This window comes from Melospiza melodia, chromosome 1 (assembly GCF_035770615.1).
Source record: "Melospiza melodia melodia isolate bMelMel2 chromosome 1, bMelMel2.pri, whole genome shotgun sequence".
In the NCBI taxonomy this organism is placed as follows: domain Eukaryota; kingdom Metazoa; phylum Chordata; class Aves; order Passeriformes; family Passerellidae; genus Melospiza; species Melospiza melodia.
In genome coordinates this window covers 22,123,076-22,173,851 of record NC_086194.1, presented here as the reverse complement: position 1 = coordinate 22,173,851, position 50,776 = coordinate 22,123,076, and the positions used below count along the sequence as shown (strand labels likewise).

The 50,776-nt window shown below is 35.6% G+C and overlaps 1 protein-coding gene across 1 annotated transcript; it reads left to right on the top strand.

Annotated features, from left to right (window-relative positions):
- Positions 1 to 1,737: 1,737 nt before the first annotated feature.
- ABCB1 (ATP binding cassette subfamily B member 1) lies at positions 1,738 to 50,142 on the top strand. The gene is made up of 30 exons (XM_063150769.1): positions 1,738 to 1,924; positions 9,084 to 9,199; positions 13,965 to 14,127; positions 14,922 to 15,037; positions 15,790 to 15,850; positions 17,142 to 17,289; positions 20,135 to 20,207; positions 23,807 to 23,998; positions 24,614 to 24,785; positions 25,909 to 26,033; positions 26,772 to 26,943; positions 28,523 to 28,636; positions 28,955 to 29,065; positions 30,133 to 30,258; positions 30,450 to 30,653; positions 31,017 to 31,187; positions 32,349 to 32,510; positions 34,038 to 34,280; positions 35,039 to 35,185; positions 35,506 to 35,610; positions 36,848 to 36,925; positions 38,328 to 38,411; positions 39,483 to 39,686; positions 41,559 to 41,659; positions 42,637 to 42,777; positions 43,898 to 44,054; positions 44,362 to 44,559; positions 46,183 to 46,389; positions 47,312 to 47,458; positions 48,839 to 50,142. The coding sequence occupies exons 4-30, from the start codon at positions 14,946 to 14,948 to the stop codon at positions 49,031 to 49,033; spliced, it is 3,930 nt and encodes a 1,309-aa protein (XP_063006839.1). The 5' UTR covers positions 1,738 to 1,924; positions 9,084 to 9,199; positions 13,965 to 14,127; positions 14,922 to 14,945; the 3' UTR covers positions 49,034 to 50,142.
- Positions 50,143 to 50,776: the final 634 nt, after the last annotated feature.

Genomic DNA, 50,776 nt, shown 5'->3' with positions numbered 1-50,776 from the left:
TTAATTTATGCTGCATCTTTTAAAAGCCTTTCTGCTGGCTATAATTCTGGTGAGACTTCCCATATGTACTCTTAAATTTTAACAGCAACACTTATGACATTCTAGCTTTTGTTAGCTTATTTACCTTGCCATAATTAAAATTGAAACTGGAACTATTTAGGCTATTTTCCATTTATGAGTTTATCTTGATATACATGAGATCCTGCTTTGTTTATAATTGGAGCTAGTTCATCCCATTTACAGTTTAGACTGTAAACTTGAGTGGGAAATATGCGACATTACTCACCACCCTCCTTGCCGTTCTGCAAAGTAGTGGTTTATTCTTGCTTGTTTATTAGTGCATTGAGCATTCCTTCCCATCTGAGTTGCTATAGCAACATTAATCTCTTTCCATGTGTTTAGATAGGGTCAGTAGCTATTCTTCAGTTAAAACATTGGGCAGGCTTTTTTTCTCCCAGGCATAGCTCTAAATCACATGAAACTGGGAGAAGCTGGGGCTCACAGGTCATTACAATGACAAGATGATGCAATATCCCAAACCTTTCTGTAATTTTTCACTTTTTGCTTTAGTGCTATTTTTAAAGTCCCATTGGGCCATTCAGTTTACCTTGAACTGGAAGTTCACAGCAACACGTGCCTTTTTTTTCTTCACAGGCTTCCACATAATTCCTTGATGATTTTCCCTGGAATATATGTTTCCTGTCTCAAATAAATTTATTGGTTTAAATTGCATCTGAAAAATACAATGAAAAATGCCTGCATGGTGGTACATTTGGCTATAGCTATCTTTACTGAACTACCTCAACCACCTTTGTCAGTGAGTCTAGAATTAGGAAACCATGCTTACTCCCACTTTGCATGGTATGTGGGACTAAGGTAGGAATGCACATATTCTGGTGTAGTCTGTTTGTATCCTAACCTGTTGTCCTGGGTTTGGTCAGGATAGTGTTCATTTTCTTTGGATGTTTCTCACTGATGTTTTGGCTCTTGTTAAGTAATGCTTATCCTAAGTCAAGGACTTCTTAGTGTCTCATGTTCTGCCAGTGGAGAGCTGCACAAGGAGCTGGGAGCAGGGGGAGCACAGTCAGGACAACTGACCCGAGATGGCCAAAGGAATATTTCCAACCACAGAACGTCCTATAAGAGGGGGAGTTGGCTGGGAGGAGCCGATCGCAGCACAGGGACAGGCTGAACATCAGTTACTGAGTGGTGAGCAACTATCTTGTGCATCACTAATTTCTCCTGGGTTTTATCTCCCTCTCTCTTTCATTATTATTGATACTATTATTATTGTTGTAGTTGTTATATTTTACTTTGCTCCAGTTATTAAACTTTTCCTACATTAACCCTCATTTCCATGTTGTAAGTTGCTCTATCTTTTTATACCTTGCTTTGTATTTTCTTCAGTTTGTTTGACTTTCTTCAGTTTGTTTGCAAGCTTGCTGTTTCTTCCAATGTCAAATCTACTGGGACTACCACAATCTTGGCATGGGTGTGTGCTTGACTATTATTCCAAGACTGCTACCTCTGTGTTTCTTTTTGGTAGGCTTTTACATGACCTGCATTTTTTTTTCTCAGTGCTTCTATTAACTTATGTTCAGGTTTTCCTTTCTGTGATGGAGAGGCCACCAGATTTCCATACTTTGGTAGCCAAATAGTTAAAGCTTGATGTATCCGGTCTGAAACCAAGTATGAAGCTAGGTCATTTCCTTTGGGTTTCTCTTTTAACATCATTAGCAGAGGTTGTGGCTGTGTTGCTTGTGCAGAGTGAAGGCAGACAGCTCTTTTTTAGTTTTCCCAGCATATCTAATAGTGGATTTTCCATACTTTTGATAAAAACTGGAGCCATTTGTGAACCACACAGAATAACCTGTGGCACGAAGACAATAACGGAGCTTTTATCCAGTGAGAGACACATAAAAAGGTAAAGTGCACTTCTGTTCTTTCCAGTGATTAAAAACTCTATAGAGCTAGTGGTAAAGTTTTGCCTTATTCTACAGAAAGCTCTTATTTATAAAAGCCAGTGAGCATCCAGCTAGCCTAGATTTGCTATATATTCAGTTTTTACTTTTCCACTGATTATGTACTTTAGTGGAGCATGTGTGATATGAACTGCTGCAAAGCAGCCTCTAGTGATGCCTATCCAAAACTAATTGCCTATACTAATGCTAAACATGGTTTTTAATAAGGAATAGAGTTTTTTTCCCACAAATGTTAAGAATCTTGAAGCTAAATAATTTTTTTTCTGTGTTCTTTAAACAGCACCGTGTAGATTGGTAGTGGCCAGCTGAACATGAAGCAGCTTACAGTAATGTACATCTAAAGGCCAGCATTTGAACTAATGCAGTTTTACTTCTTTTTTTTTTTTTTTCTTTTTTTTAAATTCTTTTTTTGTGAGATTTCTTCACTATTTTGGTTAGTGGTTTACTAATTTCTGCAAATATGATTCTCACAAAAATGTAAGCAGCTGCAAAAGTGAAACAAATACAATTTTTTCATGCATGGACTCTCATAGTCAGTTCTACCCTTTGGTGGTACCAGCATCACCATTCCTTCAACCTAAAACTATGACTGAGTATTTCACTTTAGATTGTACCTGAGTTTTGTCATGATTAGCTTTGAAACCTCTTATTTGAGTAATGCTGGCTACTTCTTGAGTATATTACCAAACTTTTAGTTTTTCCATGTACTGATATATCATTAATGTGTGGTATGACATAGCATATTCTGATGGTAATTTCATGTGTATGTGTTGTATTTTGTCTGAAAGTCTGGAGTAACATGGATAAAACAACATTACTTTCTCTCACAGCTAGATGTTGTTATCAGCTGTGCTCTGTTAGTGGAATTCCAAAGAAAGCACTGGCTAAATCAGGAACAAAATAGCAGTCAAATAATCTGCTTAGTATTACATGAATTTCAGGCACACAAACAACCTGAGAGATGGTTAAATTATTTAAGTGCTAAAATCTCACTTTTTGCATTTTTTCTTTGCTTTTAACCCTGGAGAAATAGGATGTTAAAATAATAGGTCTCTGTACTAATATCTTGCTTGCCAGTAAACTTGTTGATGGTGGATTGGAGTCCTTCCTCTGCTATTTCTATTTTTTCACATTTTAAATTACAGACACACAAAACTTGAGGAAATTCTGTTACCCAAATATCCACTGTTTTTGCTTCCTCCGGATTCTTAATAACAAAGCATCAATGACTTGCAGGAATCTCTCCACCCTCACCTCCCACTGGTCAGGCCCAATTTCACAAACATCCGTAGCAAAATCTGTGGCTAATCCATTTTGTTTCAACAAGGCTGTGCCAATAATTCCCTGGTGTTCCTAAAAGGGATCCTCCCATTCCTGAAGAAACAGGAGGACTCTTGAACTTGGCAGCTATTTAACTGTAGGCAGAGATCTTAATACAGGTACTTGAACATCCATTCATGCATACAGGGCTGCAAGTTTTATTATTTTCCCTCTTTCTTGATCTATAGCTGGAATAAATATTTGTTGAGGAGAGTGGTTATTGACACTACAGTATCAATTAACAGCATGGCACTAGTGGTAGTTAATGTTCTTCCTTTGACTACCCAGTACTGATATGGCTATTGGCCATTTCCATTGGTTATATTGCAATTTTACCACTAGACCAAGGGCAAATAGACAGCAGAGTCTCCCTAGACTTTGTTACTGAGATGAAGAGATGATGCCTGAGGGCTTTGCTGAGAGGGACCTATAATTTTCCATAGTTTTCATTCCTCATGATTTTTTATTTGCTTGACAAAAGGAGCCAGCAAGGAATTTATGTATTCCATTCCATTTTCTAAAAGCTTTGCCTCTTTTTCTCAAATTTACAATGTTTTCTTCCAGCAGTTTCAATGTTGTCCCCTAAAGGAAGTTTTTATTATATTGTCCAAAAATATTTTGCAGTTACCATTACAACCTCTTTTTACATAAAGAGCTTAGCCCACACTGAATATTTTTTTTTCCTTTTCTGTTCCTTTTTATCATTATCTTAAATGGAGACTGGGTCATTTAAGGCTGTATTTCTGAAAACTATAGTCTACAGTGTGTAGACATCTCCTTTTAGGAGATCCACAGAACTGGGATTTCCTTGTATTCTTTCTTACCTCTGTCACCTTGCCATTTTCCTTGTCCATACCTGCTGAAGCTGAATTTGCAGCTCTTTCCATTGTAGCTCTGCTTGATTGCCACATCTGATAATTACTCTTTCTAGCTTAAGTCTTGTACCACTGCCACATGAAAGACAGTGGTTCTATTTCACCAGATACATTCCCAGATGCCAATACTAACAATTATCTTAGAATTCACAATATTTTATAGTCTCATAGCATTCTAGGTGGAATAGCCTGCTAGCCAAGTCTCCTGGCATTGCTCAGATAACTGTTCTGAGACATGTACCTACTAAATTTCTTGCAGAAAATTGTTCCTGCAGTATAGCTGATAATCATACTCCATTCTGAGGCTGTACAATCTTTACTAGTTAAGGAAAACTAATCCTTTAGCCCCAAAACCCCCATTTTAAAAGTTTCTGAATTCAGTGGCCCCAAGTTTTAAGCAAATCCTCTTGCTCTGCAGTCAGGTCAGCTACTATTGTTATAATAATCTCCCACATTTTAGGAACAGCACAACCCAATCAGGAGGAACCAGCAGGGTGCATTCTTTTTTTACCACTGTTTTGGTTTTAACATCATAACTAGTTCTTAAAAGCCTATTTTGTTTTCACTTTAACCTGAATTTTCAGTATAGTTATGGTTTGAGTTTCCCTTATATCCTTCTAGTATAGTTGACAGTTGTGTTCTGGGTGACTGGTAATGAAGTAAAATGGCTTTCTGAGTGTGCAGAAATCCATCTGTGCAGTAGAGGTTTCAGGGTGTTCAAGTTAGTAAATGGTTAACTGCAGAAACTTTAAGGTAAACCTAGAAATCAGAAACTGAGAATCTACTTTTAAACACCATTAGACTGGTATTATACACACAGATCCAAAGAGAGACAAAAGCCTGAATGTTCTTATTATCAGCTAGATTAAAACGGATGCAAAACAGAGATAACATTTTTTTGTAAGAATTTGCCATTATTTCCACTCATATTTTGCTGATATAGAAGATATACATATATTTTTTTCCTTTTCTATTGTTCACCCCTCTTTTTTCTTGTATTAATCTAAATATATATGAAGAAGGGATTTTTAGAGTTGAACAATGTAATTATTATTTTCTTCTATTTCCTATCATGGTTTAACACTAATGTATATGAGTCATCTGATATGGCATGACAGTCAGGTTCTTATCTGTATCCATGTTATCTGTTGGGAGGAGATCAGTTTGCAGAATAGCCACTACTATGAACATTGTGGTCTCACAAAGGATATTTTGATGACTGCAAAAATGGTGGGACATAAAAAGGAGCAAGATAACTTTTACTGCTCTTGGGGTTAGAATGTTTATGGGGAACATCTTACTATGAAATCTTGAGGTAAGCATTATTCTTCCTGCCCAACTTCACCCTTTTGTGAAACAGAGGAGATTGTCTGTTCTAGTGCTGGATTTAATGGAGCAAGGTGAACTCTGCAACAAATTAAATGTGATAACACAATCCAACCCCCAGTTCATGGAAAGACATGCACTCATGATGACTTAGACTTAGTTTCATTTTTGGGCCTGAAGGAAACATGTACACATGCTTCTCTTGAGAGATCTACTACTCTTGAATAGTTCTGTTTACTTGATATGTGACTATAGGTGGAAATCTATTAGGAAAGTAGGTTGTAAGTCTATTCTGTGAAACAATGCATCACACCAGTATTCAGAAAAAGATTTTGTCACGTATATATTTGGAACAAAATGAAGTACTGAATTTCGGTTATTTTGTTCTTGTAAACATACCATTTCATATACACATTAGATTATGCCATTAGTGTGTGAGTAATTTTTATGGTCTTGTAACATACAGTAATAAGCATCTTTCTTTCCTAATGTGTTGCCAAGGTGTTCCATAAATAACCTAGACAGATACGTTCTCCTGCCTCTTGTGCACCATACCATGGAATCAGTTTCATTATAGAACTTGGCCTGGTTCTGCTCACACCTGCTTATAACTTCCAGCTCGGTGGATGTCTTCACTAACTGATTGTCAGCCATGCATGATCACTGCAGAAATCATTTTTCTTCTTTAGGGTGTGGGGTAATTTAGCAATATATCCATCTACAGACACCACGAAAAGTCCTATAATGTCTTTTGCAAATGGCCCATGACATGGAGTCACTGCCAGATTTTTTCTTCTATTGGTTAGATAAAAGGCTTTTTTTGCATTCCAAATCTCATAGATACTCACCAGAAGTAGTTTCAAAGAGATCAATTTTCTAAATTTGGTTCTGCTTCATAGTACTGACAATTCAGAGAACCCCAGAGGATGCTCCCGTTGAGGAATCTCAATTAGCACTTAATAAGCATACCTTGCCCACAGGTATTCTCTGGATCCTTTGCCTTAGGTTCTCTAATTTCTACTGGAACAGCATTCCTTGCATGCCAGGTGCAGACAATGAATGAAAGGAGAGTAGATTTCTCCTTACAATAGGAGATATCTTGGTTTGATTAGTGCTCAAATGAGATGCTGAGAGTTGCTTTCTTGAATGTTTTCCATACTAACAAACTCATTTGTCCTCAGTGAGTGGTGTTATGGCAACAGGCCTGCTCTGAACACTTTATTCAATCAGGGTGAGCTGTTAATCATTCATGATTTATTGTTGACTATAAAAAGAAATCAAGGTATACGTGTACTATCAGGGCGTTCACACTGGCTCACGTGTCATTGCATGTGAGCAGAATGTAAACTCTGCAGAGGTCATGACACGGCTGAGTCAGAAAGGAGGATGTCTAGAGTGCAAAGAGTGAGGAAGTTGGAATATGAGCAGAGATCACTTTGTTCCTTCAATTATCATTTTGTGGTGCTGCAACACTGTCCAAAGCCTTGTGATTCAAGGGTTCCCATGAATATCAACATTTGGGGAGCCACCTGCCAGTCCTTCTGCCTCTGACCTGCAGCCTTTATCTTCCATTCTTTCTGGGAAGTAGGAAATCATGTCGTGACTTCACTGTCCACACAGGGAAGGGGAGGAACATTGAGGAAGACCTCTGAGGCTTGCTGAGTAGTTAAATATCTTATGTGGGTGCTTTCTTGTTTCTTGGCAGGAAGGTCTGAATTTACTAGTATTACTCAAATGAGTTTGGCCATGATTAGCACTTCTTAAGTTTCATTGATTGCATTACTGTTTAATAGGTTATGTCATTTTTACACAAAGTTTATACTTAGGCATCAGTAAGAAATAAATAAGAAAAATGCCCTGAAATCTGGATTTGCTATGCATAGTCAAATAAATTCAAGTTTCAGTGGGAAGTGTATGGAAAAATGATGTTTTCCCTTAACAAGGATAATACCTGCGGATAGAATGATAAACTTTGTTGTAATCCAAATACATTTTAATGATCTTATGATGAATTTATGGAAATTAAGGTTAAAGATCCTTTATGGAATTAGGAAAATAGGGATTTAGAGAAGATGCAAGTAGATTAATCAGACATGAGAGCATCAAATCTGAGTCACTAGAAAGACTGCAGGTAATTGCCTGTTCAGTTACTGTAGCCACAATGTAGCTGGCCACAAAATAGAGAAATCTGATTTTCTAGTTGCTGAAGTCTTGCATGGTGAAGAGTTATTTCCTCCAGGCTCTTTAGAACTGTTTCTTGCAAAACGATCACAAGCAGACATATCTTGATATCATAACTGGAATCTTCCTGGTGAGTCTCCCAGGATTGCTGTCAGGCATCATTGGTGTTGACATGTAAGGTAGAGGTGTGGTACGTGGCAGATGTTTCTGGAAGAAAAAATTATATGAGGGAGCATTGCCTCTATTGTCTGTGGTTATGGATGTTTGAAAGGTTTGGAGCCTGTGAACATGTGTCTGCACAGTATCCAATTGCCTGCAGAAACACTTTTACCTTAGAGTGCACAATCATTTGTTTTACTGTAAACATCAAAAAGGAACAAGGCAATTTGACTGTGGTTAAAGACAATGTGCAGAACATGGTCACAGTGCTGTAACCAATGTCTTATGAGAGGATTATCTTTAGTCACTTCACCACAGCTATGAAATCCAAAGTCTAAGATCAAATAAAATAAGTAAGTATACTTTCATACTGCCACAGAAAGTGGAAGTCAAATTACTTAGAGAAATTAAAAATATTTGCCTATTATTGAAATAACCCTTAGTTTGGGGCTACTTTCCTGAAAAAACCCCAAATCTTTGAAATAGTTTTGTGTCAAGAGGGTAGTAATGTTCAAGACCAAAAACACCAATTCTGCCTAGAGGGGTTGTAGGAACTGGGAGGGGGATGGGGGGGTGTTTGTTTCTTTTGGTTTGGGGTTTTGGTTTTGTTGAGTTTTTTTGTCAAGAGATGACAAGCAACACTTGTGAAAGCAGCATTAAAATTTTGAACATACTGTAAAGTGAAGTGAAAGAAGAAGTTCTTCCTATTTGTTGTGGACAGGGAAGGGGTAACAGGTCTAACTTGTCTCAAGAACAATTAATTTTAGACATCCAGAAAAACTCTGAGTAGTTCAGATAGTCTGAAGTTCTCCATCTTTGCTTTTGGAAACTAACAGTGAAGGTACAGAATTCAAACACCTGTTAAGAATTTAATATGTAATATTTGATGTTATCTGAAGGAAGGAGGATGGACAGGACAGCATTTTGACATTATATGTCTTCCACATGTAATGAACTTCCAAATGTAATTAACTGTAACTATAGAAATAAACAAAACTTGAAATTCAGTATTACTAGGGAAAAGCGGAATGAGAGGTTTTTCAGTCTTATAATTTCATGTGTGATCGAGACATTTCACAGATAGTATGGAATAGAATGCAAGCATTTAGAAAATATGGCTTTAAATAGTATTGTACGAGGGAATCAGTCAATAGCTTTGATTTCTGTATAAAATACAAAATCAATGCTGTTATATATTTCATATATAGGGAGTTTGTAAACTCCTTTCCTTGTTTCTCAGGTGTTCAGCTGTCTGTGATCCAAGACAGAAGTGTAACCATCTTTCAGACCTTTAAGGAAATTACTTAATTTGGAGCAAGAACTGCAAAAAAATTGATAAAACTGGGGTTCTGCAAGGTAAGAAAGGTTGCAGACAGAGGTACATCTCTTGAAATGAAGTTAAGCAGCAGTTTAGGTATTCAAGAGAAAAAAAAATCATCATGAAAAGAAATAAAACCCTAAGGGAAAAGCAGGGCTTTGAAAGACAGTAATTCAGTCCCAAAGAAGATTCCTTCCAGGGGCAGTAGAAGCCAGCTCTACCCTACCTCACTGAGGACTCCTTGGCCCACAAAGATTTTCCCTATTTCTTGCTAATGGGCATTAACACTCAGTTTAGTATTTCATTAATTCAAGTTATCAAAAAATGGTAATGTATCGTAACTAATCAGTAACTGCTGAATACTTTTAAGGTGAGTTTACCCAGTTCACAAAGGGCTCTTTGTGTGTGGCAAACGGTCACGGTCCAATCAAAGCCCCTCGGTGAGGGAAGGATTACTTGCACTGTTACAATGTCACCAGGCGTATCCTTGCCTAGAAAAATTATATGGACAAAAATTGGACGTGTCATAGTATTATATATTTTATTCAGATTTAAGTGGGAAAAATGTTTTCCACCTGCACAAAAAGTAATTTTGTTTATCTTTTCCTGTCAGTTTTCATTTGTAAAATATAGTCCTGAACATTTTTAAAGCCCTAATGTTCTGTATTATATTTATTTAAATAATTTTTCCAAGTGCAACAATAATAGAACTTTAAATGCAATTATCCAGCAAGTAATGGTTATGTTTTCAGAAACAAGACTGAGTTTGTAAAGCTGAAAACTAGCACATTAGTAGTAGGAATCCAGTGACATTGGTTTGTGGCAGTCCTCCTTATGAGGATTAAAAATTAACTCCAAATCAAATCACAGACAATAAGAGGGGAGTTTTGTAATTTTAAAACATGCTTTTCAGAATAGACTTTCCTTTTAAACACAAATAGAAGTTTGATGTTTACATTAACTTGATTTGTTCTCATGCTTCGTCCAGGAAAAATAAAATGTCCAGCAATTACAATAGACATTATCCTGTAGCTGAGCATACGGCATAGTTAAAGGAACACAAAGTTGTCAGTTTCTGACAGTATAATAATTCCTTTCATATAGGAAAATTCTCATTGATAGAATAGTATTCAAGTTGGCAAAATTGCTTTACAGAGTATTATTCTTTTCCAGCCCTGATTAACAGGCTGCTTAACTAGAGCAGGAGTTCTAGTACCATAAATCAGAGGTTCTTCACAGGTTCTATGCTAGGGTTGAATATCATTGTGGAATCATTACATAATTCCTGCAATCCTTTCAAGCATTTTGCCTACCTGGCTCTTACTACAAAATCCAGCTTTCCATCTTTAAAGTAAATAGAAGAAAAAAGTAGCTTTTGTGATTTTTCTCTGGCCACAGTATATGCAGACATTGAAGTATTTGCTTCAGTTTCTTGTTTGTTTGCTAGTTTTGTTAAAAAGTGCATTTAAAAAGTTAGCTTTTCTTGATATTGTTTAGAAAATTTTGAAGGCATTGTGCCATCATTTCACAACAGTTTGTCTCTGATATCAATGATTATCATTATTAGATTAATGTCTCTGTGTCAGTAGTTCCAATATCATCGGTCAAATTATGATGTGCTGGCCTGCATCAGATAAAACAGAGTGAATAGATCAAATTTGTTGTTTTTGGGATGAGATTTTCCCAACAAAAATTATTTTTTAGAATGATATGTAGTTGAAACTTAGCCACAGAACCTGAGAACCCTATTTTTCAAATGCCTTTTTCTGCAGCTTCAGAAACTCATATCTCATGATCAGTTTGTTAATAAAATATTAATACATTGTGACACAAGAAGGGGAATGGATAAGTACATTTAGATAGTCAAATACATGGAAACAGTCTGAAATAATTAATAGTGAGTATGGTACAGGATGATCTGTGTATACCTAATTTAACTGCAGTCCAAAAATTATGTTATGATCATGCAAACTACAACTTAAATCACAGAGTTATACTGAAAAATCTGGTGAATGGTCTGTAAGAGCACTGACTCAAAGAATGATTTAAGGTTTGTTTATTGTGCCAATACAATCTCTCATTATACTAGAGAGCCCAAGAGAGATTATTCAAACCATGCACTTATAAATATAAGAGAAGGGAATTACCTGTGCTCCAACCTATGGAATCAATGTTGACAGAGCATTTCAAGGGGCCTATGATCATATTTCAAACATGTAAAAAGTATTCATGCTTAAAATTCTAAAAAAGATGTGTGAATATAATGCAGACACAATAAAAGTATTTTAGACAAAGGGAAATTGGCTACTATCTTAACTAAGAGGGGATTAAGTAAACCTTATGAATATATGTAAGTATTTTCACATAGAAAACACATCTGATGATGCAGAGCTTCACAGAAATTGTAATATCCAAGAGGTATTGTTCTATCTTCAACTAAATAATGTCTGTGAGGGTAGAGATGGAGCATTGAAGTAGTTAGCCAATAGGTGTAACAAACATATGACCACTTGTAATTTTTGGTATAAAATTAGAAGTTTTCCTCTTGTACAGGCATTGCTTTAGACAAGGCCAACTTACCTGACCTCATGAGTCACTTTACTGAACTTTCAACTGTCTAAAATCTCTTAAAACAATTACTCCATAACTCAATAAAGGTAGCTCTTTGAGCTGCAGTTGTCATTATCTTCATGAAATCCCACTGATCCACTGTTGAATTGGGCTGAAATGGACCTGGGTCAGAAGTTTTGGCAGTCCAGGTAGATGAAACTTATCAGTCATTCTTTATTTGCTTCTGAAACAACAAGGGATTTGAATCTTCCAACAATTCCCACATTACCAGATCTCTGCTTCTTCTAATCATAATAAAACAAACGGGGTTGAGAAGGAATTTTAAGTTGTTTATGAACCTTAAATAGCCCAAAGGTCATGTATTGGTCATCTCAGTTTAAATCCCTCTTCTGTGAGAAATTTTGTGACTAGTAAGTAGAAGTAAAAAAAAAAGCCCTTTTCTTTCATTTTGAATTATTCAATGATCAGGACACTCTGCTTTCAAGACATCCTTACTTATCTTCTAGTCAATGTCTACTTGATACAGACAATGTCTAAACAAGATTTCATGCTTCAAGTCTTGGGCCGATAGAATTAAAAATTCCCCCTTGATGGTATCAAAGATTGGCTAAAGCTGAGGGTAAGCTGTTGATGTAACCAAATAACTGAGCTGAATTTTCAAACACTGGCTTTATGAATCCTGCTAATGTATTTAGGGCAAAACCAGTCACCAGACTTTGGATGAGAAAATATTTCTCCTTGGATTAGGTTGACTGGCACCTATATTGTTTCTAGGTGGTTTTGTAGATTTTGGTTGTAAATCAGCTACTACATGATTTTCATATACTCAGGTAATGTGCAGTGGTGATGCCTCAGATTCTGTTGCTGTTGTTTTATTTTACAGATTTAACTTTTTCAGGTTGAAATTGTATACTTTCACCCAAATTATAGGTTTTAAACCAGATATGAGAGATTAAAAGAAAATCTAATTATCTTCTCTGATTTCAAATTCACTGCAGTTGTGGAGCTATGTCACTGACCAAACTACAGAAGCTGTAGAGAAGTTACAGAATTTTGCATCTTATTAAGTAGATGCAAAATACTATACTTCTGTTTTCCCACTTTTTAATATCAATTTAGTTGATTCAGCTTCTAGTGTGATAAAAACAGATGTGTTTGATTTTCTTTGCATTACTTATGCAGGCAATAGAAACTCTGGCAAAAATTGCTCTTTTGTTTTATCTTTATTTCCGTTTCTTATCATGATTGCACTGCAATAGCATTGAGACATGGCAATGAGATAACAGAACATTCTGACGGATCTCATTGTTCTCTCTACTTTCCATTTAGGGCAAAACGGTTGTGAAAGACCTGCATATCCTAGTCCTTTTTTTTTTTTTTTTTTTTTTTTTAATCAATTGACTTTTCTTTAAGGATTCTTACTTACTTTAGTTTTTTTTTGGGTCCCACTGAAATAATTGGACCAGTCCATTAAGATCATGTCTAGGAAAGCATTTAGGCACACAAGTTAAAACCCAGTATTCCCAGTAACTGCTGTGGATAGACTTCTGTATAAATACATCACAATGACTTTTGATAAACATATAATACTTATTAACTCTTATATTCTTCTCGATTGGCAATGATAAACTACCCTTTCTAAAGTAATTCTCAATCTGATAAGACTATCTCTATTCCAAAATATTATAAAAATACTGCTTCACTAACATTTTGAGATTACAGGCATGCATAACAAAAATAAACAATTTTTTTTTTTTCTGGGTAATTATCAGATTAAGTAAATTTTGTGTGAGTAAAGTGATAGAAGACCAACAAGAAAATTCATGTAAAACTTTTTAACTTCTAGGACAGGTATTGTATTTAATTTTTCATAAATTTTACTTCTGTAAAAATGTTGAACATGTCTATTTTAATACATACATTGAAATAAGGGTTATGAAGTGCAAATAATTTATTTAACTGTTTAAAATTTTTGTTATTTTCATTGAGGCAATGCCTACAGATACTGATAAAAACAGAACATTCCACAGTAGAACAAATGGCCTATTTCAAACTGTTTAGAATATAAACATACATTCAAAAATCAGAATAATAATTAAGCACATTTCTGCTAACCAGAGCTATTTCCAAAACACTTCTAAACTGAGTCTGAAACTCATCTTGCTGTTCTGCAGTTACTCAAATGAGGAACTATATGCACTGTAGTAAAATCCTGTTTTCTTTTCATGCTAGATGGGCAATGTTCTCCTGGATTAGATTTAGAAGATGGGAAAGGAAGCAAAAGATTAAAACAATGTTTTGGTGTTACCTGGTTTCATTCTCACTGTGTATTCAAGGATGGATTCATCTTTAAGTGCAACAGTTACTTCAAGCATTCAGCAACATCTCTAATAAGGTAAAGGGGAGTTCCTTTCCGTTTAAGGGGCAAAATCAAAACAACAGTACCTATAACAGGGAACTTTTCCTGGTGGAAGAATAAAGTATTCAGGCTTGTTTTCCCAGGTGACAATGAACTATGCATGCGTTCAAGGGATAGTATTATTCCCTTTAGGAAAAGGGAGGTACAGTCCAAAGTGCATACATTTCATTACCCAAGATAAACGAGGCTATTGGAGTGGGAAAAAATCCAAGAGAAAGCTATTTGTTATGTCTGTCTTACATAAGAGGAGCAAAGTCCAATCATGCTGCATGTCCTTACCCGTATTAATTCTGCTCAGGTTTGAATAATTTTTCAGAGGAGTAGACGCAAACCAGGAGGAAACTTTCACGGTATGTCAGTAGTTTGGAGGGTTTTTTTAAAATCAGTGATATTTTATAAATTCACTGATAACTAAAACAAATCTAATTTACTGCATATTCTTTTAAATACACATTTTATTTTTCATTTATTCTGTGTATCTGTGCTGCATTGCAGAAAATATTACTCTTATATCATTAAAATGAAACTAAATAAATGACGGAGATATCAAATGGCTAAATACAGAATATAAATTTTTGTAAGGAAACTCCAAACTTCTGGACTTATTTCAATATGCTTATACTTGTGCATTAGGAATATTCACTTTGTAATATATGATATTAATAACTGATTATAATAAATAGCCATATTTTTCTTTCAAACAAATGATTGTTGAGATTGCTCTCCTCAGCTTAAGATTTTGTATTTCTCAGTCAAATATTATTTTACAGGAAACTATCTTCAATAAATTTAAAATGCCTTCTGAAGATGAAAAGAAGTATTCTGCAGATGGAAATAGTCATGAGATCGCTGCATCCAGCCCGGGTCATGAATCTGAAGACAAACAGTAAGTATTCTTAAATATAGTAAACATTATGTATTGAAGCTTATTAGACTCCATTATCTTGCTTTATATTTTATTGAAATTCATATTTTAAAACTTATTGTAACTTACTTTGCTAAGAAGACCTAGTAAGAGAAAGCTTTGTATCAACATAAGAGTAGCATCGATTGGCACATTCATTTCATGCAAAAGGGCTATTTATTTTCTCCTTTAAAGGACTAAGTGCTCTCAGTATTGACTAGAAAAACAATTCTAAAATATGACAGAAATTATGTTGGAATGGAAATATTGGATACATTTATGTCATCTACTAAAAATTATCTTAAAATTTTTAGTACAGTGGTTAATCAACATTTTACATACCTTGAACATGTTATCTATTCCCTATCCACTATGTACAAAAGTTTTCCTCTCTTCTGTTTTGAAATCTATACAGTGCTTTAGTTCACAACTTCCCTGACCAGATAGTGGAACCACCAGCCCCACTGATGTTGCTTCATCCTTGAAGGGGTGAACTGGGAAGAACATGACTTAAATTTATAGAAGTTAGGAGATGATGCTACTTACATTGCTGAAGTTTTAAACAGAAACATCTCAAGAATGCCCAGTAAATCATGTTCATTTTACACAATTGTTTGCTGTAAAATTATTTCAAAATTATAATATATTTGAACTGCATTTATATGTTGAATTAGTATTTCTGCAAAATTAAGTCTCTTTTAAAATTCACTAAAACTACCACACTTTTTTTTTAGCAAGGCAAAGACGAAGCAGAAGAAAGGGGAAAAACCTAAGGTGGTGAGCCCATTTGCACTGGTAAGGTTTATTCTCTCTATATGCGTCTACATATAGATACACATAGGCACATTTCAAAGTGTAATCAAAAATGGTTACAGTTATGTTAGCATCCTGAATATATGATACTGTCTCTACCAAATGTATTCATGCTACAGAATATTGACTATAGTATAGAAATCAAGCCGTTCTTTTTGTGGGTGTAGTTATACTAAAGAAGATGTCTTTTACAGATGAGTATTCTTAGGAGTGTTCCCTTGGTAAATCATCATCCTAAACACACCCATACAGATATTTGTTTATGAAAGATAGGAATTTCCACATTCACAGCGAGAAGCATGGCCACATACCTACACTGAGTGTGGTCTTGTCCTCTAAATTACCAGTCAGGTACTAATCACACTAATTATCCCCATGAGTCATTATTCAATCACCTGTGTCAGCAGTAAAGGGCAATTCCATGCTACTGATGAAAGTTAAAATTAAGAATTGTATGCTAAAAGGTTCCAGATTCTTTAAATTTTTCTGCATGTATTTTAAACCACAAACTTGTAATATTTAATCAAGTAAATCCTAGGTCCTCTCTTAGCCATACTGAAATATTTTATATTTTGTAGGTTTAGTGGGTGTAACACACAGCAATGACACTGCAAATAACAAACATAAACATGATGGTGGCCAGTGCCCAATTTCTTTGCTTTGCTATATCAGTTTACACTAGTATAATTACACCATACAACTATAATTTGCATCAGTAAACTTAGTAGTTTACAGTACAGAATGAACCCAATGATTTTGTAATAGATGAGCTCAAACTTTATTAAGTTCAATGGCAAGAGAATTTAAGATTTAGATTTCAATACCTTTTCATGATGTCTGGGTACATTAGGAACATTAGATTTTCTAACTACATAATAATGAATTTACAGTAAAAGAAATTATTGCCTTAGTTATCATAGCACCATAAAAATTTCTTATAATTTGAACTTTAAATGGCAAATGTAAAAAGCATAATTTTTGTATATCTTGTTTTCCTATGGTCTTTCTTACTCAGGTGGAGATACTAGTGCATTAAAATGCCACATCTCTCTGGTTTTGAGAGTTTATAGTATATAAGGGCTTATATAGAAGGGATTTATACCTGTACATTTAAAATTATTTTAAACTGTAATTCTAAAGAGATAAAGTTGTAGATTTGGGAGAGCAAGTGTACAATTTATAGCTTTTTCTTCACTTTCTTGACTTTGTAGACATAACATTGTGTTAGCATTCTAGTACAACAGTTAGAATTAATTTCTCTTCTCACTCACAGTTCCGATACTCCAGCTGGTCAGATAAATTATTAATGATACTGGGCACTGTGATGGCAGTAGCCCATGGAAGCAGTCTCCCTTTTGCCATGATGATTTTTGGTGATATGACTGATAGCTTTGTTGGATCTGGAGAAAAAAATTTCTCAGGTAAGAATATATCTGCTATGACAAGATCAATGGCTCCTATTTAAAACAGAAACAGGAAGATTCACACATCTTGGCAGGAGATACAGTTGTCAGAAACAACAATGCTATGCTATGATGCAAATTAGCCGCTCATGTTCATTGAAACAGAAATACACTGTGGTTGGGGTGACATTGTAGTGAGAGTCTCCTATAGGCTGCCTGACCCGGGAGACCGAGCAGATGAGGTCCCTGTAGATAGATTGGAACAGCCTGGCATTCACCAGCCCTGGTCCTCATGGGGGTCTGCAACCACCCCAATAACTGCTAGAGGAACAAGACCACCAGGCACAAGCAATCCAGGAGGTTCCTGGTTTGTGTTGATGATAAATTCTTCAAATGATAGAGGAGCCAGTGAGGAGAGGTGCTATGCTGGACCTCTTTCTTGCTAAAAAGGAGAGACTGGTGGGGAATGTGAACCTGGAGGGCAGCCTGGGCTGCAGTGACCATGAAATCATGGAGTTTTAGGGCAGCAAGGAGGGAGGACAGCAAAATCACTATCTAGAACCTTAGCAGAACAGACCTGGACCTCTTCAAGGACCTTCTAGGTAAAGTACCATGGGATAAAGCCTTGGAGGGAAGAGGAGCCCAAGAAAGCTGGTTGATATTCAAGGATGACCTTGTCCAAGCTCAAGAGCAATGCATTCCAACCAAGAAGAAGTCAGGCAGAAATACCAGGATGCTTACATGGATGAACAAGGAGACAAGCTCAAACACAAAAAGCAAGCCTTGAGAGGGTGGAAGCAAGGAAAGGGAGCTTGGGAGAAATACAGAGTACCTGTCAAGCAGCCAGGGATTAGGTTAGGAAAGCTAAAACCCTGATAGAATTAAATCTGGCCAGGGATGTCAAGGGCAACAAGAATAGCTTGCATAGGTAGGTCAGTGATCAAAGAGTGATGAGGGAAAATGTGGGCCCTCTCCAAAAGGAAATGGGAGACCTGTTCATTTGAAATACAGAAAAGGCTGAGGGGCTCAATGATCTTTTACCTCAGTCTTCACTGGCAAATGTTACAGGCACACTGCCCAAATCACAGAAGGGGAAGGCAGAGACTGGGAGAGTCAAGAACTGCCTGCTGTAGGAGGTCACGTTTGAGACTATCTAAGGCATCTGGAGTTCCACAAGTCCATGAGACCCGATGAGATGCATCTGTGGTGTCTGAGGGAACGGATGGAGGAGGTTGCTGTCCATTATATTTGAGATATTATGGCAGTCTGATGAAGTTCTCACTGACTGAAAGAGGTGGAAACATAACCCTAATTTTTAAAAAGGGAAAAAGGAAGACCCAGGGAACTCCAGGCCAGTCAATCTCACCTCTGTGCCCAGCAAGATCATGAAGCAGATCCTCCTGGAAACTGTGCACAGGCACATGGAATATACGGAGAGGATTGACAATGGCCAGCATCACTTTTTTAAGGGCAATTAATGCCTGACAAATTTGATGGCATTTTGCAACTGGGTTACCAATTTGGTGTGTAGGGAAGAGCTTGGACATCATCCACCTGGACTATCTGCAAAGCACTTGACAAAACTTGACACAGTTTTCACTAAATTGGAGAGGCATGAGTTTGATGGATGGATCACTTGGTGGATAAGAAATTGGCTGGAGGGTCACACTCAAAGAGTTGTCCAAGTGGAGACCAGTGATGAGTGGGTTCTTCAGGAGTCAGTATTGGGACTGACACTGTTCAATGCTTTGTCCTTGACATGGACAGTGGGATCTGGTCAAGCTTTTTCCTTGACATGGATCTGGTGCACCAGTGGGATCTGGTGCACCCTCAGCAAGTTTGCCAACTACACCAAGCTGCGCAGTGCAGTTGATGCGCTTGAGGGAAGGGGTGCATCCAGAGGGAAATTGACAGGCTGGAGAGGTGGATCTCTGGGAATGCCATGAAGTTCAACAAGGCAAAGGGCAAGGTCCTGCATGTGGGTTGGGGTAATCCCAAGCACAATACAGGCTGGGAGAAAAATGGTTTGAAAGCAGCCCTGAGGTGAATGATTTGGAGGTGTTTGCTGACAAGAAGCTCAATGTGAGCCAGTACTGTAGGCTAGCTGCCCGGGAAGTAATATCATGTGCTGCATCAAAAGAATTGTGACCAGCACGTGGAGGGTGGTGTTTCTACGCTCTCTACATCTCTCTGGAGTGCTGCATCCTGCTCTGGGACCCTGCACCATAAGAAGGATAACTGTTGGAGTAACTTCAAAGGAGGGCCATGAAGATGATCAGAGGGCTGAAGCAACTCCCTTATGGGGACAGGCTGAGCAAATTGGGGTTGGAAGGCACAGCCTGTAGTAATAGGATGAGGGGTAATAGCTTTAAACTGAAAGAGGGACAATTTAGACGAGATATCAGGAAGAAATTCCTCACTATGAGTGTGATGAGAGACTGGGACATGTATACCAGAGATGTTGTGGATGCCTGATCCCTGGAAGTGTTCAAAGCCAGCTTGGGTGAGGCCCTGAGCAATCTGGTCTAGTGGAAGGTGTCCCTGTTCATGGTAGGGGGGTTAAAACAGGGTCAACCCCTTAAGGCCCTTTCCAACCCAAACCACTCTGTTCTTCTATGTGTGTGTGCTCAAGAAGACTTTTAAATCTCAAATTACAGTGATGTAGTTTTGTAGTCAGTGGAGTTATGACAAACCCTGTATTAGTAATGTTCATTCATGTGCATTAAAATTTCCTCCTTTCTTCCAAATCATCTTGATTCAAAAGGAGATGTAGCAACTCCAGATATGCTGAACAGCCTGCAGGAAAACTAATTTGTTAAATCTTGCTCTGTTAAAAGTATTTACTCTTCTCTTCCTTTCTAAGAAAACTCTTCAATGGATGAATTGAAGAATGTCACTGCAGAAATGCTTAACCAGCTGGAAGAAGACATGACAAGGTAATTAAAAATTGATATTTCCTCTTCTTTTTTTAATGTAGTCACACATTTCTAGTCAAGCCATTCCTCTCCCAAGGATGTTTCGCACACTTTAAACAACATAAAAAACCAATGATTTAATAATATGTGTAATTAAACATTGACACAAGGGATTATTTGAGGCCCTGGTAAGATTCTTGAACATTCCTAGCTATTTCCAACAATTTCCCTGTAATCTCTTGCTCTGAGCCATCCTGACAAATTTCAGGGGTGCCCTATATCCCAGTGAAATCTGCATTGCCATCCTTCTTTCTTCTCTTCCTCTGAATTTATAAATAGTAATTGTTATGATAAAAAATTATATTGATTATCATCTGTCAATACCTTGAGCTATGGTGATTCACCTGCAAAAAAACGTTGAATTTTCAGATACTACCTACTTTGCTGCCAAAGCATCAAGTTCAGCTAAGTCACTCTCTACAAGTACCTGAAAGGAGATTATAGCAAGATGGGGCTCAGTCTCTTCTCCCAGCTAATAAGCAACATGACAAAAGGAAATGGCCTCAAATTGTGCCAGGGGAGGTTGGATGTTAGAAAAAATGTCTTTGTGGAAAGGGTTGTCAAACACTGGAACAGGCTGTCCAGGAATGCAGTTGAGTGACCATCCCTGGATGTGTTTAAAAGATTTGTGGATGTGAGACTGAGGGACATGTTTTAGTCATGGACTTGGCAGTGCTGAGTTAGTGGCTGGATTCAAATATCTTAGAGGTCTCTACCAACCTAACAATTCTATAATTCTATAATTATCTAGACTGTAGAAAATGCAGATTTAGATTATATGCCACCTTAAATCTAGCATTCTAGAGTGGGAAACAGCAGAAGACAATAGCCAGTAGGTGCTTCTGCTACAAAACTCCTTAAGGAAAAGATCAAATAAGAAGAAACATAATAAGCTGCTAATAGATGTGTTTTGTTAAAAGCTTTATTAACCATTGTCCATACACTTGATTTATGCACGATGTCGGAATTTTGTGTGTTTCTTGTACCACTTCATTTTCTTTTCTTCAGGCTGAACTCTGTTCCTCATTAAATATTGAAAAAGTCTGATGTACTTTGAAGGGAAGGAGATAAGGCATTTTCTGTAGTAAATCTTGCTGTTTGATATCAAAGAGCATTATAATTTTGGGTAACAGTGGACTGTAAACTTATGTAGCTTCAGCAGTTAATTTTTTCAATTAAAAAACCTATGACTATTTACACCTAAAAACCCCAAACCAAAACATACCCAAACAGCTCTTTCCCATAAAATAAATGGACAAGGTATGAAAAGGCTGTTTCTTAGAAATGAAGAACCTGAATGTAATGAGAATGAATCAAGAGGGAATTGGCAATTATGCTTTATAGGAGAGCTTCTTGCTTCTGCAATATTTCTGTCAGCCTCTGACATGAATGTAAGAAATGTTCAGTGGAATATACTTGCTCCCACTGATTCAAAAACAAATTTGAAGGCAGAATTGCAAACTAAATAATGTGTGTGTGGGTGAAGTTACCCTAACTCTTCTGTGTTTAGTAAACACTTGATGCCTAGCTGCACAACATTTTCAAAGTCTGTCTTGTGTTTATTCTGAAAGAACTTTTTAAAAAATTACTAAAAATTGCTACATAGGAAATAGTAAAATTTGTTTTGCCCATTATTTAATTGGTGAGTGATCTCTCCCTGTCCTTATCTTCACTTATGAGCTTTGAATTATATTTTTCTTTTCCTAGTCTAGCTGAAGAAGGAAAGTTGTAGTGTCCTCAACTGGAATCCAACCAGGGCCAAACCCACCACAAATAAATTCTGAAAGTACAAGCAAGAATAAAAAGCAGCCTTAGTTTCCCTTTAGAAACAGATTGTTTACTGATAAATATATCAACAGCAGCACGGGAATAGTTGCTCTTTTCCAAACTTTCTAAATAGAGCCTTGAGTTGGCATTTTCACTGGTGTGACGAAGCTCTTTGTGCCAGCTCCTTGTTTCTCTAGAACGCCTGCCAGCAGGTCAAATAATGATAGAAACTGTTTGCAAGGACAGAGTTCTCACACGGGTGTGTTCAAGTACTGAACTATACATGTGGACTTAGTCGAGTTTGTTACTCACACAGTTTACCTAAACTACAACGATTACCCAAAAGAAACAGAACTATTATTTTTCAATTCAATGTGCATTTACTCTCTGATAAGTTACAGCAGTGAATTTACAGACTTTATTTCATCAGCATGGAATCTGGCAAAGCCATGAATCCCTTTGGAAATGATTTGTCAGTAAACAAAGTCCACGCATAAATCAATTCTTTGAAGAAATGTCGCATCATAAAGTAATTGTCTAAACTGCTGAATTTAGAATTGGTGTTCTTGGTTTTAGTTTGAGAAGCTTTTTTTTTGATGGAGCCAAATGCAATTGAAGTCAATATTCAACTAACCAGCTTTCTGTTAGGCATTAACCTGATTTTATTAAACACTTTTGATACAGTGAATTTCCTAATGAGTACAGTTTCGAAGTCCCTAACTCAACTGTATGATATTATAACCACAAAAGAGATTGGAACAAAATTTGAGAAGTTTAATTTGTAAAGCCATTCTCTCTTAGAGCAGAGCATTTGCACACAGATTCCTGAAATTTCTCCTGCCAAGTTTCATTTTAAAGTTCTATAAAATCAGTAGGGATAACTTAGTAAAAGAATGAAGGTCACAAGAGTTCACAAAAGGTCATGAGTCAAGCTTTGTGCTAATGGTTTACTTTTATATAGATACATTATTCTTATAATTGCAGGTGATATACATCATAAATATTTAATCATTGATTTTAGTTGTGTTTTGCAAATGAAATCCATTAAGTTACATTTTTTAAATTCAGTTCTAAGTTCCATTATGACTGATTCTGATGTAATTCTTCATCAAATCAAAATCGATTTTATTATTTTTAAACAGTTTAAAGCTGTGACTCAGATTTACTCCCAGTCTGAGAAATATCGTGGTTCACATACTCCTGGTTTGGATTTGACACCCTGCTCACAGCACAGGGCTGAATTAATGTAAAAATGTAAAAGTAAGATATCAGTTATGAATAAGAGATCCAAAGAATTTTTGATCTAATGGCATTTGTTTTCAGTAGCAGTAAGTATAGTAATGCTGTATTGTCAAATCAGGAAATATTTACTGCATCCATCCACTTATTTATTTATTTATTTACATAGACAGGCATGTTTATTATTTAAATGTGTATATGCTATACATATATGTGATTTAGTCTGTCTATGTATGTTAAAAATGCTAGGCAGTTTATGGACGTGACAGATTCAAGTGAAAAGGGTATTGTATCAGAAATACAGTTCTAAAAGAATCTTATGAGAAAAAACTTACTAAATTTTAAAAAAGATCATTCTGACATTTAATGCTATTCATGGAAAACTCAGCAAGTTTTACAGGGAAGTGTAAGTTTTAGTCCAAGCATATAAACCCTAATTCAGATCAAACAGAAAAAGTAAGCATCATGATAAATTTGCACTAGCAAAGTAATTAAACCAATTTTAACCTGATTTCAGAGAATCTTGCCCTTTTTTGGTTTTGTTTTCCTTACAGATATGCATACTACTATTCTGGAATAGCAGCTGGTGTTCTCCTTGCTGCTTATATTCAGACTTCGTTCTGGACCTTAGCAGCAGGTCGGCAAATAAAAAAAATTAGAGAAAAATTTTTTCATGCAATTATGAGACAGGAAATTGGATGGTTTGATGTAAATGATGTGGGAGAACTTAACACTCGTCTTCTAGAGTAAGTACACCATACCTTTTCCAATGTTATTTGATCTTGTTAAACATGCAGGACTAAAAAATTTTTATTTTTAAATTAAACTATGAGACTGACTTGCTAGTACTTCTGATACAGGACTGTCACAAAGATGTCAGAAAAGCATTTTGTAAAGTTCCCTTGAACTCTGAGGATGACTAAAGCCCAGCCTGTGTTATTACCCCATGAAAAGAAAACAGTTCCTTTCTGGACACACTGAGGACTGAAAAAGGTGCTGGCTCAGCCCAGCAATGTGAACAGCTTTAACTGCATAACATTGCCTATATGAAATCCTTTTCTTTTATTTCCAAACAGCCCACAAATACCAAACTGATAAAAACTCTGGAATTAAGAAAGTGAGAGTAGTTTTGCTCTACAGAAAAAAATTTAACTTTTTCAGACAAAAGCAGGTTTATAGCATTACAATTTCACAAGAAATATGAAATTTTCCTTGTCCACACTACATATTGCTTTACCTTGAAGAAAACTGTTATTGTGAGCAGTAATTGAATAATAAAGATTGTCTTTCACATGTAAGAAAACTGGAAATCTTTCTTGTGCTTTCTGCATTTTTCTTCCTCTCTGTAAATTGTTTTTCAGTGATGTCTCCAAGATTAATGACGGAATAGGTGACAAGGTTGGATTGCTTGTTCAAGCACTAACAACATTTGTGACAGGATTTATTGTTGGTCTCATAAGAGGATGGAAATTAACCCTTGTAATACTCGCAGTTAGCCCTGTCCTGGGACTTTCAGCAGCCCTCTGGGCAAAGGTAAGTTAACATATGTACAGCGTCAGGTTTTATATTAATGACAGATAATGAAATATATCTACATATCTGTAACTCTTAGTATTAGAATGTGTCCTTAGAGCAATTATAGCTTTAGATAACACTTAGGTGCATAAGCTCTTAGGTGAACTGTGTATCAGTACCCTCTCATTCAAGGCCAAGTCAGATTGGGCTCTGAGCAACCTGGTGCAGTGGTAGGTGTCATGCCCATGGCAGAGCAGCTGGAACTAGCTATCTTTAATATCCCTTCCTAGGTCATTCTACAATTCAGTAATTTTATGTCATTTGAATATTATAATTCCCATAGATTGGGTAGACTTGTTTGGTTTGAAGCTGTTTCTGCTAATATTGCACATACAGAGAAAGAAGCAAGATATAAGTGTAGAATCTACATCTGTAAATCTTTAACATCTGTATATGTACTTTTTCTCTTGAAAGAAATAATTGCACCTCCTGGAAAATAAGAGAATAATTTAGAAAAAAACCTTTGTCTCAGACACAGAGGTTTTTTCATAGTTGTTAAAAAATTTGGTAAGAAATGCTGTACAGACCCAGATAAGAAAAGGTCCAAATTTCCATGGGACCACAGTGCCTTATATTTTAAAATCTTCAGACTTTTATGGTATTTAATTTCCCTTATATTTCAAAGATCATTAAAGCTGTCACTGTCTTGAGTGAGTATATTGCAGAAAAGGTAGGATTGGAGATGTATGTGCCATATATGTCAAATGGCTGGGTCCTCACAGACTGTGGCCACTTCTTCACAGTTTAAGCTACAGGGTCCTCTGGCTAAGGCAGCCAGAGATGAGAATGAGCTAAGGAGGTCTGCCTGGGGAAAACCACAGCAGCTCACTATGAGCACTCCTCTTATCTCTTGCACCGGGGGAAAAGGGAAAATCCAGGCCTTAGTTGTTTACAATGTGGAATTATTTGATTGAATTCACAGCATACTTAGGAATTTGATTATTGGACATTCTGCACCCATGCAGAACAACCCTATTGTTAAAAGGCTTCATATTGGAGCACACTAATTGTGATAAAAGTCATTTTGAGTGCTTGAGCTTATTCTGGTTTTCATGTGTCAAAATACTTGATTCTGTATTAGGTTCTCTCTGCTTTCACCGACAAAGAACAGGCTGCATATGCAAAAGCAGGTGCTGTTGCAGAAGAAGTTCTGGCAGCAATCCGTACTGTAATAGCTTTTGGAGGACAGGAAAAAGAAATTAAAAGGTAAGAGCAGTATTTGCTTTCATCACTGGATTTTAAAATACTCACTTCAAATGGCTTGAGATTTTCTTGTATATTTTCTGTTGAGAGTCTTGCACTTTCTGCATTTTTAGTTACTGAGAGATTGTTAAGAGGTTTGCTACATGTTGAAAGACAATCAGTTATTTTTCTAGAGTTGATATGTTGTCTCTGCATTAAGGGGTATGCAAACGACTTCAAATATCTTACCATGAGAGCTTTAGACAAAAAAGGACCTCTGTTCTGTGAAGAGATGATGATATGCTTGGTAATCTATAAATAATCTGAGTAATCTACTGAGTAATCTAATCTGAAACTACACTATTGCAGAATCTAATCTGATTACTCAGTAGTTGAGAAGGTGCTAACAAACAGTATCTCTATTTTTGCTGTACTGTAAAATATAGATCTGCTGATATATTTTAACCTTTAATCTTGAGTGGTTCCCAATAAAAGTTCACTGATCTATAGAAGCAACTTAAATGGCAGTCCCTGACCTGCAATGCCCTTTTATTTCTATATACCAAGTTGACTAATGCTGGCATTTTCAGGGGTTGCCTTAGAAACTCCATGCCTGACTAGCAGGCTTACCTTTATACAGTCTTAGGGTTAGCTATTTTATGTACTTTGTAAACATTCTTTTTCTAATCCATCCACAGAGCTTTTGTGAGGTCTGCCATGGTACAAGTGTGAGTCTATTTTGAACTTCTATCTTTCTTCCAGATATCATAAAAATTTAGAAGATGCTAAACGAATGGGAATAAGAAAGGCTATTACAGCTAATATTTCTATGGGTGCTGCTTTCTTACTAATATATGCATCATATGCACTAGCATTCTGGTATGGAACTACTTTGGTCTTAACTGATGATTACACTATTGGCAAAGTTCTCACAGTAAGTATTAATGAGTAAATTCTCAGTGACAGTGAGAAATAATAAAGAACAAACCTTAAAGTGTGTATTTGACTGTAATAAGAATTATGTCTCAAAATTGGAAAAGTAGCATCCCTTCTTAACAAAAAGATTCTCACCACAGAAGCCTACATGTTGTTTCTGTAGGATTTCACAATCTATATGAGCCCAATTAAAACATATATGATTTTCAACTAATCCTATATATCTTCTGATTTTCATAAGATCAGACTGATATAGAAACAGTTCAAGCAAAAACTGAAGTGCAAGACCTTTTCTAGTTGCTATTTGCTTTCAGAGGTCTGAATACATTTCCAGGGTGCAGAAACAAATACTTTTTTTAGCTGTTGTGCACACTAAGTAGATCATTTTCTTAATGTTTGCTTATGTTTTGCACCATGAGAGGTTGGAATCACTTCTTGGTATTTTTTAGAAATTGGGGGGGTAAAAACATACTTGTGACTAGGAAATACTTCACCATCTAACTGAAGGAAGAAAGCCATAACACTTAGATCATAACTTAAATTATTTTCTTGATGTGGAAACCATTCTAATTTTGTATGAAATATGAAGAAAACAGGGGAAGAAGAATAACTGTGTTAACCATGATGAAACCCAGCCAGTTGACAATATGCATATATTTGTATATTTTTTAAACTATCTGTTTCATTGATGAATCACTGAAGCTTGTGGAAAATGTCTCTGATATGTGGTTTTGGCTCTTTTGAACCTTTTGTACAGGCTGGCATATGGAAGGTTCAGTGAAGTTCATGACCTTATGTGTAATTTATTCTGTTCAAAGTATTTGCAAGCTCTATTGCAAATTGTGTTGTAGTTCAAAAGATGTTTTTATGGCATGGATGATGCATTATTGGGTGTAAAACCTGTGAATGATCTCTGCTCAAGAGGATGGGTGTAACAGACTTTGCTCTGACTACTATGGTTGTTATGATCTCTGAGCAGGGTGGTTTAATTGCTTTTGTTTTGATACTAACTGAAAGCAATGAACTGCTATTCTGAGAAAATGATGAATTTTTCTCTTCTGCTGCTGTTTCTTGTTTGCTTGCACTTTGCTCTTTCATTGAAGTGGGGTATCCTTTATTACTTTTTGATGAAGAACTTGGCTTTCTATACTTGTCTCACTGTCTCTTTGAAAGCAGAATGATAGTGTTTTGCATATCTGTTGTTGTTCTGTGGCAGATATGTAATACACTTTCCAGTCTTTGGCCAAAGAATGCATTAGTACAATAAATCCTGAGACATCAAGTGCAATTCTAAATTTTTTGTCATAGGTTTTACAACTCTGAGTCACTTTTTCACTTTTTCTCAATGTATTTGCAAAATTATTGTTGTACAGCTTCTCAGTTCTGATATGAACCTTAAAACGCCCTTTTCTTAATGTTTTTCTTTGCCCAAGAGAGACCTTTTCAGTTTTGCTTTAATTCTAGATTCATTAAACTTCCCTTAACAGACCTCCTTACCCAAAAATACCTAACAGAAATAAATATCATTTTCTGCTTAAATGAGGATGAATACATGCCTCTGTAAACATTTCTTTCAGGTCTTTTTCTCTGTATTGATTGGAGCTTTCAGTATCGGACAGACTGCTCCAAGCATAGAGGCGTTTGCAACTGCAAGAGGAGCTGCCTACGCCATCTTTAACATAATAGACAATGTGAGTATCATTGCCCTCATTATAATTTCAAAACTTCTCTTGAAGGTAAGAGACCCTTCTTTTTAAAGACAGGAACTAAATTCACACAGAAGCTTAATGGAAAAATTTTGTAAGTATTCTTGCATGAGCATATCAGCAATGTAGCAATGTAGCAGTGAGGGAGGAAAATATTGTGTCATTTAGATCTTTCCGAAACCTCACCTAAATTACTTAAAAAACCTGTTTAACATTTCTGCAGAATAATGGTGCACTCGAGGACTTCTTTATGAAAAAAAAAAAAGGTTTTTATTTTATTTTATTTTATTTTATTTTGCACAGGAACCTCAAATTGACAGCTATTCAGAGGCAGGTTACAAACCAGACCACATAAAAGGGAACTTGGAATTAATAAATGTTTACTTCAATTATCCATCCAGACCAGATGTTGAGGTACTGTAATTGAAACTTCATATATATATTACAGTGGAACATATGGATCATATGTTGGGAAAAAATAATTAAAAATTCACATAAATTAATTTTTGTTGAAAATCTAACAGTTTCAGATTGATTCTCTAATGTATTTAAAACTAACGTGTCATCACAGTGATTTTAGTTAGATTTATTTCCACCTTAGGTACGCATGTTAAGTTTCCTGAATAATTTTTTTGTCTAATGCCCTAGTTAGTGTGGCTATGCAAAAAACTATAAATATATATTTCTATAAAAATAATTTTACAATCCTAACTCAAATGTTTGTGTATAGTAATAATAATGAGCTAATAAGTTTTAAAATAATTGCAATGCAGCTTTTTATGGCTGTGTCTGAACCAGGAAAAAAAGAAAGCAGTTTCAGCAAGGACTTGCTGTTTATGGAACAGAGATCAGAATCTGTACTTGTCTAGACAGAGAAGAAGTTTTCTTTTTAAAGCACTGTCATGTATTCGGAATCTTAATGCAGTGATGATAGATAACATATCAATGGTTCTTGAAAATATTTCCATGGAAAGTGTCTTTGCATTATGTAATTTTCCTTCTTTACCTTGAAGGAAAATCCCTGACCTTGATAAAGTGACCTTTCTTAATTTTGGTAGGCAGCAAGGAAATTTACTCAGCTTTTAACCATGACTTTTACATAGCTTCCCTGTAGTCAGCATATGATGAATTAAAGAAAAAGGTGAGGCAACATAACACAGAAATTCTTCATTGTATTGTTTTTGTATTTTCTGTTAGTTATGAATAGTGTAATACTATTATTTTGTCATATGAACTGGTTCGTGAGACAGGTAATTGAGAAGTGTGTTGTATGGTACATTGATACTGAGCCAATTGTGATGTAATTATAAGGAAAAATAAGCTGAAGTCATCAGTAATGCAAAATTTAAATCCACATGTTTATAAATTTTTTCTACAAAATTTGGCTAGAAATATAAAGGTTATTTCATTCTAGTCTTTCAAATTTACCTTGACATTTCTAAATACTGTTATGTTTTTGACCAACCTTCTCATATGGACAGATACTGAAGGGCTTGAATCTCAAGATTAATTCTGGCCAGACAGTGGCCCTGGTTGGTGGCAGTGGCTGTGGGAAAAGCACAACTGTTCAGCTCATCCAGAGATTTTATGATCCCAAGGAAGGCACGGTAAGACACCTCAAGTGAGATGAATGCTCTGCACACCATGTGTGGAAAGTCTACTTCCAGCCTCGCTGCTCTTGTCAATTTTCCTGTGACATGGTGAAGCGTCCCCTGAAATGGCACATGCTGGCATGGAGAGAGAGGCTCCTTGATCAAAACAAGCAGTAGACAGTTTTTGTCTGCTCTCTTTTGTTTAGGTTACCATTGATGGGCAGGACATTAAGAGCTTAAACATACGGTATCTGCGGGAGGTTATTGGCGTGGTGAATCAGGAGCCCGTGCTCTTCGCCACTACTATTGCAGAAAATATTCGCTATGGCCGTGAGGATGTCACCATGGAGGAGATTGAAAAAGCCACCAAGGAGGCAAATGCCTATGACTTCATCATGAAGCTACCCAATGTAAGCAGATCAGCTCTTCTGATGCAATAATTTCTTCTAAAACTTCTTGTGCCAAATGATTCCTCAGAAGGAATGCTTGTTAAGACAGGAAGCTATCCTGGACCTGTGAATATGCAGAGCTATGCAGAGCTTCCTCATAACTTTTGAGAATAATGTTCATTTTATATCTTCAGGCAATGATTTGGCTGTCATTTGAGGAACTACCAGAATTCCAGGAACACAAATGATTAGTCGGGTGTATCCAGTAGGTGTTTATTCCTGTAGAGAAAGGAGAAGGTGCTACCAGCATCTCTGGCATTGCTGGCATCTTTAGTGGAGGGACTGTGACACTGAGTCTTTTCAATACATGTGTTTGTCTTGTAGAAGTTTGAAACTGTGGTTGGAGAAAGAGGGGCACAGCTCAGTGGAGGCCAGAAGCAAAGAATAGCAATTGCCAGAGCTTTGGTTCGCAATCCTAAAATTCTTCTGCTTGATGAGGCAACATCAGCTTTGGATACTGAGAGTGAATCAATTGTGCAGGCAGCACTGGACAAGGTCAGTGGAGTTTTAGAATGAAGCATGTAAGTAGGAGCCTAATATTTACTTCTTTCTTGGACTTTTGTTGAAAATAGAGACACATAAAAACAGAAAATGTAAACTTTAATCTGGCAAATATTCTTTGTACAGAATATTTGCAGGCATTACAGAGAGAAATCCTACTCCAAATTAGAAGATGGAATAATATTTTCTGCCTTATCCAGCTTAAATCAACATTTTGTTGATGTAAATACCATCCTCGTCCATTATCTGTCTTACAGCCATTCATATTGTTGTCAGTCACCTGTCCTTGCTGAGCCTCATGAGATTCTCCTGGGCCTGCTCCTCAGGCCTGTCAGAGACCTCCTGAATGCCATCCCTTCCCTCAGGTCAATAAACTGCTCAGCTTGATGTCACCCTGAACTTGCTGAGTATGCACTCAATCCCATTTACCAGTATCAGTCATAAAGATAATGAATAGTATGGGTCCCAGTATGAGGGACCACTTGAGGGACATCACTGAAGATGACAGAATTCCACTGCTTGGGATCATTGCTTTCATTATTTAAACTAAAATTTGCTTGATCACTTTAAAACAGCCTCATAATTAAAATGACAAGCTGTGGTGTTTGGAATATTAAGTGTATTATGCTTATGAATATCCAAAGAAAGGTACTTAGTTGAAATACAATTCATATGAAATTTTAGAAAACTTTGTTTTTATTGTAGTCACTTGAGTTAGCAATGACTTACAGCTTAAAACACTGTTATCTTTAAAAGTGAGTGTAAAATATTTTCTAGTGTTTCTGAGTATAAATTCTCCATGGATTTTATAGTTTAAGTGGGCAACTCTGGGCCTAAATATAAAAATCATAGCATTTTAAACATTTTAGTGTTTGTAATATTCTGAAATTCTATATATTGAGATTTTTGTTTAGATATTTTTTGATCAAATGTGATGTATTTATGTGCCACAGTGAAAGATTTTCTCTAATATTAAATTTCAATCTTTAAATTATATTTCTATTTTAAGGAACTACTTTTTAGATTTTTTTTTAAAGTTATATTTTTCTGTGAACCATTTTAATGTTTCCTTTAGTTCCTACTCAATTCTGCCATGAAGATGAGCAGTTTTTGCATTTACTTGTAAACGCTGACAGTAACTATTGCGGTTTTCAGGCAAGGGAAGGACGCACCACGGTGGTGGTAGCTCATCGACTGTCAACAGTCCGGAATGCAGATGTGATTGCTGTGTTTGAAGGTGGAGTTATCAAAGAGCTGGGCAACCATGCTGAATTGCTTGAGAAAAAGGGAATCTACTACAAACTTGTTAACATGCAGGTACTTCTGTCTCTAGCTGTTGCCTCATTTCCTTTTTTTTTTTCCGCCCACCCATAGTCGTTTTAGCAGAAGTATGGGAAATTCTGCAGCATATTTTGATAACAGCAAAAGACTCATGTACTTTCAAAGGTGAGTAATAATGAGAGAGAACCCTAGTTTGGCTACAAGACCTGTTCAAACCCAGGATAGTACATTTTTAATCCTCTAGGTATTTAAACTTAAAAGATGATTTTATGTTTTCTTTTTATGCAGTTAGTGCAGAGCAGATAACTACAGTAGTTTGGTATTCCATTGGTTGTTCTTAGTCTGATAAAAGGTAAAATACAGTGGCTGACTCTGGAGGAATGCAGCATTTTAAGCTGTTTAGTTATAATTCTTCATACTGAATTCCTTTCTAAAGAAAAAAAAGTGTTGGAATAGAAGAAAAAGAAAAATAATTCAGCTGTGCCAAGAGCAAAAATGTGTTCTTAACTTATACAGATAGAAAAAAAAGAGATTGCAAATTATAATAAATTTCTGAAATGCGTTAGCTATTAAATGAAGACCAAGACACTTGGATACTTTCATCCCAATGTCCCATGTGACCATTAGGTTAATTAGGTTATAGCAGATTTTCATTGTAGCCTTTGTTTTACTGCATAACCTCTACGTGCATTAAAGAAACTGAAACTGCCATCTCAGTATGTCACACTGAAGAGGTTAACCAGACCAATTAAAATATTTCTTCATAGGAGAATGCATTTGGTTACCTTAGATTCAAAGTAACTTTGTATTCAAGCAAATGAAAATATGGAGAAAATGAGGAAATATAAAATGGAAAGAAAATTGAAAAACAATAAAAAAAGAAAATTAAAATTTGAAAGCAAGTAAAAAGAGATATTTTTAATAGTAATGCAAAAAGCAGTAAGAAATTTTAAAAATGGAAAAAACAAAACACAAGTTGAAGGCAACTTTGAATCCAGTTGCTATCAAAAACCTCAGGTTGGGTAGACATTTATTCATTCTCTCAAAGAGACTGGCAAAAGTGCCACTAAGGGTAAAGGTCTGCTTTAATTTTTCAGACAAAATGTCTTTTTGACTTGTTTCCTCCTGAACTTCCTTATTCCATTTAAAGTCAAGAATTGTTTAGTGCGTTTTCCAGTAAAGACAGTAATGTTTTATCACTTCATAAATAAACTGTATATTCCCCAAGAATTAATTCTAAATGATCCCAAGGGGAATGCAAAGGGCTTACTCTCAATTTAAATTTTTTTGTTTAATTTATTAAAAAATAGAGTGGCTACTCTCTGTCTTCTACTTACTATAAGAATTTTCATGAGATGCAAAACTCATATATGACTAAAGCTCTGAAAATAGAGCTCTAATAATTATACAGATTTTCATACCTCCTTAAGGCATTATATGTTGTTCCCCAATATCTCTTTCAACTGAAACAAAGTTACTTTTACTTTGACTACCTCATAATTTTGAAAGTTTGAAGTAATATGTGCATGTTTAATCTTAGCATCATGCTCTTCCCACTTTTAGTCAATAGAAGCTGAAGTTCCATCATCAGAAAATTATGAGTATGTGCTTGCATCATCAGAAAATTATGAGAATGTACTTCCATCATCAGAAAATTATGAGAATTTACACAGTGTCAAAAGCAGTGAATCTGAACCAGACTCTGAAGAACCCTTAACCAGAGGATTGAGAAGACGATCAACTCGGAGAAGCATGAAAAAGCCAGGAGAGCAAAATGATAGTCCTGATGAGGAAAAATCTTCACCTGTAAGTATCTTTGCTGAGCTGTTAGTAAACTTAATTCCTCTAAACAAAGTTTGTTAAATTCATTCTCCTGCAGAAAAAAGGTACAAAAAGACATAAGAATTTAAAATACTAAATAGCCTTTGACTGATAATATTCATTACTTTCTTTTCTACTTTCACCATAAATGATAATAGAAATAAAATGGCAATATAACAAAGATGATGAATTTGTTATTGAAAGTAAATTTCCCTTAAAAGAAACATACTTACATATATTTATGTACCATACTAACATAAGCTATACAGGTTAAATATTCATTTTTGGATAAGAAACAAAATATTTAGCCCAACATAACAACTTACAAAAAAAATTGCAACCCCCTCCCCAAATATTATTACATTCATATTTACAGCAACTGTTTTACTGTTATTAATTGCTTCATGAACAATTACTTGAATTAATCAAGCCATGGATTACTCACTGTAATATGCCCAGAATAAATAGTTCAGTCATCACTGACCAATACCAAAGTATTCAGCAACAAAAATTACATGGATAAACTAATATAAAAAGAAAAGTGCTATAAATATCGTGTACAGATCTCCCTCGTGTTAGAACAAAAAAAAAAGTACAATCATTTATTCATGTTATTAAAAATTATACAGTTTTGCTCCCCCTGAATAGATTCTGGGAATAGGAAATTGATTATTAATCTCTCCTTTTCTCTGTATTTTGCCAAATACATTGATGTTTGTCCTAATGCAATTCACGTTTTTTAGGCTGAAGAACTACCTCCAGCTTCATTTCTAAAAATTATGAAGTTGAATAAAACTGAATGGCCATACTTTGTAGTTGGAATCTTGTGTGCAATTATCAATGGAGCTTTACAACCTGCATTTTCAGTCATATTTTCTGAAATTATTGGGGTAAGTTGGAATAAAATAAGCAAAAAAATAAGCAAAAAAAAAAAGCAATATCTATTTTAAATAAAATTAACTTTAAACAATCACTAAAGCTGAAGAGTGGATGAAGCATTCTTGCAAAAATCTGAAAAATTTTATGACACAAAATGCTAAAAATCTTGCTACAACCTGACATATGCTTGTTATACATTAAATATTATGTAATATATGATCAAATTTCATATGAATGCAATTGACTACCAAAAAAAGTTACTGAGAAAGATGAGAGTATTTTAAATTGTTAGCTAATTTTATAAAACTTTCTTTCAAATTTTATATTATAGATTTTTACAGAGACTGACCGTGAATTGTTAAGAAAACAGAGCAACTTATATTCACTGCTGTTTTTAGTGCTTGGAATAATTTCCTTTTTTACTTTCTTCTTTCAGGTATGTTTTAATATTTTAACCTTATTTTAATTGTTCATCGTGTTTTACAAATCTGAAATATACTAAAAATTTGCATCTTCATAACATGTCTCCAACTCAAACCAGAACCTGTATTTATGGTTCTAGATATGTCTTGTGCTGAAACTTTTTTGACCTAGAGCTGCTTGAGTTTAAGAATGTTTTGAATCTATTCAGACCTCTTCACTTTAGAAATTCCCATCTTGTTCATCAGTCAGACACTTCTCAGCACGAAACTGTGGATTTTCTCACTCATTTTCCATTGTCAGCTAACAAGCAACCTCTCCAGTCCTCACATTCTACCACCCTCCTCTCACCTCAAGCCCTCCTATTTGAATCTGTTAGTAGTAGTTGAAAATCTATCCATCTCCTGCCTTTGTTCTCCAATTTGTTACTTCCCTAACCCTTGTCCAAGGGAACATCCTATATTTCTCCTGTGGGAGACTCCCAGGCCCAGTTTGTCAGGTAACACTCATCACACTGATATTCACTTTCTCCTGCTGAAATACTAAGGGTTGAACCTGACACAACAGTGCCACTTAAAAAGAAAAAAAGGTCATAATCATAGTAAATATTTTCATATATAGTCCATTTTATAATTTAGGTGTATATTGATATATTTTTATCTGTTAAGTGAGCCCACAGAGTGAAATAATACCGTGCTTGGAACAGCAGCATAAACAGCCTCTTGCAGAAACCTGGTTTGTTTGTGGAATTGTCTCATTGCACAAGCAAAAAGGGCCTTGAGTATGGAAGGCTGAGTAGTACAGGGCTGTGATTGGTTTGCTCAGTTTAGAAATGTTCAGGTAATGTTTTTAAATTTGACTGTTGCATTTGACTGAACCCAGGTTGCCTTAAAAAGCCTTTAATCTAAAATGAATGACCTAAATGTTACTTGTTAAAATCTGACTTACATTGACCCAGACAAATGAAGTCAAAGGGTTGATTGGTAACCTTCTCCTTAAAGCATGCTGGTGAAGCAGTGCTGGGAAATATTGCTATGCTCCCTATATTTTTTTTTCATTAACAGTATTTGAATATAAGTACCGTGAACCTACTAGAATTTATGTGTATTAAACCTGGTTGTACATTTGCTTTCTGCAAACAGGACAGCAATATTTTTTACTTTGACATTATAGAGGCAATTTGTCTAAAATATGTATTGAATAGACACAAACAGTGTAATACTATACTAAGCATTGTACTTTCTCTCAAACAGGGTTTTGCATTTGGCAAAGCTGGAGAAATTCTTACAATGAGGCTTCGATTCATGGCATTTAAAGCAATGCTTAGACAGGTAAAGATAATAAATATTTTAATTTCCAGTGTTTTAAAAAGAATTTATGGTATTGGTATAAAATAACTGGATTCTACACCACTGTATCATACAGAGAAGATTGTTTAAATCAGACTAGAAACCAATTTGATTAATTACATGTGGTTATGCAAAGTGTCCTTAGAGGGAGAGTCTTAAATCAGTACAAGAGCTTTTTATGTGCTCCTTGCACAGACTTAGTTTTACAGCCAAGTTACACAGGCCTGACAAGTTGATGTGCACCAGCATTTTCCCATTACCTGTTCATTTGCCTGCTTTGCTTTCTTTGGGCCCTCTCTCCCCTAAAGAAATGCAACACAACTTACACTGTAACTCTTACTTCAAATGTCTGATTTGAATTGTGATATGTACAGATATGTGGTTTTATATATTTATTTGAAATCTCCATACAAGCCCCCAAATCTCTAGTTGTTGCTTATTAATGCAACATTAAGACTGTGTATTGAAAAGTAAAGCCACTTTCAGAGAGTTAAAATATAAATAGAATATAATGTTGTTAATTCTAAATTGGCTTAATTCTGCATGATTTCAGGATCAGTATTTTAGATTTTGAAATACAAAATATGATAGTTATGGAATTTTAAGTCTTGCACATAAAGCTACATGTAGACACAGAATTTGATTCATGTGAACATGACTATTTTCAATGTGACAGAAAACTGTTGTAGTCTGAAAAATCACGATTTATAGATCAGCCATACTAAAAATCTAATGAAAAGGGAATCTTACAATTGAGTCTTGAGGTCACAAAGGCCTGTAATGCATTACCAGGACTTCATTCAATGCATACTACACCTGATAGTTTAAATCAGATATTTGGTGAATAAATCATAAACTGTGTACCCCATCCAAACAATTAACTTTGATCAGATAGATAGAACAAGTTGATTTTTCCTTTGGTTGGGTTTGGGTTTGTTTTGGTTTTGTTGTTGTTGTTGGTTTGTTGGTGTCTCATAGCTTAAAAATCAGCCTGTTCAATATGGGAAGAAACAAAGCAAGGGATATTTAGTTTGTAACCTGAAAATGCTTTACATTTAACCCCTCCGCAAACAGCTTTGCACCCATGAGGGGGTGTGACCAAAGAGTCCTCTCCTCCAAGCAGATTCAGTGAAGGAGCAGCAGTGAGGGAGGGTAAATTTTACTTTTGGAATCTCTCAGCTGCTCCCCTTCCTTCTCAGCAGTGACAATGAATACATCAATGATTCACAAGATTTCACTTCTTTCTAAATATATTCAATGTGCAGTGATGGAATTAAACTTATTTAAATATGTAGAACTGAGGCACTGCCACTTACCAGATTTACTTAGCAGTTTATTTGAAATGTCCAAAATCTGGTCTTAAAAATAATTTTTCTTATTGTAGGATATGGCTTGGTTTGATAATCCTAAAAATAGCACTGGAGCATTAACTACAAGACTTGCTAATGATGCCTCTCAAGTGAAAGGAGTAAGTAAAATTTTGTGTTAGAAGTTTTCCTGTTTGGTTTAGCATGTAATGAAGTTGCAGCTTGGTTTTGACTAGCTGGATACCAGTCTTGATTTTGAAAACTAAAATATACTGTAAAATAATTTTTATATTATTTATTTTATATATAAAATGTACTATTATACCAGCTATTGGTATATATATAATAATTATATATATACCAATAGCTGGTAGAGAATGCACTGATGCACTTTATGAAAATTATGGTAATATATATTTACAGACTAATTTCCAAATAAATTTTTCTAAAAAAAAATCTATTTTGCTGTATTGTGATCTTTATTATTAAACGAATCTATTGGGAATCTCCTACCTAAGAAGTCTTTTTAAAGAGGTCTTATTCACTTAAAGACGTGCAAATAAATTTATTCAGTTTACAATCTCCTGCTACTTTTTGGTTGTACAGATTTCTTATTAAAAACAAAATGAACTTCCAGCAATTGACTTTCATTTCTCAGTTACCTTATGGAGATTCTTTATAAGTAAATTCTGTGCTTTCAGGGTTATGTAATATCAAGCTAAAGTACACTGAATGTAATAATTTGTGTATGCTTAAGTAAATTTTCACTGCTACATGAAGTTAAATGCTTGGGGTTTTTTCTAAACTGAAGGATTCTGAAGCATCTTTGGCTTTATTTCAATAGGGAAAGTTAAATATTTAATTTTCTTTCTTTTTGGACTCTGTGTGATGACTTGTAAAGCTAGCTCTGTGATCTAAAAAATTTGACAGATTTTAATGTTTAGATGTAAATGTGAGTATGTGAGGAGGGTAAAGTTTGTTCAGTTTCAAGAGCAGAATTTAGAAATTGCAGAGTAAATTGAGGTAATCATAATATGGGGAAAGAAGATATAACTCTGATCTAGATAACTTTTTACAAGAGCATTTAAAAACCTGCCATTTTGAAAAATAGCAAAACTGAGTTAAGACTTTCTAAGCAGTGCTTTGAGAATCAGGAATTTTATGGGTGAAAATGCTTTTCTTATTTAAAATACAGTTATGTTGGTAAGAAATGCCTTTTGTTCTTTGTCCAGGCAACTGGTGTCAGACTAGCATTAATTGCACAAAACATAGCCAACCTGGGGACTGGAATTGTTATATCTTTGGTTTATGGCTGGCAGCTGACCCTGCTGCTTTTAGCTGTTGTGCCCATCATTGCAGTGGCAGGAATGATTGAAATGAAGATGTTGGCTGGGCACGCTAAGAAAGATAAACGAGAGCTGGAAGCTGCAGGAAAGGTGGGTCAAGAGAAATGAATCTGTTTCTGTATAATGTATGCAGTCATATTTACCAAAGCATTGTTAATGGATGGATGACTTCTGAGCCCAGAACATTTCACAATAGGCAAGCTCCAAAGACAGCCAGGTACACAGCCAGGTACACTAGCAGACCTACAGAGCATCACACCTCTTCAATAACAATTGAAGACTTATGGTATTAACCAATTAATATTTTTGTAGTTAAATGTTGGAATGTGCTAAAGACAATTCAGGCATATTCTCTTCTCATTCCTTTTCTAGACATCTTTGTTTTCCTTATTTTGCAACCACTCTCATTTTGGCTTTTTTTTTTTTCCCATCATCCCTTTTTGGCATGCCATCTATCTTATGTTTATTACACTGCTTTTTTTTTTTCTCTCTCCTTCTTCATCTTATTAATGTTTGCAGTGATAATATGTATATATCCACTGGTTTCTGTTTGCCATTCCTTTGTTTCTTGAGTGGAAGAGAAAGATGAGAAAAGAAAAGCAAGAAGGCTAGACTCTTGTTTAACAAATTAAATGAAGGCATTTAATGTCACTTCATTCCAAAAATCCTTTTGGAACAGAACAACTATTTCATCACTTTCCAGATGTTGCTTTCTTCAAGGTAAAGCTTTTCTAAAATCTCTTCTTATGTCCTAATCTTTTGAAAAGTTGCTGAAAAGAAAATCCTTTATCTAAGGTCATGCAATTCCATTCCTTTCCTTTCAACTGCGTACATTTCTTCTGCTTCTCTCTGAGGGATGAGCATTTATTTTGTTTTGTTGTAAGATGTGATAGAAAATAGTTGACAATTTTTAGAATAAGCACTAAAGACTTTCTTAATGCAACATATTGTGAATAATTAGCACAGGTGTTACAAATATTTATGATTTCTTTTTTCAAAACTGAAAAAAAAATTTTCTTTTCATAGTAATGTTAATTTTCCTTCTCAAGGCCACCTAAGCAAGCACTGGACTACAGGCATTTTATTTAATTCTCATTTTTTAAAAAATATGGGAGTTTTTTTGGTAAAAATAATGTTCCCCCTGCAAAATTCACTTTCTGCAAGGAGTTGCTGAGCTTAGGTTACTAAAAAACCTTACTTTATGGTCTTAATTAAACTAAAATTACATAAAATGTATACGATAGCAAAATGCATTGAAGACTTGAGAGTCTTCTGGAGAATCATCAAGTTTGGAAGGGACCTTCTAAGTCATCAAGTCCAACCATCAAGGCAGCACCACCATAGTGACCCCTAAAGCAAATCCCCAAGTGCCACCTCCATCTCTTGAGCACTTGCAGAGACAGTGACTCCACCACCTACCTGGGAAATCTATTTGAATGCCTGACCGACCTAACAGTGATTTTTTTTTTTTGTTTTTAATGTCTAATCTGAATCTCCCCTGGAACATTTGTGTATACAAATGACTCAAGTCTAAAGAATCTGCAAGCTAAAAGAAGGTATTCAGGGCAAATATTTACTGCTGAGACTTCAAGCTCTAAGGCACCTAAATAACCTGGGCATTTTGATTGTAGCCCAAACTCTGCAGACTGGAAGTTGAATGCCAATATGCCATTTTTCATGTTGAGTATCTTCTCTATATTTGTTATTGCTGTCTAATGGTTTTTCACCATTTTTTTGTAGGACATTAAAGAGGTCTTATCAGAAAATTCTGAGCATTGTAAGAAAATCTCATTCCTAAAAAGAAAAATGTAAAATGCTTATTTTTATATCAACAGTCTATGATTTTAACAACCAGTATAAAATATAAAATTGTATTCCAACAGAATCTTCTATTAATTTAGAATAAGGAATTGCAGCATACTACATTTTTGATTACAAAAACCATTTGCTTTTCCATTGCAGATTGCTACAGAAGCAATAGAAAATATTAGAACTGTTGTTAGCTTGACCCGAGAAAGAAAATTTGAATTGATGTATGGAGAACATCTGATTGTGCCATACAGGTATAATAAAATAACTAAGCTAAAAAACGTCTGTAATTAATTGCAAACATTTACTTCCACAATAATAGATTTTTTTAATATGGGTATGATTTGATGTATAATTTAATTATCTCAGAATTAATGTCAATATTTTGCATATTTGTATTGACAAATGTAACCATCACCAGTCAACATTTTTAAAAAATTTATTTAATTAATTTTCTGTTATAATATTGGTATCTTCTGTTAAAATGTTACTTGATTTGGAAAAATGTTGGTTTTAAGTGAGCTTTCAAAGTGGTCTAATCTAAATTTCCACCTGATTTTTTGGGTATTTAATTAAAACTATTTTAATGGAAATTGAATATTACATTAGGCCACTTTTTAAAGTGTTAGTAAGATTGAAAACATTTGAATATTAACTTGCTGGTTTGGGGCTGAAAATAAATTAATATAAGTCTGTTTGGACTAAATCAAAATTTAAAAGTCTTAAAGTAAAAAACTAAATAGATCCTATGAATTTAAGTTTTATTTGTTCCAGACTGTGCTGTTTCCTTTTTGGACATCTATGAGAAAAGTAAAGAAAATTAAAGTATATGTACACAGATATAATGGGAAAGAAGCAGGGTGCCACTAACACATTTACCATAATAAATGTGTGGTTAGAGCACAGTGCAGGACATAAAAGATATTACTTAGCTTTTTTCCCAGGCTGCTGGCTTTTGAGTTCATATCTCGTGATTTGCAGAACAATTTCTAACCATTCCCAGGGTTGGCATTGGTGGGATAGCTCCAAGACTTTCATCTTTCTGTTGTTCTAGTATAAATAAGAACTTATTGCCCTACGAGAGAGAAGTGTTTTTGGTTAATGTTTCGGTGAATGTAAACTTTACATTCATAACAGTATCAATTGAAGTTAATTGTTTAATTGTTTTTTGTGTACTAGGATGTCAGTATGACTGCACACTTTGATGAAAATATGCATTCTTTCTGTACAGAAATTCTGTGAAGAAAGCACATATATTTGGCTTTTGTTTTGCCCTTTCACAAGCAATGATGTTCTTTACCTATGCTGGCTGTTTCCGGTTTGGTGCCTACCTAGTGGTAAATGATCTCATGGAGTTTAAAAGTGTATTTTTGTAAGTATCTTTCTTACAATCCCTTTTCTGTCTGTTCAGAAAAATTATTTAAGAGCAACAGTTCAATACATGGGCTATGGAAACAAGTATGATAGACTGAGATTCTACCCGTGTGGGTATCAGTGACCTGAATACCCAAGAAAGTCAACCATACTGATTTTTTGTTGCCAACCTAATTAAAGATAGTTAACACAGCTCATTTTGACCAGAAGATGTTAGAAAGTGTCTGCATTCCATCTACTAGCTGAACATCTCTAGCCAGCTGAGTGAATTTTTGGAAAGATTTGAAAGGGAGGGTTTGAGCAAAAACCATGTGAGCCCTTCTATATGGTTCAAACAGAGAATAAAACAGATCACTTCATGTAGCCCTGAAGAAAAAAGACAAAGTTAATAAAAATGAATCTTTTTTACTTTGCCTTAAAACAGGCTAAGAGGTTTCATGTGCCAAATAGCTGTTCTTGGTGATGATTTATTTTCTATGGTGTGTGGCAGTAAGTAATAGCTGAAGACAACAGGTTTTTAAACTATTCTAATGTAGCCTATAAATTACATAAAATTCCATAAAATGACATAAAACTCATCAAAAACTAATAAAAGCATAGTTTTCAACCTTTATCAGTATTGTAAATCCTGCAATTTTTTCCAGCAGAGATGCGGTAGAAAATTAAATCTTTATTGTCACCTTGTTACAAGCTTGATTTCTTATTTTCATTGGTGCCTTAAAAAGTGATCACTAACTCCCAAAGGTTGTTAAACCCTAGAGAGGAAACCACATTGAGGATGGAACAGCATTAGAGTAACAATGATGCCATCCATTGATCCCTTTCTTCACAGCCCCAGCTGAGACTTAATATACTAACTAGAATAAAAGAAACTAAAGAAGTTACTGCTAATATGTAATGAAAACAGTGAATTTGGAATGCAGGCATGTTTATCTCATTTAATAAAAAAAAGATAAAAAGAAATTTCTGGAGCTAAATTAATAATTAAAGCAATAATAGTTGATGACTACTTCATTCTTTCTAAATTTAGCCCTCTTTTTTCTCTGGGTAAAATTTGACTGCAGCCACATTTCCACTGTTCTTTTCTTCATGATATTTTTTCCCTGATTTCTTTATAGAGTGTTTTCAGCTGTTGTATTTGGTGCAATGGCACTAGGACAAACCAGTTCTTTTGCTCCAGACTACGCCAAAGCCAAGATATCAGCAGCCCACTTGTTTCAGCTGTTTGAAAGAGTGCCCTCAATAGACAGTTACAGTGAGGAAGGAGACAAGCCTGTGAGTAAGCCATGAGTTCTGGGTGATACTATTTACTGGTGATATGGACATCCCTCTCCTCACTTGCTTCAAACTGATTCTTCCTCTCCTTCTGATTACATCCTTATCACAATGTATCTTCGACTCTATCTGAGCAAAACGCGGACCAAGTTCCCTATTTTCAGTCCAGCTTTTGCACATAGAGTCAAAAGGGTATTTGTTTTGAAAATCTCTATTGACTTCTGGAGGATGGGGATACTTCTGCAATTCTAATCATCTGTGCAATTGTCTTAAAAAAGATGTAACAGTGATAATATTTTCATTATAGGAAACATTTGAGGGAAACATAACAATCAAAGATGTGGCATTTAACTACCCAAACCGACCAGAGGTCAAAATCCTTCAAGGGTTGAATCTAAAAGTAGAAAAGGGACAAACTCTGGCCCTTGTTGGCAGTAGTGGCTGTGGAAAGAGCACTGTTGTTCAGCTGCTGGAGAGATTTTATGACCCACTCGATGGAGAAATGGTAAGTTTTTTTGCAAGAACATGTCAACAGGTTAAGTGAGGGTGTTCTTCATTGGTTTTCTGTGATTTTATAAGTACAACAGGTATTTCTAGTTTTATTTTTAAGTATTTTTAAGTGACTCATTGGGTCTCCTTAATTAAACTAGATGTATGTAAGTCCCAGTTTCCCACATCACAATTACTGATCCACAGTCTCATGTATCTACTTCTGTATGATCTAGTAATAGAATTTTCCATCTATGTTCTTTCAAAAAAAAGGTGAACATTGACAAAAGTATTTTTTTCATTATTTTTTCCTTGTCAGGAACATCTTTAACAGTATGCCTGCTTATTAAGTGATAGGTTGTAAATACTTTCAGTAATATTGGTTTAAAATGTAGGGTTTCCTATACTATTTATTTAGCAACTTTACAATTTTTTTTCACATAGTGGTACTGTTAATTACTGTTGCTCTTTGGTATAAATGTGCTCAGTGGGTTTAGAAGAATTTTAGAACTTGTCTCTGCAGAGATACTCACAAAGCATAAAACTATAATTAAATGAAGCCTAGATACAATGGAAAAGATTTTTTTGAGGTTAAAAGTGCCCAAAAACGTTCAATGTAGCAAAGCGATGTGTAGAAAGAGGCAGCATAGGTGCCTCAAAAGTGTGTTTAACAAAATGCAACTTCCTTCCCAGTGTTTCTGACCTTGTGTCCATGAATAACCAACAACGGTTTACCGAAAGGTAAAGCACAGACCTTTGCCATAGAAACCACAAAAGTGTTGGACTAATTCTCAAGCTGAGTTGTACTGTGAACTGAGTGAAAGGGGTTTAGCTTAGAGCAGAAACTATCAGAATAGCTGTTCACAAAAGTTCCCTCATTTTGAGTCAGGTTTATTATAACACCTTTTCCATTGAAGAAAAAGATTTATTAGCTGAAAATTGACTGTTCTAGCACCAGCTGTGGAGTTCATAGAATAATCTCCTCCAACAGCCATGCTCTGAAGGGGGCAATTCTTCATAGCAACCACCCAGCTGATCATGTTACCCAGCACAGAGCCTAAGTCCTGCACTGGGTCACTCTAGTAGAGATTTAACAGCCTTTTTAATGTCCTGGTTTATTTGTGTCCAAGGCAACTGTGTAGTTATGAAGCTGATACATTAAAAAAAATTAAAATTCTATGTTTATTTAATAAAAAATGACAGCAATTCAGCAGGCATATTTAGCAGAAGTATGAGAGAGTTGCCAATGAAGAAAACTGGCTGCAAATGACATCTTAAGGAAGTAAATTTCTTCTTTATAGATGCAAAATAGAGGAAAATTTTCCTGCTGAAGAAACAATTGAAAGAACTTTGCCCAAAGTTCTTTGAAGTTGCTTCAGCGTATCCTATCTTCCACTGTCTTCAAAATCCTAATTAAATATTGAATTCAAGAAAAGGACTGAGGCAGCATTCACTTCTATTAATTAGAAAATTTTGGAACATAGACAAGAAGGAGGGGAAGGGATTATGTGGGCTTGCAATTGGTAAGAAAGAGCTAAGGAAAGAGCTGCAATTGCACAACTGCTGTGTGTGAATTTACAGTGAGTCTCAAATTTATATATAGCCACGTGACTAAAATTTAAAATGTTTCCTTTCTCAGTTTTTTGATGGCAAAACTGCAAAGGCTCTGAATATCCAGTGGCTGAGGGCTCAGATTGGTATTGTCTCACAAGAGCCAATCCTGTTTGACTTCACTATTGCTGAAAACATCGCCTACGGAGATAACAGCCGGCAGGTGTCCTTCGAGGAAATTGTCAGTGCAGCAAAACAAGCCAATATCCATTCCTTCATTGACTCGCTGCCAGATGTAAGTTATTCCCTTTCTTTCCTTCTCAGAACTGGATGTGAACTTAAGTGGCAGGGGAAAACTGTCTGGTCATAATTAGCTGGGGTACAATAATTCTCTGAGATGAAAATACATCTGAAATATTTTTAAAAATATTTTCGTTACTTAATTCTGTTTAGCATATTTATTTTCACTCTGGGAAATTCCATTGTCAGATGGAGAGTGGAACTTTTAAGATCTCAGGGAAGAAGACACACAATTATAACTAACTGAGACCTGCTACTAAGGGGTGGGGGTTTTAAAGTTGAACATTTTTTAAAAGCTCTTGTCTTTCTCAAGTATATGTAAAAGACTCTGCTAGACTGATGAGTTTATACTTTCTTCCAGTTATACCTAGCCAGAATTTGAATTTCAAGTATTCCTGTCGTCTGAAAATTACTAAGAATTTTTTGCCTATATTCATGAGACAAACACATAATACTATAAGACTGAGCCTCTTGGGTCAGATGAAAGGTCTGCCATGCACAAAATCGTCTTTATGCAGTGAGCAGGAAGATGTAATTACAAGTATTGAGAAAGGCTAAAAATTTAATCACATTTCCCCTAAATACTCATCTCACTTTGAATGATTTTTCAGAGTTTGAACCCCAGTTTTGTCACAGACTTTCACTGACATTTGGTGTAGTGTTGTCTGATTGAGAATAACATTGTCTTTCTAACCTCAGAGTGGCTTGTTGCTTTGAATTCATTAAACACTTGATGTTATAAAGTCTACCAGTAAAAGATCAATAGATCCGTGACAGATGGAAATTCTGGTCTAGAATTTCAAAGCTACTGGTGTGGAATATTCAGATTATGGGAGGCTGGTGTCAGAGTTGGTGTGCTCCAGTATACCTCCAAACAGATTTTCACTCACAGCCTGAACTTAATCTGTTTTTTCCAGAAATACAATACCCGTGTAGGGGACAAGGGGACGCAGCTTTCTGGTGGCCAGAAGCAGCGGATCGCTATTGCCCGGGCTCTCGTGCGCAGGCCCCAGATTCTGCTTCTGGATGAAGCTACTTCTGCCTTGGACACAGAAAGTGAAAAGGTAACTTAAGTCCCATCCAGGGATCTGGAATCTAAACGTTTTTTTTGGATTATGATTACTGTTTTTACTCCCACAGTTTAAAAACAAAAGCTGGAAATATGGCGTCTTGTGCAAATTACATATTTAGGCAAATAATAGGCAAGTATAAATTTCTTACCCCTCCTTGGGAGAAAGAAAGTATTTTTTACATCTGTATGACAGTAGGCAGATTGAAGTAGCTATGAAGAATGCATTCCTTAGCCTAGAAGTCTTCAGGCTTCAGCTGAGAAAGTGCTATCAAAATTGACACACAAACTACAGAAACCAAAAGGATTGAGGATGGTGCCAGAGAACATTGCGTTTTTTTTTCTGTGAAACTGTGATATGTGGCTTTCTTAAGTTTTCTTCCTTCGCCCATTGCTCTCTGGTCCTTGCTACATGTTCATGGCTAAAATGAAAATTTTAGGTAAAAATTGCTAAAACATTTACTTTTTTTTAAGGCCAAAACTGTAATCTTGATACTACAGAAGTACAATCCAGCTGAAGAAAATGAACAGAGTCTACAAAAATACTTACTATTAATGAGGCAAATATTATATAATATATTATAATCTGGAAAGTTAAGATTTCTACTAAATTTTGATCTATTGTAGACATGAAAAATGAGATTTAAGGGGAAAATGCCATTAAATAATTCCATGATTTATTGTTTTCTTGATTATATGCCAGTTAGGTATTTAAATTTAACCTCTTACTTTATTCTGCATTAATAAGCATAAGGAATAAATACAAGAAAGCAGACATTGTTTTTAATATCTTCTGCCAGTGATAGCTTTAAGAAAATGTGATTCATGAGACTCCCTGTGCAATCATGAGAACTAGTATGATAGCAGCTGGCCCAAAAATATAGACTTCCATATATAATTAATCAGTCATGAAAGGAAGCTGTGGAGGTCCCCAATTAAACCTCTTTTTCCCACAAAGGCCAATACTGAACTCAAACTTAGATGACTTTATGCTGTGTCTGGTAGGGTACTTAAAAATCTCAAGGAGATTCAGTTGAGATTTTTTTGTCCCTGTTCCAGTGCTTAATTATCCTTGCAGTGAATCCTTTTTATATCCAGTCAGAAGATCTCCTACAATTTAAAAGCATTTTCCTTTTTTCTCCCGCCATGCATCTCAGTAATGAGCCTGGTTCCTTCTAATTCTCTTAACTATCACAGCATTATCCACTCTAACAGTCCGGACTCTGCCAAGACACAGGCTAATTCTAAATCAAGAAGCTTGAGCAACATATATTCCCTTTCCTTCACTGCCATGTTCAAGCTTACAGATGGCAGTGGAGGTGTATGTCCCGGCAGCTGCCAGAAGAGCTCAGCTCCTGGTTTGTTCCTTGTGCAGATTGTCCAGGAGGCGCTGGATAAAGCTCGGGAAGGTCGCACGTGCATCGTGATCGCGCACCGCCTCTCCACCATCCAGAACGCCGACACCATCGCCGTCATCCAGAACGGCAGGGTCGTAGAGCAGGGCACCCACCAGCAGCTGCTGGCTGAAAAAGGTGCCTACTACTCCCTGGTCAATGTTCAAAGTGGGTAATGCAACATCTCAACTCAAGGCAGTATTTATCTCTGAATTGTCACTGTGGCTACTTTTGTCATTGTAATTATTTCAGTATCAACATTCAATCTTGATACTTTTGGTTTTCTTCATTCCTTTCATACACTATACAAACCCAAGAAATACTAAGTAAATGTGTACCATTTTCTCTAGTTTTCATTATTCAAACCTCTTTTTTATGTGGCCAAAGCAGATGCCCATGGCACTCATGAAAGTAGAAGCATGCTAAGCCAAATGTAATTATTATTAGCTTGCTTTGAACTCTTTCAAAAATCACACTAATTAGGTGCGAGCCACTTGGAAATATTTTCATGCTCATTAAAAACAGTTTTGCTCTTGTCAGAAATAAACCTCAAGCCTTATCCTCGCTGTGCCTGTGTAAGACAGTCAGTCCTGGCCTATTAGGCTTGTTACCATGTTGTGAGAATTTGCAGGTCAGCTGAAGCTTGATGCCATGTGTCTCCTGTTATGATGAGGAGTTTTAGTAAAGGCCTTGAAAATATGGGGACAGGCTGAAAACAAAGGTCCCAGAACTGTAAGTACCTTACTGATGGTTAGTTGCTGATCACTGTAGAGTTGCAACCTTAAGAGATGGAAAAAGACTGCTTGAAATGAAACAGAAATTAAACAATAGATAAGGAAAAACCCAAGGCCATAACTGATGGACGAGACAAGGCATCTGCTACAGCCTGGGAAAGTACTCTCTGCAAGACTCTCAAAGTCCTCGGAGTCAGAGGTCAAGGACTAAGAGGCTCTAAACACTGCAATATTTTATACAAGGTGAAAATCCTGGATTTGGACTTGGAGGAGGGGGAAGAAAAGCTTCCTTTTCAGTGTTGACATCCTTGGTTGAAGAGCTCTTGAACCTGAGCACTGCCATGACTGAGACTCGCAAGGACTGTAACCATCGGTCCTGAATTCCTGCCAAGGGCTCTGGAATATTGTATATTATTTGCAAATATAGGATAGCTATTAAGGTAATAACTGCTTCGAACATGTTGGCATTTGCCTCTAAATGCTACTAAATGGTAAAAATGTATTTTGTTAGTGAGTATTTATACAGTAAAGTTTTGTTTTTAAGTTTAAAACTGTCTTGATTTATCAATCGTCTGCACTTCCGTCATAGAATTTCTCATTCGCTGAGATTTATACATATGGTCTGTCATACCCACACCCAGATATTTACTCACACAGAATCAGTCTGTAGCTAGATAGGCCATATCAATTAGGCTCAACCATGGACTAATTACACTCTACAGAATGTTGATTGATGCAGTCTCACTATATTCCAGTTGAATCACATACCTGTTTTCTTTTGTTTCTGTCTTAGATGGAAAACCAGTTTGACTGGAAAATTTGTTTGTTTCTGTTTATGCATTGCTTGATACAATGGGGTTCTTGTCTGTCAATAAGGATATTACTCTGCATAAAAATATAAGTTATAGTTGCAAGTGTAAGAATGAAATAGGTACTCTTCAACATTATAGTCTGAAGACTCAAGTAAGAACAGAGAGTGATTTTTTAAAACTAAATTCTGGATGTTAGTATTTTGTTTTTAAACTAATATTTTTAATTGTTGATGATACATTTTCTAATTATTGGATTAGGAATGATTGAGTTATTTCACCAACTCATTCAAGCTCTTCATGAAAATCAAGATAACACTATAAATATTTTAGCAGAAACATCTGAAAACCATTTTTAAAAAAATTTTTGCCATAT

Bases quoted from the DNA above. Each gene is read 5' to 3' on its own strand.
- ABCB1 (XM_063150769.1), top strand. From the start codon at position 14,946: ATGCCTTCTGAAGATGAAAAGAAGTATTCTGCAGATGGAAATAGTCAT. The intron at 15,851-17,141 runs GTAAGGTTTATT...TCTCACTCACAG, and splicing joins TGGTGAGCCCATTTGCACTG to TTCCGATACTCCAGCTGGTC. The intron at 36,926-38,327 runs GTAAAGATAATA...TTCTTATTGTAG, and splicing joins TTAAAGCAATGCTTAGACAG to GATATGGCTTGGTTTGATAA.